The sequence below is a fragment of the Loxodonta africana genome, chromosome 8 (genome assembly GCF_030014295.1).
Source record: "Loxodonta africana isolate mLoxAfr1 chromosome 8, mLoxAfr1.hap2, whole genome shotgun sequence".
Taxonomy (NCBI): domain Eukaryota; kingdom Metazoa; phylum Chordata; class Mammalia; order Proboscidea; family Elephantidae; genus Loxodonta; species Loxodonta africana.
Window position 1 is genome coordinate 116,836,945 of NC_087349.1, and position 72,089 is coordinate 116,909,033.

At 41.0% G+C, this 72,089-nt stretch overlaps 1 protein-coding gene and 1 pseudogene across 2 annotated transcripts; both read left to right on the top strand.

Annotated features, from left to right (window-relative positions):
- Positions 1–13,051: 13,051 nt before the first annotated feature.
- LOC100672791 (next to BRCA1 gene 1 protein-like) lies at positions 13,052–39,039 on the top strand (annotated as a pseudogene).
- A 3,721-nt stretch (positions 39,040–42,760) lies between these two features.
- LOC100672506 (transmembrane protein 106A-like) lies at positions 42,761–47,706 on the top strand. 2 transcript variants are annotated; one of them, XM_003407280.3, is made up of 7 exons: positions 42,761–43,367; positions 43,914–43,977; positions 45,306–45,459; positions 45,971–46,111; positions 46,220–46,263; positions 46,922–46,975; positions 47,276–47,706. In XM_003407280.3, the coding sequence occupies exons 1-7, from the start codon at positions 43,160–43,162 to the stop codon at positions 47,394–47,396; spliced, it is 786 nt and encodes a 261-aa protein (XP_003407328.1). In that variant the 5' UTR covers positions 42,761–43,159; the 3' UTR covers positions 47,397–47,706. The 2 variants fall into 2 exon arrangements, with proteins under 2 accessions (XP_003407328.1, XP_023400408.1); XM_023544640.2 differs by lacking the exon at positions 45,971–46,111.
- The last annotated feature ends 24,383 nt before the right edge of the window (positions 47,707–72,089 follow it).

The following is a 72,089-nucleotide window of genomic DNA, read 5'->3' on the forward strand; positions in this document are numbered from 1 at the left end:
ACCAGAAGAAAACAAATAATAAAAATGAGAGCTGAACTAAATGAATTAGAGAACAGAAAAACAATTGAAAGAATTAACAAAGCCAAAAGTTGGTTCTTTGAAAAAATTAACAAAATCGATAAACCATTGGCTAGACTGACTAAAGAAATACAGGAAAGGAAACAAATAACCCAAATAAGAAATGAGAAGGGTCAGATCACAACAGACCCAACTGAAATTAAAAGAATCATATCAGATTATTATGAAAAATTTTACTCGAACAAATTTGAAAACCTAGAAGAAATGGATGAATTCCTAGAAAAACACTACCTACCTAAACTAACACAATCAGAAGTAGAACAACTAAATAGACCCATAACAAAAAAACCAGGTAAGGACACCACAAAAAAAGAAAATTATAGACCTATATCCCTCATGAACATAGATGCAAAAATCCTCAACAAAATTCTAGCTACTAGAATTCAACAACATATCAAAAAAATAATTCACCATGACCAAGTGGGATTTATACCAGGTATGCAAGGCTGGTTTAATATCAGAAAAACCATTAATTTAATCCATCATATAAATAAAACAGAAGACAAAAACCACATGATCTTATCAATTGATGCAGAAAAGGCTTTTGACAAAGTCCAACACCCATTTATGATAAAAACTCTCACCAAAATAGGAATTGAAGGAAAATTCCTCAACATAATAAAGAGCATCTATGCAAAGCCAACAGCCAACATCACTCTAAATGGAGAGAGCCTGAAAGCATTTCCCTTGAGAACGGGAACCAGACAAGGATGCCCTTTATCACCGCTCTTATTCAACATTGTGCTAGAAGTCCTAGCCAGAGCAATTAGGCTAGACAAAGAAATAAAGGCATCCGGATTGGCAAAGAGGAAGTAAAATTATCTCTATTTGCAGATGACATGATCTTATACACAGAAAACCCTAAGGAATCCTCCAGAAAACTACTGAAACTAATAGAAGAGTTTGGCAGAGTCTCAGGTTATAAAATAAACATACAAAAATCACTTGGATTCCTCTACATCAACAAAAAGAACATCGAACACGAAATAACCAAATCAATACCATTCACACAGTAGCCCCCAAGAAGATAAAATACTTAGGAATAAATCTTACCAAGGATGTAAAAGACCTATACAAAGAAAACTACAAAGCTCTACTACAAGAAATTCAAAAGGACATACTTAAGTGGAAAAACATACCTTGCTCATGGATAGGAAGACTTAACATAGTAAAAATGTCTATTCTACCAAAAGCTATTTATACATACAATGCACTTCTGATTCAAATTCCAGTGTCATTTTTTAAGGTGATAGAGAAACAAATCACCAACTTCATATGGAAGGGAAAGAAGCCTCGGATAAGCAAAGCATTACTTAAAAAGAAGAAGAAAGTGGGAGGCCTCACTCTACCTGATTTCAGAACCTATTATACAGCCACAGTAGTCAAAACAGCCTGGTACTGGTACAACAACAGACACATAGACCAGTGGAACAGAATTGAGAACCCAGATATAAATCCATCCACATATGAGCAGCTGATATTTGACAAAGGCCCAGTGTCAGTTAATTGGGGAAAAGATAGTCTTTTTAACAAATGGTGCTGGCATAACTGGATATCCATTTGCAAAAGAATGAAACAGGACCCATACCTCACACCATGCACAAAAACTAACTCCAAGTGGATCAAAGACCTAAACATAAAGACTAAAACGATAAAGATCATGGAAGAAAAAATAGTGACAACCTTAGCAGCCCTAATACAAGGCATAAACAGAATACAAAACATTACCAAAAATGACGAAGAGAAACCAGATAACTGGGAGCTCTTAAAAATCAAACACCTATGCTCATCTAAAGACTTCACCAAAAGAGTAAAAAGACCACCTACAGACTGGGAAAGAATTTTCAGCTATGACATCTCCGACCAGCGCCTGATCTCTAAAATCTACATGATTCTGTCAAAACTCAACCACAAAAAGACAAACAACCCAATCAAGAAGTGGGCAAAGGATATGAACACACACTTCACTAAAGAAGATATTCAGGCAGCTAACAGGTACATGAGAAAATGCTCTCAATCATTAGCGATTAGAGAAATGCAAATTAAAACTAGGATGAGATTCCATCTCACTCCAACAAGGCTGGCATTAATCCAAAAAACACAAAATAATAAATGTTGGAGAGGCTGTGGAGAGATTGGAACTCGTACACACTGCTGGTGGGAATGTAAAATGGTACAACCACTTTGGAAATCTATCTGGCGTTATCTTAAACAGTTAGAAATAGAACTACCATACAACCCAGAAATCCCACTCCTCGCAATATACCCTAGATAAATAAGGGCCTTCACACAAACAGATATATGCACACCCATGTTTATTGCAGCTCTGTTTACAATAGCAAAAAGCTGGAAGCAACCAAGGTGTCCATCAATGGATGAATGGTTAAATAAATTGTGGTATATTCACACAATGGAATACTACGCATCGATAAAGAACAGTGATGAATCTGTGAAACATTTCATAACATGGAGGAACCTGGAAGGCATTATGCTGAGCAAAATTAGTCAGAGGCAAAAGGACAAATATTGTATAAGACCACTATTATAAGATCTTGAGAAATAGTATAAACTGAGAAGAACACATACTTTTGTGGTTACGAGGGGGGGAGGGAGGGAGGGTGGGAGAGGGTTTTTTACTGATTAATTGGTAGATAAGGACTGCTTTAGGTGAAGGGAAGGACAATACTCAATACATGGAAGGTCAGCTCAACTGGACTGGACCAAAAGCAAAGAAGTTTCCAGGATAAACTGAATGCTTCAAAGGTCAGCGGAGCAATGGTGGGGGTTTGGGGACCATGGTTTGCAGGGACTTCTAAGTCAATTGGCAAAATAATTCTATTATGAAAACATTCTGCATCCCACTTTGAAATGTGGCATCTGGGGTCTTAAATGCTAACAAGCGGCCAACTAAGATGCATCAATTGGTCTCAACCCACCTGGAGCAAAGGAGAATGAAGGACACCAAGGTCACACGATAACTAAGAGCCCAAGAGACAGAAAGGGCCACATGAACCAGAGACCGACATCATCCTGAGACCAGAAGAACTAGTTGGTGCCCGGCCACAACCGATGACTGCCCTGACAGGGAGCACAACAGAGAACCCCTGAGGGAGCAGGAGATCAGTGGGATGCAGACCCTAAATTCTCATAAAAAGACCATACTTGGGGGTCTGACTGAGACTAGAGGAATCCCGGCGGCCATGGTCCGCAAACCTTCTGTTGGCACAGGACGGGAACCATCCCCGAAGACAATTCATCAGACATGAAAGGGACTGGACAGTGGGTAGGAGAGAGATGCTGATGAAGAGTGAGCTAATTATATCAGGTGGACACTTGAGACTGTGTTGTCATCGACTGTCTGGAGGGGGGATGGGAGGATAGAGAGAGTTGGAAGCTGGCAGAATTGTCAGGAAAGGAGAGACTGGAAGGGCTGACTCATTAGGGGGAGAGCAAGTGGGAGTACGGAGTAAGGTGTATATAAACTTATATGTGACAGTCTGACTTGATTTGTAAACGTTCACTTGAAGCTCAATAAAAGGTAATAAAAAAAAAGAAAGAAATGCATGCACTGCAACAAGAAGTCTATTGAAACTGAGCTTGTTTTTATAAGGGCAAATCTTACCGCCCTGTCTACATATGCATTTATAAAGCAAGAATGTAAATAAAATGAAAAATGAGTATACAAAAAAAAAATAAAATAAATAATAAAATATAAAAATTCTTCCAGAAAATATGGGAGTTTTGTTTAGTCTTTTTTTTACTGATAATGAGGAAACACATTCTAAAACGCTCAAAGCCATAAGATAGAAAGGTGATAAGTTACATGTTAAAAAAAAAAAAAAAAGATAACCATTGCCGTATCAAAAACTAAGTGAAGAAACACAAAATAAAAAAAGAGCAGTAAATTGGAAAAATACATGCAGACTAAGATTTGAATTGCAATTTCTCCAAAGAAGGTATAAAAATGGCCAATAAGCACATGAAAAGACACTCAATGTCATTTGTCATTAGGGAAATGAAAATAAAACCACAAAGAGATTCTACTTCATACCCACTAGGATGGGTACAATCAAAGGGATGGACAATAAAAAGTGTTGGGAGTATGTGAAGTGATAGGAACACTCATTCCTCATCAGTGGGAATGTAAAATGGTATAGCCACTTTGAAAACAGCTTGGCACTTCCAGAAAATGTTACACATAGAGTTAGCATATAACCCAGCATTTCCACTCCTAGGTATATATATCCTTGAGAATACATTCATGCAAAAACTTGCACATGAATGTTCATAATAGCATTATCAATAGTAGCCAAAGAGTGGAAACAATATAAATATCTATCAACTGATGAGATGGTAATCAAAATGTGGTATATTTATACAATAAATATTATCAGCTATAGAAAGGAACAAAGTAATAGATGCTACCACATGGATGAACTCCAAAAACATTAGTGTAATTGAAAGAAGCTAGAAAACACACTCAACTTTAAGATTCAGTTTATCTATAAACTGCATTAAATATGCAGACTAGGTAAATACACAGTGGCAGAGTATAGATGTTATGGGCTAGGAGAAGGGGAAATAAGGAGTGACTGCTAGTGAGTGTGGGATTTTTGTTTGATGAAATGAAAACATTCTGAAATTACAGAGTAGTGATGGTTGCACTACTCTGTGAATATACTAAAACCACTGAATTTTTCACATTAAAAGAGTGAATTTTGTTTATGAATATTTAGGTTGTTTCTACCTTTTGGCTACTGTGAGTAGTGCTGCAATGAACCTTGGTGTGCAAGTCTCTGAGTCTCTGCTTTCAAGTCTTTTGAGTGTATACCTAAGAGTGGAGTTGCTGGGTCATATGGTAGTTCTGTTTTAGTTTTTGAGGCACCACCATACTATTTTCCACAATGACAGTACGATTTTGCATTCTCACCAGCAATGGGTAAAGTTTCCAACTTCCCCACATCCTCGTCAACATTTGTTATTTTCATTTCATCTATTTTTTTAATGTCTTTATCAACAGATGAATGGATAAACAAACTGTGGTACATAAATACAATGGAATACTACTCACCCAGTATGAGAAATGAAGTTTTGTTACATGCTACAGTATGGATGGAGCTGGAGAACATTATACGGAGTGAAATAAGTTGATCACAAAAGGACAGATATTGTATGATCTCACTTATAGAAAAAGACAAGAAAAGGTAAATGTATAGAGAACAAAGTTCATTAAGGGGTGGGAGGTTGAGAGAAAATGGGGGGGTTAACAGTGATAGAAATATCACATTGATTAAGGGCAGGGTTGTACGGCCAGTTGTTGTAATTGTTGTCAGTAAGTTGTACACCCATAAAAAAGTTGAACTGGCAAAAGTTGTGTAATAGATATATTTATGTTGTTGTTGTTAGGTGCTGTCGAGTCAGTTCCGACTCATAGCGACCCTATATACAACAGAACGAATCACTGCCCCGTCCTGAGCCATCCTCACAATCGTTGTTATGCTTGAGCTCATTGTTGCAGCCACTGTGTCAGTCCACCTTTTTGAGGGTCTTCCTCTTTTCCACAGACCCTGTACTCTGCCAAGCATGATGTCCTTCTCCAGGGACTGATCCCTCCTGACAACATGTCCAAAGTATGTAAGATGCAGTCTCGCCATCCTTGCCTCTAAGGAGCATTCTGGCTGCACTTCTTCCAAGACAGATTGGAAAACCCTGGTGGCGTAGTGGTTAAGTGCTACAGCTGCTAACCAAAAGGTCGGCAGTTCAAATCTGCCAGGCGCAACTTGAAAACTCTATGGGGCAGTTCTACCCTGTCCTGTAGGGTCGCTATGAGTCAGAGTCGACTCGATGGCACTGGGTTTGGCTTAGATATATTTATAACAAAGACAAAAAAAAAAGGAAAAAGGAGTAGCTGCTGAGGCTGCTTACGTACAACCGAAAGCTTCATGGGATTTGGTTTCTTGGTTTGGAGGTTTAGGGTCATAGTGTCATGTGACATCCCAGTAAATTGGCCTATTAACATGTTTAGTGTTTCTGTTCTACCTCTTAGTTTGATACATAGCGCCTGGGATATTAAAAGCTTGCAAATGGCCATCCAAGGCACAACAATCAGTCTCTATTCATTTGGAGCAACAGAGGAAGAAGGGGAGACAGGAATAGGAGGAGGATATGGAATATGTGGCTAATTGCCTCCATGAACAACTGCTCCTTTGCTGTGATACCAGAAGAACTGGACGGTGCCTGGCTACCTTTAGTGAACATTTTCATCTAAGTTTTCATTGAAGAATCCTGATTAAAAGGGGGGAAATGCAGAACATAATTTCAAATTCTCATGGACTTCAGACTTCCTGGAGCCACGAAGGTTAGATGAATCCCTGAAACTATTGCCCTGAGATAATCTTGAAACCTTAAAACAAAAATATTCCTAACGTCTTCTTAAAACCGAGTAATAATTTAGCTTAACTTGTAGAAAATGTTTGCCTTGAGCATTGTGCTCTTTTAAGAACTGTCGTGTAGAATTGTGTCCCCTAAAAATATCTGTCAGCTTGGCTAGGCCATGATTCCCAGTATTGTATGATTGTCTACCATTCTGTCATCTGATATGACTTCCCTATGTGTTGTAAATCCTATTACTAAGATGTTAATGATATGGATTAGCAGCAGTTATATTGGTGAGATCTACATCATTAGATAGAGTCTTAAGCCAATCTCTTTTGAGAAATAAAAGAGAGAAGCGAGCAGAGAGACATGGGTACATCATACCACCAAGAAAGCAGTGCCGGGAGCATAGCACATCCTTTGGACCTGGGGTTCCTGTGTGGAGAAGCTCCTAGTCCAGGGAAAGATTGATGACAAGGACCTTTCTCCAGGGCAGAGAGAGAAAATCTTCCCCTCGAGCTGCCTCCTCAATTTGGATTTCTAGCCTACTAGACTGGGAGAGAATAAATTTCTCTTGTTGAAACTCTCCACTGTGGTACTTCTGTTATAGCAGCACTAGATGACTAAGACAAGAACTATCTATTTGGGATCAAACTGACAACAGCACCTTGAAAGATTAGATAGGAACCTTAGGGGACAGTGAATTTATGTTAATGGGGGAGGAAACTCAGGAAAAGAGGGTGAGAATGGTTTTACAACTCAAAGAATGTAATGAATTATCATTAAATGATAAATATAGAAACTGTTGAATTAGTGGTTGCTGATGTTTTCCATGACATCCTTTACTACGTTACATGGGGAACCTCCAATTTTCCAAATATGACACACAAAAAAACCAAAACCCATCAGAGCTCCCTAACTTTCACAAAGGAAACCATAAACATGCTTATGAGACTTATCTAGGGATACAGAAGCCAAAAGAGACAAAATTTTTGCCACCAGTCACACTTCCTGGTCACACTACCTCACTTGCAAGCCTCATACCCCAGCTATTTTGCTTTAACTAACATTTCTTTCACCTTTCGCCATTATGCAAGTCCCCACTGGAGGGGAGGTAATACTTTCAGTGGTAAAAGTACACTACCAAAGAACTTGAGAACCAGAAAAAGTGGCTGATACACTGTATATATGTCAGGTCATGAAAGGCATAACCTAGATGAAATAGAAAAATCCCTAGAAAGAAACAAACTATCAAAACTGACTCAAGAAGAAATAGAAAATGTAAGTAGACCTATAACATGTAAAGACATTGAATGAGTAATCAAAAAACTTTCAATAAAAAAGCCCATATGGATCATATGGTTTTACTGGTGAATTATATACCAAACATTTAAATAGAATTAACACTAATATTTCTCAAATTCTTACAAAAATTAGAAGAGGAAGGAACACTACCCAACTCATTTGATGAGGCTATTATTACCCTGATACCAAACCAGAAAAAGACATCAAAAGAAAACTACAGCCTGGTATCCCATATAAATTTAGATGCAAACAACCTCAAGAGAATGCTAGCTAATTGAATCCAGCAACATAAAGAGAGGATAATGCACCATGACTAAGTACGATATATCCTAGGAATGCAGGGTTGGTTTGACAAATGAATACCATTTGTAATACAACATATTACTAGAAAAAAGGGCAATTACACGATCATCTGAACAGATGAAGAAAAAGCATTTGACAAAATCCAACCTATTTCATGTTAAAAAACACGCAACAAAGTAGGAATAGAGGGGAACCTCCCTAACCCGATAATGGGCATCTACAAAAATCCCACAGTTAACATCATACCTAATGGTGGAAGACTGCAAACTCCTCTCCCAACCCCCAAGATCAAGAACAAGATAAAGATATCTACTCTTGCTGTTTCTTTTTTCCCATTTCCTTTTTTTTTAATAACTATTTTATTTTGGTGAAAATATATACAGCAAAACATATACCAATTCAAAAATTTCTACACTTACAATTCAGTGGCATTCTTCAAGTTGTGCAGTCATTCTTATTGTCATTCTTCTAATTATCCCTCCACCATTAACAGAAACTCACTGCCCCCCCCTTATCTTCTTTTCTAACTTTTCAAGTTGTTGTTCTCAATTTGATTCTGTATAGAAAATTCTTTAAAAGAGCACAATGCTCAAGGCAGACATTCTTTATTAATTAAGCTAAACTGTTGTTGGGTTAAGGATCCTGGTCACACGTTGGTTAAGTGCTCAGCTGCTAACAAAAAGTTGATGGTTTGAACCCACCAGCTGCTCTGTGGGAGAAAGATGGGGCATTCTGCTTCCTTGGAAATCATATGTGGCAGTTCTATTCTGCCCTACATGGTCCTATGAGTCAGAATCAACTCAATGGCAATGGGTATTGTTGGGTTTAAAGAAGGCTTTAAGAGATATTTTTGGTTTAAAGTTTAATGATTATCTCAAAGCAATAGTTTTGTGGGTCCATCAAGCTTTAATGGCTCCAGAAAGTCTGGGTTTCATGAGAATTTGAAATTATGTTCTGCATTTTCCCCCTTTTGGTCAGGATCCTTCTATAGAATCTTTGGTCAAAATTTTCAGTAATGGTAGCTGAACACTATCCAGTTCTTCTGGTTTTATGGCAAAGGAGGCAGTTGTTCATGAAGACAATTAGCCATGTATTTCTTTTCCTCCTCCTATTCTAGACTCTCCTTCTTCCTGTGTTGTTCCAGGAGAATAAAGAACATTTACTGTGCCCTGTATGGCCACTTGCAAGCTTTTAAGACTCCAGGAACTATGCAATAAGCTAGGAGCTAGAACAGAAGTACTAAACATGATATTAGGCCAATTAACTGGAATATGCCATGAAGCCATGACCCTAAACCTTCAAACCAAGAAATCAAATCCCACGAGGTGTTTGGTCACACATAAGCAGTTTCAGCAGCTGCTTTTTTTTTTTTTTTTTTGGTAAAAATATATACCACAAAATGTTTGTCAAAAACCATTTACATATGTAAAACGTATTGACATGAATTACATTAATTGGCTGTGCAAACATTGCCCTTTAATCAGTGCAAATTTTCCATCACCATGAACAAAATCTCAGTGCTCCATAAGCAATAATGCCACTTTTCCCCTCCCTCCAACCTCTGATAACCAACCAATAAATTTGGTTTCTATACATTTTCCTTTTCTTGTCTTTTTATAGAAGTAAGGTTATACAATGTTTGTCATTTTGTGATTGACTTATTTCACTCAACATGTCTTCCAGCTCCATCCATGATGTAGCATGTATCAAGACTTCATTTCCACAACTGGCTGAGTAGTATTCCATTGTATGTATGCACCACATTTTGCTTTTTCATTCATCTGTAGATAGGCATTTAAGCTGTTTCCACATTTTGGCTATTGTGAATAGTGCTGCAGTGAACACTGGTGTACATTCGTGTCACTGCTTTCAAGTTCTTTGGGTATGTTTCTAGCAGTGCTGGGTGAAATGGGTGAAATGGTAGTTCTTTCTTTCTTCTTTTTTTTTTTTTGATGAACTGCTGCACTGTTTTCTTCAACAGCCGTGCCATTTTGCATTCCCATCAGCAATGGATAAGGTTTTCAATTTCCCCACATCCTCACCAACGTTTGTTATTTTCTGTTTTTTCTTACCTTAACCGTCTTAATGGAAGTGAAATGATATTGTGATTTTGATTTTGCATCTCTCCAATGGCTAATGATACTGAACATCTTTTCATGGGTTTGTTGGCCATCTGAATATCCTCTTTGGTGAAATGTCCGTTCAAGTCCTTTGCCCATGTTTTTTATTGGGTTACTTATCTTTTTATTGTTAAATTATCAAAATTTTATATATTTTTTGGTTACTAGGTTATTATTGGATATATGGCTTCTAAAGATTTTCTCCCAATCAGGAGCTTTAACTTTTTTGGTAAAGTCTTTCAATGAACAAAAGTATTTAATTTTTATGAGGTCCCATTTACTCATTTTGTCTTTCGTTGTTTGTGCTTTTGTTATTACGTCAGATAATCCATTGCTAAAAGCTAGGCCTGAGAGCCCTATCCCTGAATTTTCTTCTAAGAATTTTATGGTTTTAGTTTGCACATTTAGGTTCTAATCCATTTTAAATTTGGTTTTGTGTATGGTGTGAAGCATGGGTCTTTTTTCAATTTTCTGCATGTGGAAACCCAATTTTCCCATTTATTGAGTAGCCTCTTTTTTCCCCATTGAATGAACTGAATGCCTTTGTCAAAAATCAGTTGATCATAGATGTGTGGGGTTTTTCCTCCACTCTCAATTCTATTCCATTGGTCTATATATCTATAATCAGCATATGATCAGGAACTGATGGTACTGAAGGAAGAAGTCCAAGCATCGCTGAGGGCATTAGCAAAAAACAAGGCTCCAGGAATTGATGGAATATCGATTGAGATGTTTCAATGAATGGATGCAGTGCTGGAAGTGCTCAATCATCTATGCCAAGAAATATGGAAGACAGCTTCCTGGCCAACTGACTGGAAGATATACATATTTATGCCTATTCTCAAGAAAGGTGATCCAACCAAATGTGGAAATTATAGAACAATATAATCAATATCACATGCAAGCAAAATTATGCTGAAATCATTCAACAGCAGCTGCCCCAGTATGTTGACAGGGAACTGCCAGAAATTCAGGCTGGATTCAGAAGAGGACATGAAACCAGGGATATTGTTGCTGATGTCAGATGGATCCTGGCTGAAAGCAGAGACTACCAGAAGGATGTTTACCTGTGTTTTATTGACTATGCAAAGGCACTCAACTGTGTGGATCATAACAAATTATGGACAACATTGCAAAGAATGGGAATTCCAGAACACTTAACTGTGCTCATGAGGAACCTGTACATAGATCAAGAGGCAGTTGGTCTGACAGAACAAGGGAATACTGAGTGGTTTAAAATCAGGAAAGTTGTGTATCAGGGTTGTATCCTCTACCACACTCATTCAGTATGTATGCTGAGCAAATAACCCATATGAAGAAGAACGGGGCATCAGGATTGGAGGAAGACTCATTAACAACCTGGAGTATACAGATGACACAACCTTACTTGCTGAAAGTGAAGAGGACTTGAAGCACTTACTGATGAAGATCAAAGACCACAGCATTCAGTATGGATTACACCTCAACATAAAGAAAACAAAAATCCTCACAACTGGACCAATGAGCAACATCATGATAAATGGAGAAAAGATTGAAGTTGTCAAGGATTTCATTTTATTTGGATCCACAATCAACAGCCATGGAAGCAGCAGCCAAGAAATCAAGATGAATTGTGTTGGGCAAATCTGCTGCAAAAGACCTCTTTAAAGTGTTGAAAAGCAAAGATGTCACCTTGAAGACTAAGGTGCACCTGACCCAAGCCATGGTATTTTCAGTTGCATCATATGCATGTGAAAGCTGGATGATGAATAAGGAAGACCGAAGAAGAATTGATGTCTTTGAATTGTGGCGTTGGCAAAGAATATTGAGTATACCATGGACTGCCATAAGAACGAACGAATCTGTCTTGGAAGAAGTACAACCAGAATGTCCCTAAGAAGTAAGGATGGTGAGACTGCATCTTACATACTTTGGACATGTTGTCAGGAGGGATCAGTCCCTGGAGAAGGACATCATGCTTGGCAGGGTACAGGGTCAGTGAAAAAGAGGAAGACCCTCAACGAGGTGGGTTGACACAGTGGCTACAGCAATGGGCTCAGGCATGACAATGATTGTAAGGATGGCACAGGACCGGGCAGGGTTTCGTTGTGTTGTGCATAGGGTCGCTATGAGTCGGAACCGACTTGACGGCACCTAACAACAACACCAACAAATTTAACATTACCTTTCTAGTATTTATTATGAATATCTAGGGTTAATCCTAAAGTTCTCAACGTGTACTGTCTACACATTTATCAGGAATCTAAACAAGAAATTGTCCACGTAAATTCAGGTGGAAAGGGATCATCTAAACAAACACACGAATTTTGTCTGGAGAAAACAGAAAAACTTACATGTGACAACCAAATTTGCATTAGAGAATTCCTGATTAGCAATATAATACAGGATGGGCTTCTGTTGGAAGTCTCCAGTTAATCCATCCAGAACATATTACGTGTTCTCCCTGAGGGCAAGCTGCCCTTCCTTGGTTTACTTATTAACTGTCGTGGATCACTTACTGAGAAGCAGAAGTGGAATCTCAGACAAAATGGAGTCTGAGCCATAAGGTTAATCTCCTCTGAGAACCTGATTTCTTTAAGATACACAATTTTCTGTATAGCAAGAGGGTGAGAGTTTGATTACAAACATTAGACAGGTATTTTATACAACACTGTCTTGAAGACTGACTAAACCGATTACTGATTTACCCTAAACATAACTCAGTCTACTCTTTGGAGTCAGTTTCTCAAAACAGACTGAATTCTTCCAAAAAACACAATGCTCAGAGCAAAGCTGTCTTGTTAATTTATCTGGACAACTGTTTATCTTAAAGTGGCTTCAGGAAACAGTTTTTCTTCAAAGCTCAAGGTTCAAAAGGACACCCAAAGGCGATGGCCTGTGTAGGTTGTCCCAATCTCTATGAAAGCCAGAAATCTGAATTTCAGGAGAATTACAACTCTTTTATGGTTCCCTCCTTCGGATTATGATCTTGTTATAGAATCTTTTGATAAAAAATGCGCAATAAATGGTAATTGGGATTAAGGCACAAAACTGTTCTGAGAGAACTAATAGGAAATCTAAGGTTATTCTAATTTGTAAAATCATAGCTCAAATTTCAGACACTTTTCTGGTTATAATATTTATAACTTTATCAACAGGAACTTTTAATTCAAGAGTTACAATATCTAAATTCACTGGTTAGATAATTTAGGAGAAAAGAGGAATATGGTTTCTTATTTCTAGAAAGTAGGAGCTTAAAGCATTTCTTATTTCCAGAAAGAAAGACCTTAAAACATCAGCAATATTCTCACATAAATCCCATAGTACCATTTCATTTACTCAGTCTTGTGTAGTTAACTTCTGTTCCATGTGATACTGGATCAGCCACAGTCTGTGAACCCACCAGCATCTGTATGAGAGTTCAGGAAATTTTGATTGAGTCTAGTCACAGTCCCTTTCATAAATCCAATATAGTCCATCCGTTTTGTTGAGATATTCTGGTCAAATGTTTTCAGAAAATCAGCAAAGTAAAAACTTATCTGTAGATGACAAAACTTAATATGAGCATGATTAATTTATAAACATAATTCTTAATGGTGAAAGACCTGATAGAAATCAATTACAAGCACAATACAAAGGCCAAATAAAATCAGTTAAAAAAACTTCAGATAAAAATATTTTCAGTAATAACCATTAACCAGATTTTTAAAGAACTTCAAATGTAACACATAATAATCTTGAGACATAATGCCATATACCAAAACCCATTGCCATCGAGTCAATTCCAACGCCTAGTGACCCTATAGGAGACAGTAGAACTGCCCCATATGGTTTTCAAGGGGCGCCTGGTGGATTTGAACTGTAGACCTTTTGGTTAGCAGCTGTAGCTTTTAACCACTATGCAACCAGGGTTTCCATAATGCCATATAGTCAGGATATATCAAGAACATTCCAAGATTATCAAGTCTCTAAATACCTGAGTAGTAATTCTTTAATTAATCCATTGGCTTTGATGTTGTTAGATTCCAAAAAATAAAGTTTCAACCAAATTAGCAATCATTTGCTGTCTACTATTAGGCAAAAACACAAGAGGAAACACTAACACATAAATTTTAACCTGAAGAGAATTAGGCATTTCTCTTGATTTTAACATGTTCCATGTAATTTATATCATGTTAAATAAACCTTTTTTAGCACTTTTTCTTTATAAAAAAATTTTTGTGGCTTTCAAACTTGTCAGAAGTTTATCATAAATTATCAAGAAACAATACTTTAGTTATTTAACCAAAGATCTTAAAATAAAAACCTTAGCTTTTTCTTTTTCCCTAAAGCCATGTGGCTTGGTTTCTGACTCAGGAATCTTATTCTAATGACAGTCTGAACCTTTGTCTTTGAAGCAGAAGAGATTAATTTTTTAACTCAGTAAAATCTCCTAAATTAAACCATTAAACAGACAAATAAAACTTTTGACCATCAAGTAATTTTTTTTTTTTTAATGATTTGGGTCTACCCAATTTCTGATAACCATAGTAAAACAGCAATTATCTTTTGTTTTAAAAGGGTCTCCACGTAGTGTAGTTGAAGAGTCTTTCAAAAGGTTCCCTGGAGCTATAGGACCCTGGAGACTAGGGCTGGGGGCTAAGAAGCCCTGATCTTGCTCCACCCTACCTACCTTTTAACTCTCGATAGAAAATAAGATTAGGTCATTCTAATCATTTACATATGTCTAAGTCAACCTAGATGTTTTTAAGAGGCAAAAGATAACTAATTTCTTTCCCCTTTACTGTTCTGGAACTGTTATTTTTATTTTAAGACAAAATTATCTTTTATTCTTTACACCAGGTACACTGGTCTCTTTCCAAATGGGTGAGGGGCTTTCTCTGCTTCTGTGGCCTTGGTCTCCCTCCTTTTCTTTGCTTTCTTGGGGGATGGTCTTTAGCCTGCAAAGCAGCAGTTAGGAAGGCTGCCTGACATTTTGGTCTGTAAATCTTTTTCCTTATCTCAGTTAGAGTAAACCTGGCAGGCCAGTCTCATTAGCCAAGGGATTTTTAACCCTATAATTTTCTTTTTTTGAAGTTTTCTTTTTCTTTAATTGATCATAAGAAAAGAATTGTCAATGTTTAAGAATCCACCCTAGTGGTGAATCTCCTAGTATGTTCTCCTGATTTCTGATTCTGTCTAATTAACTGTTTCCAAGAACCTAGCTTTTTATTTTTTGGGGTAGTTAACACCACTAGCTTTTTTCTCTTAGTCCATAGGAATGTGTCTCCATGCTGCAACCAAGAGTTTTCTCAGCTCTGGAAGAGAACCTCTTTTTAAAATCTTAACCCTCTGACCAGAGTGTTCTCTGTATTGTGATTCAAATCTCAGTCTAGATTGAAAATTTGCTCTCCCTTTACATCTCTTTCTTCAGCCCAATCAATAAGTTCTCAGGAGTCTCTGTAAGTATATTCTAATTTAACCTGAATTTCTTTTCACCAATTAATTTCTATGCATCACACATAAATGGCACATAAGACACAGACATAGACGACAGAGACAACTTTGCAGTTTCAACCTCCCAGGCAGCCCTGGTCACACATAAAATTCACACATAGGACAAACAGACAAACAGAGAGCACTCGGACCACACAAGCCAGAAAGGGAAAGGGGGAACGAGGATGATTTTAGTGAGGTCCAACACATTATTAGGAATATCTGAATCTCCACTTCAATCCTCTAGATACCTCCTATCCCCAATACCACATGGGAGCATTTCAACCTCCCAGTCTAAACAGATAGAGGTATCTACATCCATTCCCCAGAACCAGGGTGCACGAGCCAGAGATGGACAACGTCCAGACACACAAAATTGATGGCTGTTATTACATCTGCCCAAACTCTAGAGTCACCAAGAGTCCCTCTTTGTGATCATAAATGCAATAACGGTACTGAACTGGTAGGAACGCATTAACTGGGCAAAACTCCAGGGCTATCACCCAGCAGCCGGCACTTAATCAAAAGGAAAATAAAATGGAGAGGAAAATGAGATACAGAGGAGAGTCAATTACCAGTTCTGCAGACTATATGAGGTCTAACAGATCTTGGGGTGACCCCCCTCACCGCAGACTACACCAAGTCTAACGCATCTTGGGGTGACCCTCTCACCACAGATGCCAAGTCTCAATCAAGGGGAATCACTCCACCCTTGAGACTCCCAGATTATGCGGGTCTGGGCAGGAGGCTTTTCAACTCAATATGGGAAGAGTATCTATTAAGCATGCCTGATTTACCAGGTTTACCAGACCATGGGGCCAAGCCCCTCACTGTAAACGCTGAGTCTCTCAGGCTCAGGAAAAACAAACAGTCAGGTCAAGAAAGAGAGAAACATCCTTTGTTCTTATGGAAACCCAGATGAGAGGAGCAGGCATGGAGATCTACTCACCAGAGGGAGGGACACAGGACAAATGGTGTCCTGGCAGCTGCTTGTCCATCTGTCAGGGTTTAGTAGGTCTCCTTATCTGCCCCCAGATCCAGGTCTGAGGAAAAAAAATCTGTCCTGCTGTGGTTGCCAAATTCTGTTACAGGGCAGGGCTCCCAGTTTGGGACTAAGCCCTGCCTAGGTTCTTACCTTCTTCCGACCAAGAATGACCAGGAGAGGCTCAGAGATTCCACATAAACAAAGGTTTATTAGTGACAGAAAGAAAATAAAAAGACTCCTGAGGGAGAGACAGAGAGGGGTTTCCACCTACACTAGCCTCCAGTCTCTCATTAACAAAGGATTTCCTAGGGTCTATAAAAGGTTTTCTTCATTCATTAGATGGGTGGAGATTTCTAGGAGAAGGGGACGGGTTATGAAAATCAAATGCGTGCACAGTTGGAATTCAAGATGGATTTCCTCGCAGAGGTTGCTGGAATTAAGATGGAGTCTGTCACAAAGGGTGCTAGGATGAGGAACAGGACTTATTCTGGGACGTTGTGCATGCGTGATGTCTCTGGATCATGGTTCGAATCCCAGCAAGGGATCTTTGTTCATGATTATCTCATGTGGAAGGTCATTCATAGGTTACCTTGATTTTTACTGCACATGCTCTGCACCTGGTGAGGGACTTGAAAAACAACTCCGGAGGGTTATCAGTAATTTATAGGTGATCAAGCATGTAGGGAGAGGAAATATGGCCCCTTATCTTGTCTTAGCTCCTAGTTTGTTAGTCACAAGAAGTCCTCGAGTGCCAGCAGTAAAAGTTATATAGTGGTCTGCACTTAGGTTTAAATTCCAAGAATACTGAATCAGAGCTTATTTAATTATAGCCAGTCCGATCTCTTGCCTGTCTCAACAAGACTATGGAAGCTGGTCAGTCAGGTCAGGCAATAGTTTGCTGGCTCAAGTTCTAAGAACCAGAGGTCAGGTGATGGTAAGTCAGATGCAGGATCCAGAGTGCAGGAGAGAACTTTGCCAGAGCATTCATATATATATTGGATGCAGATGACACCCTCAAGGAAACTCTCCTTACTTGAGCAAGGCAGTGCAAGGGTGTGACTTGAATAAGAATGTTAAGGGTGCTGACTGGAGTAAGGGTGGTGGCTTGACTCATACCCTCTAGTAAGATGGTGACTTAAGATACATCCCATCCTAATCCTGCCTTTTAACATAATAGACAACTCCCAAATGGGATCATTATCACAGGCATAGGGGCTAGGATTTACAACACATCACAAAATGGAGGATAATTACATTAGATCACAAAATGGAGAACAATTATATCAGAGCATAAAATGGAGGATGACTACATGATTACATAACTGCCAAATTATATCATTATATAACTGCCAAACCACTGAAAATCATGGGCCAGCCATTTGATATATAACCTTAAGCATCACAGGTTCCATACATCCTATTTGCATTAGCAGCAAGCTGCCCAATCCCCTTGGTGGGCCACAAGCACTTTATTTGCATAAAAAAAACACTAATCATTGTGTGAGAGTCATAAAGACTACAGCTCAAAGGAACATATTAAATAATTCACTGCACCACAAGACACAAAAGTATTTGTTATAGTTAAGGTTGTGTGTTAACTTAGGTGGGCCACGATGCTCAGTAGTTTGGCAGTTATGATGTAGTTTGACAGTCATATGATGTAGTTTGACAGTCATATGATGTTGTGATCACTTCCATGATGACATTTGATATAATATGATCACCTCCATGATGGGAGCTGCTGTTAGTAGCCAATCAGTTAGAAGGTTAGTTTCCCTCAGACGTGTGGCCTGCTTCAAATATAAGTGGACATTCTGGCAAGGCCATTGACTTTTGCTCGCTCTGTATCCTGCAACTGGCCCCTGTTCATTTGACCTCTGGTTTTTTGGGACCTGAGCTACCAGCTTGCCTGACAATCTTGGGATTCGTCAATCTTTGCAGTTTGTGAGCAAGAGCTCTGCTCTCTGACCTGCCAATCTTGGGTTCACCAGCCCCTATGGCTATGTGAATCATGAGAAGCCTCTAACCTGACCCATGGACTTGGGACGTTCCAGTCTTTACAACTGCATGAGCCATTTCCTTGATATAAATCTGTCTCTCTATATATTAATACACTTTATTGGCTTTACATCTCTAGAGAACCCTGCCTAAGACAGTATTCTTTCCCACAAAACACGAAGATGATGTGATTTGAAGTGGCTGAGTGCTCAGCTAACACAATTTCTTTCTCTCGTCACTGTCCTTTTCAGCTCAAGTTCATGTGGTGAAACCTAACTTTGGCTTCAACAGAAAAGAAGGATATCTTGGTTCCCTCCTGACCATGTGGGAATTGTGTCTGTGAAGTTCATCACGCCAATGTTGTTGTTTTTATGGGAGTCCATCAGCCCACTGAGGGCCTGAAATCTGTCCAGATGGTTTATCTCTATAGAAACTTTTCTTCTGGCCAAAGAAGAAATTCAGTTTCGTGAAGCGACTAAGCAGACAGAAGGAACAGGAACCTGCGTCCCTCAGAAGATAAAGAATGGTGCCATCGAGAGGGAGGTCTATATCCCATCGTGGACCTTCTGACTGCCCAGGTGGAAGCTTCAACACTTTGAGGGGCAAGGGACAGAGAGCACTGGACAAAGTGTTTTACCACATTGATGAGAAGATGGTAGCCATAGGTGGTGCCCAGGATGGTCAAGATTATGCCCCCCTGGATCCAATCAGATGCATTTGTGGCAGGGGAGCTCACCCATGGAAACAATTTCTAAACTAAATATTTCCTTTTTAAATTGTGACCTCACTCCTGCACTTCCCCACAACTTCCCTTTAATTGCCTCTGCATTTCATCTGGTTCACCTTCATACCTACTACATTTCCTCTATTTCCAGCAATTTGGTCATTTGAACATTTAGTTCCCATTTAACTCTTCTCCTTTTCACTTGGCTGATGTGAGACATGAATTTGAACACTGGATCTGGATGGTGTGGAGCTCAATGGCCTGCAAGTCCTGTTGAGACAGAACGTGGTCTCAGTGTACACTGCCAGCAGCCTGATGTTGCCCGTCTTTTTTTCCAGGACCTGTTGTCCTCTGAGCTGTTGGATATAAACTTTGTCCAAGAGTTGGAGAGAGTGCCCCATAATACCGCTGTGGGTAAGAACATTACTATGTTCATCTTGTCTATTTTCTTATTAGACCCAAAAGTACTGCAGCATGGACTCTAGTGGTTAGCGTTTTATTCTCCCAAAATGTGATATTAAAACTGTACCCATGGGTCCAGTTTCCTTCTTTCCCCATTGTCTGTCAGAGGCAATGATACAAGTTTGTGTGAGGCTTCCCCACTATAAAGGAACCTTCTTTTCCATTTTTCTCTAGAGGTTTTGTGTCCCTTTGTTCCTTTACATTCGTGGTTCTATGACTTGGCTATGACCTTCCAGGCCAGATGACTCTTTATGATCCTTCCTACATTGATTAATTGGTCCATCTGAGATAGTTGCACACCTCATGGCCTGGAGGAATTCCTTACAATAGGCTTTGAAGCTACCTGGGTTTACTTTAGCCCTGCAGGAGGCAAGAAGCCTGTAAGCTGCTGTTTCTGGACACTGACTGGGATGATGTGATATTTTTTCTTGGTTGATGGTTCTCCTGTCTTCATTCTTCAGATATGACTTCCTGCATGTCTCCTTTGCCACATGACAGTCCTTTAATAGAGAACCCAGGCTAAGGACAGATACAGGAAGAAAGTGATAGTTGGGATTTAAAGAACTTTCTGGTAAGGTAAGGAGTTAAATATTTGTAAGGCATTTGCATTTTCCTTTTCCATGCCATACCTTATTTTTATACCTACCCACTACTAATCTGACCTTGCCATGAATGGGTTTTCTGCAGCATCTCATTTTTTTGAAGCCACCTCACCTTTAGATGGCACAGATAACAATTATTCCTTGGCATGGGTAATGACTAACCATGGGTAATGACTAACCATGGCAAAGGCACCTCAACATTTTAAATATGGAGCACAGACAAGGGTCTCAACTCTTTCAGATTCCACAGTCTCAGTGAAGAGTAAAGCTGAGAACACTGCTTCAGTGGAAGAAGCAGAAGACAACCTGAGTGGGACCCGGATTGTGTGTGAGACTGTGATCTGATCCTTTACCTCGGTTGTTGCCTCTGATCACAACCCACCTTGGCGACAAAAGTCCCTGCAAAGTGAATGTCCTTACATTCCCCCCATCTAGTAGGGTGGCACCTGAATGGTGATTGGCAAACATAATTAGTGAGATGTGCTCTTCCCTGAGAATGAAGGTAGGGTGATTTTTGTTAGAAATTCTGGTCACGTTTGTTTCCTCATACTTTCCATAAGCTGCCTGACTAATTATAGCTTTAGGAACAAAGAAGCCTCAGTTACCTCCTCTCTGCACATTCTCAGGGGCAGAATTTCAGCTGCCGTCCACAGAGGAAAAGCAGCCCATGCTGCCTGGATTCTGCAGTGAGGTGTCTTCCTGTAAACTGGCTGAGTGCCTCAACAGAGGTCCCCACTGGCGGCTGAGTTGTCTGCTTTCTCCTAGGGTGATAGTCCAGGAAACAGTGGGTAGAGACAGGAGTACCAAACTGAATTTCTCAAGGTTAAATTCTGCTGTATATATTCCATTATATCAAAAACTTCTAGATATCAGGTAGATCCAATACTATGTTTTTCAAGAACTATCTAAAAATTCAAATTCTAGTGCATCAAAATAATATGGGAAATCTCTGAGTTTACTATAATGAAATTTTTCTGTACCTTCAAATATGATTTGTCACATTTTTGTTTAAAATATACATGTGTACAAATGCATAACAAAAAGTCTGGAAGAGTTGAGACCAAAATGTTCACAGTAGTTATTTTTTGGTGAGGCTATGGGTGCTTTTTTTTTTCCCCCTCATCCATATTTTGCCAAGTTTCTACCATGAACATGCATTATTTTGTCAAGAAGAGGGGGAAGTATGCATACGGTACTCATCACCTAACACTTGCTTTTATCTTATAGCACCATTAGCTAGCTTATCAGTTTGTTTTGAACCCTGTCTCAATACGTTAATCATCATAGGAAGAGGAAAAAGGATGAGCCTTCCTCATTTTAAGATTCATAGTACTTCTCTGAAGCCTGAATGTTTCTGCCTACCTTGTTTATGTGAACTTTGGATCTATCCAGTTTGTGTGGGCTTCAGACTTAGAATATGGCCATGGTTCCAGCAGCAGCCCTTCTTTGGGTCCTTCCGTTTTCTCTGACATTCATAATTCTAGCCCATGACCCACAAGGTTTACCATCTAAGGGTAGCACCAGAGGCTGATTTTAGCTTATACCTTAAAATTGGTTGCTTTTCTCCTATAGTGAAATCTTCTTCATCTGAAGGAGAGGGACCACTTAATGATGAGAGAGAGGAGATAGTCTGAATGGCTGAAGAATTTGTGAAGAAGGAGGAGGAGGAGCTTAAAGAGGAAGTTCAGAATCAGTCCTCCGCTTCCTCAAAGGACTACATCATCATTCTGCCTAGGTGTGCTTTGATACCAGCCACCCTTGGGGGACTCCATCTACCCTCTTTCTGTCAGGCCTTGGGTTAGGGGCTGAAGGCGAGCCTGGGGTTAAGGCTGGACAGGAACCAGCCCAGGCCAGGGAGAGACTCCCTGGAAGGAAAAACCAGTCACAGGGGCACAGCATCGATGACAACGTCATGACCTCACAGACTCTGGAAGCAGTGCCCCTAACTCCAGAGGTGGTGTGACCTCCACCTCTGTTGCCCATGTACCATCCACATCCCCCTCAGCGGGGGTGTTCTTCAGAGGTAGAATAAAGAGTGAGAGGAATCAACTTGATCTCAAAACTTGTTTCTTCTTTGGCATGGGGAGAGACTATTTCCCTTAGTAAAGTCTGAATTTAGATGAATGAAAGTTGTACTTCCCGGCATTTGTGGATTCTGTATCTAAAGAAATAGTAGTTGTAGTCAACCTTAATTATCTGAGTATAATCTACTTATGTTTTGATTGTTTAGAGGCAGTTTTTAAACACAAAAATCCATGTACCTCCCCTCCTTATTCTATTGGTTCATGACCAAAGGCAATGAAAATGCACTCTTATATTAGTCCCCAAAATTCCTAAGCATAATTAGGAATTTAAAGCCATTAAAAAAAAAAAATTTTTTTTTTTTTTATGGTGGGGGAGGGGGAAAGTACTGTGAAATTAAACCAATTATTTTGAATTCTCTACTGGCTCTATCTGCATGGTTGCTCTTACAGTGTGGAAGATGCTAGAGCCTTGACTATAGTTTAAACAATTCTCCTAGTGAGCTAGACGTTTAGCTTTATCCGCCCCACTAAGTACAGAATAAGTGGACAGTCTGAAGGTGATCTTTCTAGGTTGGCTCTGGCCAAAGAAGAAAAGGAGTACAATGAAGCCCTTCTCACCTGATCCCTAAATTCAGACGTGTGATCTGGATCAGAAATGTGAAGTGTGTGTACAGAATTTGGCACTGCCATGCTGTGTTTGGAAACCCTGGTGGCGTAGTGGTTAAGAGCTACAGCTGCTAACCAAAGGCTGGCAGTTTGAATCCACCAGGCACTCCTTGGAAATCCTATGGGGCAGTTCTACTCTGTCCTATAGGGTCGCTATGAGTCGGAATCAACTCCATGACAATGGGTTTGGTCTTTTGGTTTTATGCTGTGTCTACTGTTCTCTACCATTACCATTGCTACCATTTCAACTTTCAATATTGTGTCTTTCTAGAAGGAGCCTTCCTTGTGTACAGCATCATGGTTCCCCAGGAGTGGATTTACCAGTTACCATCCCAGAAGTTTCTTCAGTTCCTGATCAGATCAGAGGAGGACCAGCCTGAGCTTTGTCTTTTTTTTCCTGCTCCTTGCAAATAGAAACCAGGTATTACATAGGCTCTCTGTCTTTGTGATTATTGGCAATTTTTAGGAACTTGCCCTTTCACTCATTCTGTGCTCCTCCCTCATATTCTTATTTCTATTCTCTAGCTTAGCTTAATATTTGCAGGAAACCCTGGTAGAGTAGTAGTTAAGTACTATGGCTGCTAACCAAACAACGGTCAGCAGTTTGAATCCACCAGGTGCTCTTGGAAACTCTATGGGGCAGTTCTACTCTGTCCTATAGGGTCACTATGGGTTGGAATCGACTCGATGGCACTGGTTTGGGTAGCTTAATATTTATTAAATGAGACATCATAGAGGTAGGCATTGTACTATAGTGGGAAGAATGCAGGCCTTGGAACCAGATAAGTCTAGGTTCCAGCCCCAGCTCCAACTTTCCTCACCATGTAACTTTGCAGCAGTTCAGTGGGTATATAATACCTGTAGGTCTGTTTCTTCATCTGAAAAACAAGGAGAATGGCACCATGAAGTTGTTGTGAGTAGATCTTCAAAGTCAATTCCCACTCTTTCCCTCCAAAAATAAAACCGAGGCTTCTGGGTAACATGGTGCCATAGACAGATGCACCACACCGGTCTCCACAGCAAAGACCCAAAAAACTAAATAAAACAGACAGGCGTGATTCCTGGAACTCAAAGTCTCAAACGAAGAGAGAAAGAACTCAGTCAAACACCAAATGGAATAAGAAACTGACAGAGTGAGAGCGAGGAGAAATACATGCCGAGGTTCCTTATCAGCTAATACAACATGGATTTACCATCTTGGACTCCTGTCTGGAGCTGACAGGGAGCACGTGAAAGCAGTTTCATGGAGCTTCCAGCAGGAGACAGGACACCCGGTAACCAGCGATACATGCTTTTCCACTCCCATCCTCTCCCCACTGCTCTATCTCTGAGCTTCTTGGCTGGCTGCAGTGGCTTGGCCGGCTGGGAAGTGCAGCATCTGTGTTGCTTGGATTTGCCTCACCCACATTGCAGATTGGCAGACAGGGAGAACAGGAAAGCAGCTTCACAAAGTTCCCAGCTTGAAGCAGAGCACCTGGTAACCAGCAATATATGCTTTCCTAGCCCTCATCCTTCTTCCCTCCCCTCTCCCCCACCCGCCCTTTGGCCTCCTTTGCTTCCCACCAGCCACGGTCTCTTGGCCAGGAGGCAACTGTTTCCAACCTGGGCAGCTTGGATTAGCCCTCTCCATGCTGGCCGGGTCCCCGAGCTGGGGTTGCTTCTTTCCGCCTCTTTTGGTTTCTACTGTGCCTCCCACCACCTCCCCCTCCTTTCTCTCAAACACCTGGCTCTGTGTGCCATATGTGCTTCTTCTTGAAAGCTGTAAAGACCCGCTCAGCTGGGGATCCAATCCCCTGGCCCCGCAACACCACGCTGGTGGGATCCCTGGGGCTTTTTTTTTCCTTGTTTTGTTTTGTTGTTTGTTTTCTTTCTCTTTTCACACTTGGGAGCCCCTTCTAGCTGGGCTGCACTGCCTGGCTTAGGAGCCACTCCCCCAATCTACACAGCTGCGTATGTGGGATCCCTGGGGGCATTTATTTTCTGTTTTTTCCTTCTCTCTTTTTCCTTTTCTGTCTTTCATCATTTCTGAGTCTTGTCTGTCTATACTTACCTTCTTTTCCTGTCTCCTGAATACCTGGTGCTGTGTGACATCTATACCTCCTCTAGCCAGGCTATACTGTACAACCTGGGAGACATCCTTGGTCTTTGCAGCCACACTGGTGGGACCCCTGGGGGCTTTTCTTTTCTTCTTCTTTTTTCCAAACTTTTATCTAGTTTTTATTTTCTTCCCTCCCCCTCTTTTTTCCTTTTTGCTTCTCTCCATTTCTCAGGTTCTTATCTCTCCACTCCAATGGCAAGCTCCTTTTGCACTCCTTGTGTGTGTGCGTTTTCCCTTTGTTTGTTTTTGGCTCCTGTTTCTCTCTCCTCTTTCTCATACCCATACTTGCTCAATACATCACAGCCTCCCCCCTTTTCCTGCCTACCTGTACCGTGTGCTGGACCTGCCCTGCTGCACCATAGTTGAATGACTGGCCCCACACATTGGACAAGGAGGTGAAAAGTATCACGACTACAGACAAGCAAACAACAAAGAATTCACAACCTGCCTGCTCAGACATAACCAAATAAAACAAAAAACCAGGAGGAAAAAAACAAATCTACAATCAAGAAATGAAGAAAATAACTACTGAATGTCCTGAAGACAGTAGAAAATATCAAAACACATAAAAAAAGACAGAACGTGTCCAGAAGGCATCCAAAATAAAACACCAGATGACTTTCCAGTGGAAGAAAAGGCACTAGAACTACCTGACAGGGAATTCAAATCTCTAATATTCAGAGTTATCCAAGAGTTGAAGCAAAAAGCAGACAAAAATGAGGAAAAAATAGACAAATTTATGGAAAAGGCAGACAAATTTATGGAAAATACAGACAAAAACAATGGAAGAATTTAGGAAAATAATAGAGGAATAAAATGCCAAAATGAATTCACAACTAGAAATCATACAAAAACAATTAGAAATCCAAAAGATAAACAACAGTATTTCAGAAATGGATAGTGTCATAGAAGGGCTGAGGAGCAGGTTTGAAATAATGGAAGACAGGACCAGTGAAACTAAAGACAAATACTTGGATACAACTCTGAGGAAAAATCCGAAAAAAGAATGAAGAAAAATGAGGAAATCCTGAGAATTAGGTGAGATACAATAAAAAGCAAAAATTTATGAGTGATCAGAGTTCCAGAACAGGGAGAGAAAACAGAAAACACAGAGAGGATCATTGAAGAACTGCTGACAGAAAACTTCCCTAATACCATGAATGATGAAAAGCTGACCATCCAAGGAGCTCAATGAACCCCATATAAGATAGATCCCAAAAGAAAAGCACCAAGACATGTCATAATCACACTCACTAAAACAAAACACAGAAAAAAATCCTGTGAGCAGCTTGAAAAAAACAAAAGGTCACATACAGAGGAAAAACTATAAGACTAATCTCTGATTATTTGGCAGAAAACATGCAGGCAAAAAGGCAATGGAATGATATATATAAAACCTTGAAAGAAAAACATTGCCAACCATGAATAATATATCCTGCAAAGCTTTTGTTCAGGTGCGATAGTGAAATTAAGACATTTCCAGATAAACAGAAATTAAAGGAATATGTAAAAACCAAACCAAACCTACAAGAATTATTAAAGGGAGCCCTTTGGTCTGAGAACAAACATCAGACTGGAACCTGAATCTACGATGCAAGATTGTACCAGGCAGATACAACATAGGAAATGAACTCTCAAGGACTATTCAAAACCAAAAGAATTGCAACAGGCAACCAGAAAGTTTAATTTGTAAATGACAACAACGTAAGAACAATAAAAGAGGGAATAAATGGTGTAGGTATAGAAGTTTCTAACTGAGAGGAAGGCAAGGAGATACCAAGTAATAATAGAATGGCTCAAAACTAGGAAGATAAGGGTAAATTTCAAGGCAACCACAAAGACCATGAACAAACCTACTCATTGGAATGAAGTAAAACACAGTCTCAATAAAAACAAAATCTACAAAACCAAAAGAAACCACAAACAAAAGGAACTCAGCACACGAGAGTAAAACGAACAAAGAAAATGCTAGCACCACAAAAAAAGCACTACAAAATGACGGCAATAAACTCACACCTATCAATAATTACACTGAATGTAAATGGCCTAAATACACCCATAAAGAGACACAGAGTGACAGAATGGATTAAAAAAACAAACAAACAAAAAAACAGGATCCATTAATATGCTATCTACAAGAGACACGCCTTAGAAACAAAGACATAAATTTATTAAAAATCAAAGAACGGGAAAAAATATATCAAGGAAACAACTACCAAAAAAGAGCAGGAATAGCAGTACCAATCTCAGGTAAAATAGACTTTGAAACAAAATTCACCATAAAAGACAAAGAAGGACACTATATAATGATTAAAGGGACAATCCATCATGAAGAGTTAACCATAATAAACATCTGTGCTCCCAATGACAGGGCTCCAAAATATGTAAAAAAAAAAAAAAAAAAAAAACTCTAACAGCACTGAAAAGAGAAATTGACAGTTCCATGATAATAGTAGGAGGCTTTACATTTTTTTTCAACATACCATTCTTGGTAAAGGACAGAAAATCTAGAAGAAACTCAACAAAGATGCAGAAAAGCTAGAGAGCACAATCAACAAACTTGACCTAACAGACACTCCACCCAACAGCTGCAAAGTACACATTCTTTTCCAACTCATATGAAATGTTCTCCAGAAGAGGCCACATCTTAGGAAAGAGAGCAACCCTCAACAAAATCCCAAACATTGAGATACTACAAAGTATATTCCCTGACCACAATGCTATCAAGGTAGAAATTAACAGGAAGAGTAAGGAAAAAAAAAAAAATCAATTACATGGAAACTGAATAACACCCTGCTTAAAAAACGCTGGGTAACAAAAGATCAGAGATGGAATAAAAAAATTCCTAGAATCAAATGAGAATGAAAACACATCATACCAAAACCATTGGGACACAGCAAAGGCAGTGCTCGAGGTCAAGTTATAGCAATAGATGCACACATCAAAAAAGAAGGAACAAAATCAAAACATTCACTATACAACTTGAACAAATAGAAAGAGAACAGCAAAAGAAGCCCACAGCCACCAGAAGTAAGGAAATAATAAAGATCAAGTAGAAATAAATGAAATCGAGGATAGAAAAACAATAGAAAGAATCGACAAAACCAAAAGTTGGTTCTTTGAAAGGATCAACAAAATCGACACACCACTGGCCAAGCTGACAGAAGAAAAACAGGAGAGGATGTAAATAATCCAAATAAGAAATGAAATGGGGGACATTACAGCAGAACCAAATGAAATAAAAAGGACCTTAACAGAGTATTATGAAAACTATACCCCAATAAATTTGAAAACCTAAAGGAAATGGACAAATTTCTAGAAACACACTCCAAACCCAACCAAACCTAGTGCCATCGAGTCGATTCTGACTTGTAGAAACACACTACCTACCTAAAATAACCCAAAGTGATGCTGAAAATCTGAAAAGACCCATAACAAGAGAAGAGATTGAAAAAGTAATTTAAAAAACTCCCAACAGAGAAAAGCCATGGCCCAGATGGCTTCACCGGAGAACTCTACCCAACATTCAGAGAAGACCTTACACCAGTGCTACCCAAACTATTTCAGAACAGAAAAGGAAGTGATACTGCCGAACTCATTCTATGAAGCCAGCTTAACCCTGATGCCAAAACCAGGCAAAGACTCCACAAAAAAAGAAAATTACAGACCATATCTCTCATGAATATAGATGCAAAAATTCTCAACAAAATTCTAGCCAATAGAATTCAGCATCATATCAAAAGAATAATACACCATGATCAAGTAGGATTCATACTAGGTATGCAAGAATGGCTAAACATTAAAAAATCAATGAGCATAATCTACCACATAAATAAAAAAAGAATCACACGATCATCTCAATCAATGCAGAAAAGGCATTTGACAAAGTCCAACAACCATTCCTGATAAAAAAAAACTCTCAATAAAAAAGTGTAGAAGGGAATTTTCTCAACACAATAACGGGCATCTATGCAAAACCAACGCCCAAAATCATTCTCAATGGAGAGAGGCTGAAAACATTCCCCCTGAGAACAGGAACAAGACAAGGATGGCCTTTACCACCACTCCTATTTAACACTGTGCTGGAAATACTAGCTAGAGCAGTAAGGCAAGAAAAAGAAATAAAGGGCATCCAAATTGGTAATGAAGGAGTAAAACTGTCCCTATCTGCAGATGATATGATACTATACATAGAAAACCCAAAAGACTCCACAAGAAAACTACTGGACTAATAGAAAGATTCAGCAGAGCAAGGTAAGCATATAAAAGTAAGTTGGATTCCTGTATAACAATAAAGAGAACGATGAAAACAAAATCAGGAAAACAACTCCATTTATAATAGCCCCTAAAAAAATGAAATACTTCAGAATAAATCTAACCAGGGATGTAAAAGACCTACACACAAAAAAACTACAAAACGCTACTGCAAGAAACTGAAAGAGATCTACATAAATGGAAAAACATACGATGCTCATGGATAGGTAGACTCAACATTGTGAAAATGACAATTCTACCCAAAGGAATTTACAAATACAATGCAATACCAATCCAAATACCAACAACATTCTTTAAAGAGATAGAAAAACTTATCATTGACTTTATATGGAAAGGGAAGAAGCCCCAGATAAGTAAAGCACCACTGAAGAAGAATAAAGCAGAAGCACTCACACCACCCGATCTCAGAACCTGCTATACAGCTACGGTCGTCAAAACAGCCTGGTACTGGTACAATCACAGATACATTACCAACGGAACAGAATGGAGAACCCAGATGTAAATCCATCTACCTATGGTCACCTAATCTTCAACAAGGGCTCGAAGTCCATCAAATGGGGAAAAGACAGTCTTTTTAATAAATGGTGCTGGCAAAACTGGATATCCATCTGCAAAAAAATGAAACAGGACCATACCTCACACCATATACAAAAACTAACTCAAAATGATCAAAGACCTAAACATTAAGCCAAAAACTACAAGTTTATAGAAGAAAAAATAGGATCAATGCCAGAGGCCCTAATATACGGCATTGACAAGATACAAACCACAACCAAAAACATACAAGCTCCAGATGATAAGCTAGATAACTGGGATCTTCTAAAAATTAAACACTTATGCTCATCAAAAGACTTCACCAAACAAGTAAAAACAGAACCTACAGACTGGGAAAAAATTTTGGCTACTACAAATCAGACAAAGGTCTAATCTCTAAAATCTACAAGAAAATCCAACACCTCTACAACAAAAAGACAAATAATCCAATCAAAAAATGGGCAAAGGAAATGGACACTTCACCAAAGAAGACATTAAAGCACCCAACAAACACATGAAGAAATGCTCAGGATCTCTAGGCATTAAAAAAAAAAAAAAAATGCAAATCAAAACCACAACGAGATACCATCTCCCCTGGCATACTGGCACGAATCAATAAAAGAGGAAATAACAAATGTTGGAGAAGCTGTGGGGAGATCGAAACTCTCATGCACTGATGGTGGGAATGCAAAATTATACAGTCATTTTGGAAAACAGTATGGCGCTTCCTTAGAAAGCTAGAAATAGAAATACCAAATGATCCAGCAATCCCACTCCTAGGAATATAGCCTAGAGAAATAAGAATTGTCACATGGATAGACATATGCACACCCATGTTCATTGTAGCATTGTTCACAATTGCAAAAAAGATGGAAACAACCTAGATGCGCATTAACAGATGAATGGATAAACAAACTTGGTGCATACACACAATGGAGTATTAAGCAATGATAAGGAACAACAATGAATCTGTGAAGCATCTCATAACATGGATGAATCTGGAGGGCATTTTGCTGAGTGAAATAAGTCAATCACAAAAGGACAAATATTGTCTGAGACCACTATTATAAATACTCATGAAAAGGTTTACATACAAAAAGAAACTATCTTTGATGGTTACGAGGGAGGAGTGGGGTGGGTATGGAAAAACACAATAGACAATAGATAAGTGGAAACTTTGGTGAAGGGTAAGACAGTACACAATACTGGAGAAGCCAGCACAACCTGTAAAAGGCAAGGCCATGGCAACTCCATAGATACACCCAAACTCCCTGAGGGGCCGAATTGCTGGGCTGAGGGCTGTGGGGATCATGATCTTGGGGAATACCTAGCTCAATTGGCATAACAAAGTTCATAAAGAATATGTTCTCAAATTGACTTCGGTGAGCAGCCACCTAGGATACTCCACCAGTCTTACCCCTTCAGGAGCAAGGAAAAATGAAGAAAAACTAAAGATACAAGTGAAAGATTAGTCCAAAGGACTAATGGACCACATGTACCACGGCCTCTACCAGACTAAGTCCAGTACAACTAGATGGTGCCTGTCTACCACCACTGACTGTTCTGACAGGGATCATGATACAGGGTCCCAGACAAAGCTGGAGAAAAATGTAGAACAACATTCTAACTCAAAAAGAAAGACCAGACTTGCTGGCCTGACAGACTGGAGAAACTCTGAGAGTATGGCCCCCGGACACCCTTTTGGCTCAGTAATGAGGTCACTCCTGAGGTTCACCCTTCAGCCAAAGATCGAACAGACCCATGGAACAAAACAGGACTAAAGGGGCACACCAGCCCTGGGGCAGGGACTAGAAGGCAGGAGGGAACAGGAAAGCTGGTAATAGGGAAACCAGGGTTGAGAAGGGAGAGTGTTGACATGTCGTGGGATTGTTAACCAATGTCACAGAACAGTGTATGTACTAAATGTTTGACGAGAAACTAGTTCTCTAAACCTTCAGCTAAAGTACAATAAAAAATAAAACAATAAAACTGAAAAGTCTTTGCTGTTGTTATGTGCCACTGAGTCTGTTCTGGCTCATAGTGACCATATGTACAACAGAATGAAATACTGCCTGGTCTGTACGATTCTCACAATCGTTATGCTTGAGCCCATTGTTGCAGCCACTGCGTCAATTCTTCTTGTTGAGGGTCTTCCTTTTTTCTGCTGACCCTCAAATTTACCAAGCACGATGTCCTTCTCCAGGAACTGGTCCCTCCTGATAATATGTCTAAAGTATGTGAGACAAAGTCTCACCATTCTTGCTTCTAAGGAGCATTCTGGCTGTACTTCTTCCAAGACAGATTTGTTGGTTCTTTTGGCGGTCCATGGTATATTCAATATTCTTCTCCAACACCTCAATTTTTCTTTGGTCTTCCTTATTCATTGTCCAGCTTTCACATGAATATTAGGTGACTGAAAATATCATGGCTTGAGTCAGGCCCACCTTAGTTTTCAAGGTAACATCTTTGATTCTTAACACTTTAAAGAGGTCTTTTGCAGTAGATTTGTCCAGTGCGATGTGTCATTTGATTTCTTGACTGCTGCTTCCATGGGTATTGATTGTGGATCCTAGTAAAATGCAATCCTTGAGAACTTCAGTCTTCTCCCTTTATCGCTTTATTGCTCCAGTTATGAGGATTTTTGTTTGCTTTATGGTGAGGTGTAATCCATAATGAAGGTTTTGGTCTTTGAAATTCATCAGTAAGTGCTTCAAGTTCTCTTCACTTTCATCAAGCAAAGTTATGTCATCAGTATAATGCAAGTTGTTAATGACTCTTCCTCCAATCCTGATGACCCATCCTTTTCCATATAGTCCAGCTTCTTGGATTATTTGCTCATTATACAGATTGGGTAAGTATGATGAGAGGATACAACCTGACACACACCTTACCTGACTTTAACCACTCAGTATCCCCTTATTCTGTTTGAACGACTGCCTCTGCATCTATGTACAGGTTCCTCGTGAGCAGAGTTAAGTGTTCTGGAATTCCCAATCTTCGCAAGGTTACCCATAATTTGCTATGATCCACACAGTCGAATGCTTTAGCACAGCCAGTAAAACACAGGTAAACATCCTTCTGATATTCTCTGCTTTCAGCCAGGATCCATCTGGCATCAAGAATGATATCCCTCATTCCACTTTGTCTTCTGAATCCAGCTTGAATTTTCGACAGTTCCCTGTCATACTGCTGTAGCCACTGTTGAATGATCTTCAGCAAAATTTTACTTGAGTGTGATATTAATGATATTGTTTGATAATTTCCACAATTTGTTGGATCACCTTTCTTTGGAACAGGCATAAATATGGATGTCTTCCAGTCAGTTGGCCAGGTAGCTGTTTTCCAAATTTGTTGCCATAGACGACTGAGCACTTACAGCACTGCATCTGTTTGTTGAAACATCTCAATTGGTATTCTGTCAATTCCTGGAGCCTTGTTTTTCTCCAATGTCTTCAGGGCAGCTTGAACATTTTCCTTCAGTACCATAGGTTCCTGATCATATGCTACCTCCTGATATGGCTGAACATCAACCAATTCTTTTTGGTATAGTGACTCTGTCTATTCCTTCCATTTTTGATGCTTCTTGTGTCATATAATATTTCCCCCATAGAATCCGTCACTATTGCAACTTGAGGCTTGAATTTTTTCTTTGGTTCTTTCAGCCTGAGTATTGCCAAACATGTTCTTTCCTTTTGGCTTTCTACTCCAGGTCTTTGCACATGTCATTATAATACTTTGCTTTGTCTTCTCAAGTCACCCTTTGAAATCTTGTGTTCAGCTCTTTTACTTCACCATTTCTTCCATTTTCTTTAGCTCCTGGATGTTCAAGAGCAAGTTTCAGAGTCTCTTCTAACATTCATTTTTGTCTTTTTTTCTTTCCTGCTTTTTTAATGACCTCTCGCTTTCTTTATGTATGATATCCTTGATGTCATTCCACAACTTGCCTAGTCTTTAGTCATTAGTGTTCAATGTGTCAAATCTACTCTTGAGATGGTCTCTAAATTCAGGTGGGATATAATCTGGGTCATACTTTGGCTTTTGTGGACTTGTTCTAATTTTCTTCAGTTTCAACTTGAACTTACATATGAGTAATTGATGGTACAATCTGCAGTCAGCCCCTGGCCTTGTTCAGGCTGATGATATTGAACTTTTCCATCGTCTCTTTCCACAGATGTAGTCAATTAGATTCCTATGTATTCCATACGGCAAGGTTCATGTGTATAGTCACCATTCATGTTGTTGAAAAAAGGTATCCACAAGGAAGACATTGTTGGTCTTGCAAAATTCTGTTATGGGATCTCTGGGATTGTTTTAATCACCAAGGGCGTATTTTCCAACTACCAATACTTCTTTTTTCTTTCCACCTTTCACATTCCAATCACCAGTAATTATCAATGCATCCTGATTGCACGTCCGATCAACTTCAGACTGTAGAAGGTGGTAAATATTTTCAATTTCTTCATCTTTCGCCCTTAGTTGTTGGTGTATAAATTTGAATAATAGTTGTATGAACTGGTCTTCCTTGCAGACTTCTGGATACAAATCCCTATGAACTAATAAATAGGTATGCTAGGATTGTAGAATTTATTTTTGTGATTCAATAAGTTTTGCCTTACATTATATTCCAAACAATTTCTCATTGCTTACTTAAACCAGCCCCCCACAAAGTTTTCCAAATACTTTAAAAAAGAAAAATAGCTTTGAATGCTTTAATCAGTTGCCTTGAAAATAACTTTGCTGCGAGTTAGGGAACACTTGGCGCTTAGGGATGCTGCACCTAACCAATAGCTCTTTTGCTTTTAGACCTCAGAGGCTCATCAGGACTTGTAAACCGCAGACAGAAGAGCTATGACCACTCAAGATAACTGAACCTTGTGCAGTCTCTTCTTCAGAAACAGATGGATATCCTACTGTTCTTTCTGCCTAAAGATCCTATGAGACCAGGAAGGAGAGCTGTCATTCATTCTCGTTCTGATTCCTGCTAAACTTTAGAACAACACTGAGCAAACGGTCACAGCTGATGCTTATTAAGAGTGCTCCCATTCCAGACCGGAAAGGAGTACCCTGAGAGTCTTGTATCTACTTCACACTTGGTGCCCGAGAAGGAAGGAAAGTCAAGCCCAGTGTGCATCTTAATGACTTTTTCTTAAACACACATGCTTCTCTGTTCCCAGTCACCTCAGAGCAGGGTCAAGATGGGATCTTCCCTACAGAATCCAGAAAATCACATTTCCTCTAGGTGTTTCCTCTGAGATGACAACCAAGCAGAAGTAGTTAGTACACCAGTGTGTGCCCTTGACCATGCTATTTTTCAGCTAGAATTAAAAGCTGACACGCTCTCCAGAGTGGTGTATTTTCTACAGTGCCCATCTCTTGTAGCAGTAGACCTTGCCGTATATTAAACCAAGATTTGTAGCTATAAAACTGATAAAACAATCAATCATGTTCTCTTTTTATATCTGATTTTTTCTCTTAAGGAAATGTCTTTTTCTTTCAAGGATTCAATTAGAGCTCAGATTACCTTGTAGGAAGGTCATGGTTTTTTTTTTTTTTTTTTTAGGGGGATAATTTGGTTTTCCTCCACAGGCACCACCATGGGAGCAGCATTGCTGGAGGACTAATGAGGGGGCTTTGTCTGTTGCTGCCTCTGCATACAAGGTCCTGTTTGCTGGGCCACCAGTCACTGCATAGATCACTGTATATTTTATTTTCCTAAACCAAACCTGACCACAAATGAAAACAATGGCCTCAGGGTTAGAGAGTAGCATGGCATTGTAGAAAGAGCAAGGGCTTTAGATGTAGTCTGTGGTTAGTGCATAACTCCACCACTTTGAAGGGAAGGAAGGAAAAAGACCTAATGTTTGTTGAGAACCTACTATATCTGGGGCTGTGAGATGAATAATACACCAGTTCCTACCTGTCTTATTTATCTAGTGCTGCTATAACAGAAATACCACAAGTGGAGGTTTTTAACAAATAGAAATTTATTCTTTCACAGTTTAGAAGGCTAGAAGTCTGAATTCATGGCACCAGCTCCAGGGGAAGTCTTTCTCTCTCTCTCGGCTCTGGGGGCAGGGCCTTGTCATCAATCCTCCTCTGGGTCTTGGAGTTTCTCAGCTCAGGGACCCCAGGTCCTAAGGATGTGATCCATTCCTGACTCTTCCTCTTGCGGGCAGGAGGTCCTGCCATACCCAAGGGGCAGGAAAACAAGGCCTGCCAGGCTGAGTGGGTGGGGTTGCCACTCAGATGGACTAGGGAAACAAGGCCACCCAAAGCCAAGGGGGCAGAGTTGTTGTTCCAGTGGGCCTGGAAGGTACAGCTGAAGTCCAGGGCCAATGGTCTGCCACCCAGAATCCAGAGTGTGTGACCAACACCCAAAGTCTGGAGGGCAAGGTCATTGCCTAAACGGTCTCAAAGAACATAGGAATATTTTCAAGACTTGAGAGCTAATGTAATGGGTTCTGTTGACTTGGTCGGTACCTATTATCCTTTCTTTCCCTCCAATTTGTCCCATTTGTAATGGAAATGTTTACTTTGTGTCAGTTCTACCATCGTACTTTGGCAGCAGGTAACTTGTATTCTAGATTTCACAGATGAACAGGAATTTTGCCCCAGAATGGAATTTGGACTTGGAGTTGATTTAAAACTTTTGGGATGATATGATGGGGTGATTGTGTTTTGCATGTTTTAAGGATATGGATTTTTGAGGGCCAAAGGGTAGAATGTCATAGATTGAATTTTATACCCCCCAAATGTGTATCAATTTGGCTAGGCCATGATTCCCAGTGTTGTGTAGTTGTCTTCCATTTTGTGATTTGATAATTCTATGCATTGTAATCCTAACCTCTATGATGTTAATGAGATAGGATTAGAGACAGTTATGTTAATCAGGTAGGGCACAATCTATAGGATTATGTTGTATCTTGAGTAAAACTCTTTTGAGATTTAAGAGAGAAGTGAGCAGAGAAAAGAGGGACCTCATTACCACCAAAAAAGAAGAGCCAGGAGCAGAGTGTGTCCTTTGGACCTGGGGTCCCTGTGCTAAGAAGCTCCTAGACCCAGGGGAAGATTGATGCCAAGACCCATGGAGATTTCCAAGGAATGTCCAGGCAACTGATGTTGAAACAAGACAAGCACCTTCCACCAGAGCCGAGAGAGAGAGAAAGCCTTCCCATAGAGCTGGCACCCTGAATTCGGACTTCTAGCCTCCTAAACTGTGACAGAGTAAATTTCTATTTGTTAAAGCAATCCATTTGTGGTATTTCTGTTATAGCAGCACTAGATAACTAAGACACTACCCAAAGCCTGGGAAATGACAGGTAAAGAGACACTTACAGTACAGGGTAAGATCTTGTGCTGGTGCTGTGAGACAAATGGAGCACTGCACCTAGGCTGGTAGGGCCATGGAAGGCTTCTTGTTAAATGGTACTGAACTGAGTCCTGAAGGACAAAGCAAGCGGTGACCATGAAAAAGGGAAAGAAGGGCATTGTAGACAGAAAAGTCTTGGAAGTATAAGAGAGCAAGGTGAATTTGGGCAACAGGACCATTTGTTCCAAGAAGAGGAATAGGAAAAGATCAGATATGTAGGCAGGAGACAGATCATCAAGCTCCTTGTATGTTAGCTGGGCAAAAATGGAAAAAGACAGAGGGAAGCAAGGATACATAAGACAGACGGAGACATATTTAAAGATGGGTGAGACTTGAGCTGTTTTCTTGAAAGGAAAAGAACAAGAGGTTAAACATGAAGATTAGAGAGAGAATTTTAATGGAAAAAGATTTCTGAGATGGGGAGAAGTAATGAGATACAAAGCAAAGTTATAGTGGAAGGATTAATCTGGAAAGGAGGATGGATAATCTATTCTGAAATAAGAGCGAAGAAGGGAACAATGGAATTCGGTGTAGAAGGAGATGCCAGAGACTATGCTCAACACGCTTAAAGACTTTCTCATTACAATTCTCTCAATGACCCGGCAAAATAGGTATTTTGTATCTCCATTTTCATAAATAAGGGTTTATCTTCAACAGGTTTCCAGGGCTTAATTTCATCTGGCCAAAGAGGGCTTCTTTCTGAAGGTCCCCTCTGAAGTGTCCTCTTCCTAGTTCTAAGGACAATTCATCAGTCCCCTGGTTTCCTTTCTCCTTCTAGCACAAACATACCTAATCTATAGCAGGGCCTTCCCAATCCTCCTTACCCCTCAGAAGCCCCATCAGTACAAGGTAGGTGAGTACACTACACCCTTGTATCTCATTACCTAGTATTTTGAATAAATCTAGGAAGATGAGTATGCTATGCTTTACAAGGTAAACAATTTTTTGTTAACTTTAAAAAATTTACAAGATAACTGAAATTATACAGAAAATGTCCCACTTTTTTGTCTATACACAGCCGGTAGCTTCTGAAGACCAGGCAGCAGCCTTGATAGCCCATCTCGTTGACATGAGATTCTATAAAAGGCAGCTGAACCTAAGGCTGCTGAAGAAACACAATTACAACATCCTACAGGCTGTGAAAGAACTCCGTCAGGTCAACAATGACTGGTCCAGCCACTGCTACTGAAGAGTTTCCTTGTATTAAATAACTGCCTACTGCTCAGAGATGATCTTTATTCTGTCATTGGGGTGTGCGGTAGAAGCCTTTGTTCCTTTTTTAATCTGATGAATATTTATATGGCCCATCATTGAATTATCAAGACATACGGTATATGTTGGAGCTAATTAAAGACCAGAACTTCAATTTTCACTTTAGACACTGGATGAATAGTGGGCAGGCAGTCTTTCAGGTGATCTAGATAAAACTTCATTCTCCGTTTTAGTATATTGAAGAGTACAAGTTGAACCTCCTATAGACCCAGTTTTCTTTCTGCTTGTGTTGAACCTGAGTATTTCGTTAATGTAGATGTTTTTATGGGGATATCTGTTGTCAATTTTTAAGTGAAAAATGAACATTGGAAGAAAGGCTATCAGTTGTTTTTGATAATTATTCTTATAATTTATCTAACACTACTCCAAGCCTCATAGCCATGTGGATTGAAATGACACCCAGAGCATGACAGAAACATTGTTACCCTTCCTATCTCAAGGAAAAAGTCATTTTCCTGCAAGACTTAGTAATTGAAAGACCCACTTTCTAGGTCTCCACATTTCAACGAAAGGAGGGAGGAGCGTGCCAAATAATTAACCCACCAGCACCTATTGAGCTTTGTCTACTGCAGTAATTTTGCACACATTTTTCTTTTCTTTAAGGGGAAAAAAAAATTGTTAAGTAGGTAGTGTGATATATTTTGCTAATCCTATAGGGGAAGAAAAGAACCCTTCTATTACTTCGGAAAAAAAAAAAAAAACAAAACACCAAACCCATCACAGTCAAGTCGATTTCCACTCAGTGACTCTATAGGGCAAAGTAGAACTGTCCCATAGGGATTCCAAGGAGCGACTAGTGGATTCGAACTGCCAGAACTTTTGGTTAGCAGCCATAGTCTTAACCCCACTATGCCACCAGGGCTCCCTCTTACTTGAAGGAAAAGTAAATTTAACAATTACCTTTTTTTAATGTCAGAAAAAAAAAAGATCCCTGTGTCGTCGAGTCCGATTCATAGTGACCCTACAGGACAGAGTAGAACTGCCCCATGGGGTTTCCAAGGAGCACCTGGTGGATTCAAACTGCCAACGCGTTGGCTAGCAGCCTAGCACTTAACCACTAGGCCACCAGGGCAGATCTTATTTCATAGCAGAATAGAGGGAAATAGAAACATGAATGAAAGGCAGGCTCCTGTGTTAATCTCAGTAAAGTTCCCGGGGGGGCAAGTGAGTGTGTGTGAGGTATTGTGGTGAGTTCTTGAGTGTCTTAAGTTGGTTTAAAGGTATTTGTCCCACAGAGCCTAGAACAGCATTTTGTGAAACTTGATTTGGGGGCAAACTCACTGACAAAGTTTTGTTTTAATCCTAGGATGAGTGGGAAAGAGCATGCTTCTTAGAGCCCAGGTCCTTACTCCACTTACAGAAGGGAGTCTTGGGTGCAGTTGATGAAAGGACAGAAAGAGTAACAAAAAAAGTTAAATATTTATTCAGGAAAATGACTGTTCAAGAAAAAAAGAATCTGACCCCCAGCTCGAAGGAGGAAGGATAGTTAAAATAGTATTATTTAACCTGGTTGGTATTTATGATGAATTGTGATCTTAATCATTAGCCATAATGTTTATTTACAGTATACTGTTGAATTTTTTTTGTTGTTGTTGAATGCTATTAAATAAAACCAGGATTCAGACAAAAAAAAGGCTGTTCACTATTTAAAAGATTTTTATGGGGCTTCTGGGTAGAAGGCTGAGCAGCAGATGTGTGTAATTGAGGTGCGTGGAGCCCCTTCCTGGCTGGACCCGTCTTGACCACCTGAGTCATATTGTAGAAGTCCAGGAGAACGATAGGTTCGGGCGTCCATCCCGCTGTATTTGCACATAACCACTCAGGGAATGATGAAATAAAGTTTCTTTGAAACTCCTACCGGAACTGCCTGGTCCATGCGGAAGCCTCATCGACATCTCAGGCTTGAGGAGCAGGAGAGCTTCTTTCTGCGTCCGTAGGGAAAGGACGGCCCGGGCGGGGGGCGGGGCCAGAGGAGAGGAGGGGCGGGGCCTGAGGAGGGGCGGGGCGGGGCTTCCCGAGGCAACGAGTCAAAGCTTGCGGTGGGGCGACTTTGCGCTTTGAATTCTGCTTGCTGTCGGTTCTGTTGCAGCGTCTCCCGGGGGTAAGATACTTCCCGAACCTTCCTAACATCTTTCGCCTTTCAGAGGCCAGGGCCAAGGGGCCCTGTGTTTCTCTTCCTAGCCTTACGCAGCGACACGCGGGTACCAAGCCCGACTATTGGGGTTTCTGGTGGGACTAGAAATCCTCCCTCAGTGAAGTCCCAGATTCTCCATCCGCGCCTGCCTCGCTAGCCCAACCTAAGGAGCACTGGAAACAGTTTTGGTTTCCTTGAAGACCGAGGTCCCTGCTCCCTACTCCCATGAGGCCCGTTCGCTCCCCCAGGACCTTGCAGAAGGGGGCCCGTTGCTGGGGTGGCCCCAGTACCACCCCGCCCCAGAGGTCCTTCTCCCCAAAGATGCACTCCAGAAACCTTGCCCTCTTGCAGCTGAGAGGAGTCACAGAGATCCCAGACTTGAACCAGGTGAGGCTCCCTTTATTTCAGCCCAGATTCCAGGGGGCAGATAACCTATTAAGCAAGGTAAGCACGGGTTACTTGTGCCTACTTACTAATCCGTAGTGAACAATTTCACATGAAAGACGTGGCATGTGAAAGATGTAAAACTGGCGTGGTGGCAGTGTCAGACCACCTCGTCTAACTTCACAAGGGGGAGAGGAAGTTATTATCAGCATCAGCAGCCCAAGGCTGATTCCTATGAAGTGGAGGTCAGATAATGCCTCCTCCTCCTCTCTCCAACCTGTTTACCAATCCTGGCATCAGCCCTCCCTCCTACAGCACTCTACTTCTCTGCTCCATTCACTAGTTCTTGCAATGGCCACACACAACTCACAGGCAATACTCAGTGATTATGCGGTTTATTAGGGAAGTAAACAAAACAAGCAAACAAAAAAAACCAAACCTGTTGCCGTTGAGTAGATTCCGACTCATAGGGAAGTAAAAAACCACCCAGTGCCGTTGAAAGTGGCAGGTTATAATTCAGGACAGGGACGAATTACCCAAGAAACAAGGTATGCACAGGCTTACTTGTGCTTACTAATCTGTAGTGTACAATTGCACTGAAACCCAGGTGAAATTGTGCACTACAGACAGATTAGTAATTAAGCATTAAGCTAGCGCATATCTTACTTACTGGTTAATTTGCCCCTGATTCAGAATCAGAGCCCTGGTGGTAGCAGTGGTTAAGAGCTTGGCTGCTAACCAAAAGGTCAGCAGTTTGAATCCACCAGCTGCTCACTGGAAAGCCTATGGGGCAGTCCTTCTCTGTACTATAGGGTCGCTATGACTCAACGGCGATGGGTCTGATTCAGGATCAGAAATGACTCAGGATACAGTTCTTGGATCAGGACAGCCTCTTGTCAGCCTTGCCTGCAGGCAGGCCTCTCTCTCTGACCCTTGCTCCCTCTGCTGGCCTCTGCCCTGTTAGAGCAACTGTTTCAAATCTCTTCAGCTCTGCCAATAAGTGCCTGAGGGCACCCTACTCCACCAGTAGGCCTTGGCCTGAAGGCGCTGTATGGGTCAGCATACCCACTGTAGCTGCCTCACTCCTTGGGTTGGGAAGCCCGCTGTGTTGTCTTACACCAGTCTCCTGGTTCTGCTGCTGCCAGCTCTCTACCCTACTTGCTGCCACTTCTTGCAGTCTTGCATTGTCTCCGGTGATACAGCTGTTTTCTGGGTCTAGGAGGTTGTTCAGTGCAGGGGTCCCAGGTCCAAAGGTTTGCTAGCCACACCTCGCTCACTTCCTTTCTCCTTGTTTCAAAGGGTCCCTGTTTTTCTATTAAGCCTGCTTCTGTCCAGGCTTAGGAATGGCAGCTGTCCGTCTATAACTGGGCTGGGATACCTCAGGCATTTCTGCTTGGTACTGTAGAGACCTCTTCAGAACTGTCTTGTTGAGAGGCTGAAGAGACTCTCCAGACTGCTGCAGCCCAGCCCTAGGCAACTTCCTTCTCTTGAAGTGAATGTCAACTCAGCAACGTTCTCAGGGGGGATAAAAAAAGAAGCTCTACCATTCACTTACGGAAGTCCCTTAATGTGAAATAACTTTTGCAGGCAGTCTGAGTTCTTCTACAATGAGGAGAGGAGCTGGAATGCATTGCGATTTCTGATCTCAAAGTCCTGGGTAACCGCTCAGTTTTTTATGCCCTGTGTTTCTCAGGAAACCCTGGTGGTGTAGTGGTTAAGAGCTATGGCCGCTAACCAAAAAGTCAGCAGTTCGAATCTGCCACGCACTCCTTGGAAACCCTATAGGGCAGTTCTCCTCTGTCCTATAGGGTTGCTATGAGTCAGAATCAACTTGATGACAATGGGTTTGGTTTTTGGTTTTGTGTTCCTCAGGCTTGCAGTTATTGGGACTCTTTGCCTAACTTGAGAACTTCAAACTACAGTTACATTCTGTGTCGGTGCTAACAAGCCGAGGCTGAACTTTGTTCTTGTCTCATTAGTGACAATTCCCCTGGAGGATGGATGAGACCTTCTCCCAGCTGGGCTCTTGGGAGGATGAGAGCAAGTCGACCTTGTCCCCAGATCCAGCCATTGGCGCCAAAGCCACCAGCTACCCCAGCACCCGTAACAGCAAGCACTTCTTTTCATGTGTGCCTTGTGAAGGGGCTGTTGGTGGAAGCTTTTTGACTTGTCCCACCTGCCAGGGCAGTGGGCAGATCCCCCGAGGTGAGTAGGCCAAGGCTCTGGAAATAGCCTGAAATTCAAGAAGAGCTCTGAGCTGGCCCAGGGCCAGACCCCCTGAATGCTCCTTGAATGAGTTTGGGTCTGCTCCCAGCTCTTGGTCACCCAGTCTCAGGCTAGCCAGGGAGAGGCCAACTACCCCAGGGCTTGCTGCAGAGACCCCTTCCTGCCCTGGTTGTATCCCCAGCTGGGGTTTTCCAGACACTGTGCTGCCCGAGCAAAGCTCTGTGCCTTAGGATTCAGGAAGTTGCAAATTACCTCTCCAAAGCTGGGCGTCTCTGATTTACTGATGACTTTCAAAGATTCCTCACACTTGTCAATGAAAACTTCACTTCCATTCTAGAGATGGAAAGCTGAGCTGACTCTTTCACTAGCGCAGCTCAGTGTTCCCAGTCCTGCTGGGGTGGGGTGGGGGGTGAGTGAGCAGACGCAGCCTGCTTCTGACATTGCTCTTTGAGGTGGACGGGTCTTTCAGGAAACATTGGTCATGGCTGCTGCTTGGCCCTCCCTCTCCCCCTCTTCTCTCTACAGACATGGAGAAACAGCTGGTGGCCCTCATCCCCTACGGGGACCAGAGGCTGAAGCCCAGACACATGTAAGCTCCTTTTCCTCCCCCAGCTCCACAGACTGTTGCCCCATGGGGCCTATGTCCTCTTATTTGTCTCCCCCATTCTGCTGCCCCCAACTTTTCTTCGTTGGTCCTCTTCCAAAGAGCCTGAGCCTCACTGGGCTCAGTCATACTAGCTTCTGTTACCAAGGATTTTCCTGGTTTCAGAAGCCCCTGGCACAGCAGACACTCCCTTGGTGTCCTTCCCTGAGCATCACTGCTCCCCTCTGGCACACACAGAGGACCTCCTGGCTCTGCAAGTTCTCCCACGAGGGTGGAAGTGGCCCTGGCTGCCATTGCTTTGAGGAACTTATTTTTCCTAAGAGCTTCCCTTGCTGTGGCAGTTGAGGCCAGATTGTTCTCTTCACAGTAGAGATGGAAAACCAGCTGCTCACCATGCTGGAACACTTCAGAGCCTCAGAGGCAGCCCTGGGTTTCACCGGGGGCCTGTGACTCTGATTTTCCTCTGGGTCCATTTGACACAAATCCTTGACACCTCCTCCTGAGGTCCTCAGCTTTAGCCTGGGAGCCACCACCCAGCCCTCCCTGACCACTGCCCCAGAATCAGAAACTGATTCTACTAAGACACTAACAAGGTGTTGTCTCTTTCCTTGTTCTTAGTTGTGGTTGAGTTGATCCTGACTCATGGTGATCCCATGTGTGCAGAGTAGAAGTGCTCCATAGGGTTTTCAAGGCTGTGAGTTTTCAGAAGCAGATCGTCAGGCCTATCTTCTGAGGTGCCTCTTGGCACGTTCAGATCACCAATCTTTCAGCTGGTAGTAGAGTGCTTAAACATTTGCACCACCCAGGGACTCCTGTTACTTTCATACATCTCAATTTTGAGTTAGATGGATGGATGGGTGGTCTCCTGTTCTGAATATTAATGTTAAAATTCAGAACTCTCAAAATTCATGTGGACTTATTTCTACTAGCACATTAACCACCTGTACTTCAGGGATTCCTTTCATACATTAGCCCATAACAAATTCTATGAGGTAGGTACAATTATTATCTCTATTTTACAGATGAGGAAACTGAGGTTTAGGGAGGTCAAGTAGGTTGCTCAGAGTTATTTGCTGGTAGGTACAGAGAGCTGAGAATGGAAGCAGATGGCCTGCCTCCCTGTTCGGGGCTCCTACCCACTCTGAGCCACATTGGAGCCTGGGCTCGCTTTCCACATCTGGAAGCTAAATGTGCAGTTGTGGGGAGGAAGGCGAGGGGAGAGCCTTGCGGCTGGAGAAGAGTATCTGAACCCTCTCCCTCACGTTCCCTCATGTTCAGACTTCTCCTCTACCCCTGGTCCTGCTCTCCCACAGGAAGCTCTTCCTGTTTCTGGCAGTGCTTATGTGCCTGGTGACTTCTGCCCTCATCTTCTTTTTCCTGTTTCCCCGGTCCCTCGCTGTACAGCCTGCGGGCCTCAACTCCTCCACAGTGGCCTTTGACGAGGCTGATATCCACCTGAACATAACGGTGAGTGGATACTCCTGGGCTCCATCCCCACTTTCAGTGCAACCCTTCTCTGTAGCCTATGTTCAGCATTGCAACCCTGGGAATGGGTAGCTAGGGACCTGATGGCACCCAGAGGGTGTTGGGAGCCTGGAGAGAAGCAGGGGCAGCTATGAGCCTCTTAGAAGATTGTGTAGGATTGAGACTGTATACAGTGAGGGGTCAGAATCAAGACCAGATAAATCATAGGGTGCAAGGAGGGGTGGTGGTACCTGAGACTCTGGAGTAGGACCAAGTGAAGAGAAACCATGTGGGATGGAGAAGAAATCCTGCGCCAGGTTAATGTCCTACTTAAAGCTGACCCCTCACCATTAAGCACCCCTCCGAGGGGCTCCCTATTACCGGTCCTCCACACCTGAGACCCATCATGGGGACTGGGGCTCAGTTAGGCTGGGGAGCCAGGTTTCTGCAACTGTTGGCTTTCCCCTCAAGGATGGCTACTCTCATCCCTCTCTTTCCTCGTCTTCATCCCCAGAATGTCTTGAACATCTCCAATCGCAACTACTACCCCATCACTGTGACCCAGCTGGCCATCCAGGTCCTCTACATGTCCCTCGTGGTGGGGCAGGTCTCCAAGAGTCTCCTTCTGCCCATTGGCCCTTTGACCAGTGAACAGGTGACTCCCCTCTCCCTGGCCAGCCTGCCCACTAGTGGGTGGATCTGTGTAGTGGTAGGAAGGGAGCAGCCAGCGTTGGCATTGACCCTGTGCCCATTTGGTTGGCAGATGTTTTACACAGTGGCCAGCAGGATATGGGATGAGAATACATAGTGAGTATCCCTTGATCTCTTCTCCTTTAGGGGTTTTCCTGCTTAGCAAACCCTGCAGCCTGTGTTTGACCTGCCCTCTTGTGGCCAAGTCTGTAATGTGCAAGGGTTCGGTTGTCCTCAGCCTCTGCCTGTTTGGACCTAGATTGGAACAAAAAACAAGCTGGAGTTCTGTTAATCCTTACAATGTGTGACCTTGAGCTCTTCAGCCTGACTCACTGAGAAAGATGAGTGCCTTGCTTTCTGCCAAGGGTGGGGCCAGAATGTGCCTGGGCCAACCAGGTGGGGGCTGGGTTGGTGATGTTGCAGCAAGAGTGCCATGATCACCTTAAAAAACCCAACCCATTGCCGTGGAGTCCATTCCAACTCATACAGAGTAGAGCTGCCCCTATAGAGTTTCCAGGGAGTGCCTGGCAGATTCGAACTCCCAACCCTTTGGTTAGCAACCATAGCACTTAACCACTATGCCACCAGGATTTCCATGATCTCCTTAGGCAGAGGGAAAGGGGAAGGGTGAGAGGGGCATCTTGCAGGCTTCTGATGGAAGGGGGCCAGGAGGGGAGGGGAGGAAGCTGAGACCTGCAGGTCTCCTCTGAACTTTCTGACGGGCTGCTTCATGTGAAATTGGGTCCCATGTTCAGTCTTTCCCTCTCTGTTTCAGCAAAACCTGTACCTGGCTGAAAATCAAAGTTCATCATGTGTTTTTGCACATCCAGTAAGTAGGGTTTGGGGCCCTGGTCTTCCCCTTCCCCACCCCCGACTCCTGTCCCACCTCAGCTCCTTCTCAGAGTCATCCAAGCCAACTCTAGGAATCTATGTTGGCTCTTGGCAATAGCAAGCCCCGCCCCTTCTCTAGGTCCCACCTTGGTGGTGACAGCCACAGGGTAGTTCAGAAGCTACTGGGACAGGTGGAGCAGTTTTCCCGGGTACCCTGGCAGAGCAAGGAAGGTGTTGTCTGAAGAAGTTGACCCTCCCCAGATAGCACAGCCTGGCAACAAAGCTTCTCCCTGTCCAGGGGCACCCTGACGAGTTCCTACCTGAGCCATTCAGAGCAGCTGGTTTTCCAGAGCTATGAGTACGTGGACTGTCGGGGAAATTCATCGGTGCCCCACTTGCTGACACCTCACCTGCAGTGACCTCTCTTCTTTCCCTGTACTCTGGGTGCCTACCAGCCTGGTCTATATCTCCTACAACTCCCGTTGTGCCCAAGGATGGACTGTAGTGACTTTGCACAAGGAAACCCCTGCCTTATCCTCCCCTCATCCCCATACCGCATCCCTATACAGACCCTCTGACTTGCCACAGGAGTAGAAACAGGGTTACCCTAGTGGCTGGAATCTGATTCTGCCCTTGGCTTGCCTTCCAGTCCCTGGAGTGACACCTGCCCTTTCTGTGCTGAGCACCTTGCTGGCCAAGTTCCTCAAGGCTGGCTCACCTCCTGCCTGAATGTGGAGAAAGCCCAGGTTTTATCTGCCTTTCCAATAGACCTCTTCTCTTTCCTGGTGCTCCAGTACCAGGTAACCTCCAGGTGCCCACTGAGCTCCACGTGGAGGTGGTTTCTGTTCTTTAGCTGAGCGGGAAGAGTATTTGCTTGCCAAAGGATCAGACAGGTGGAGAGAGGCACAGGTGATGATGAAAGCGAATGTGAGGTAGGATGACTGGAGAGGGGAAGGTGGCAGGACCTGGTAACTAGCTGGCTGGGAGAGTGAGAGACAGGAAGGAGAGCATGCCGTCTCCAAGCTTTCATGCCTGGGTAACTGGGCAAAGGTGGTGCCAGCAGGAGCAACACACCCAGTGAGGCCAGGCTAGAGCTTCTGCTGTGCCCAGATCACCAAATGTAAAGGATTTATGTTGTATTCAATAAACTACACTTAAACAGTGCTAAAAAAAAAAAAAAGTCTCCTGTGAATGGGAAGGGCCGGTGGACACACCCATTTTGCAGCCTGTTTTATGTCCAGGTGGAAGCCAAGTTCTCCTCCAGGCCTCTCAGCCCCTCTGAGAACATAGCCTGCTTTCCTGGCTTCTGAGAGATTGTGCATAGGAGCTTGCTCACTCTTGCTTTCTATCTCATTTTGTAACTCCAAGATCCGTTCCAACTTTAATTGGAATCCCATTCCTGTTCTGTCCCTCCCCACCCACCCTGAGATGCTGCCCTCAGGAAACATTCCTAGATTGCGTTGAGGTGGGCTCCTTCAGTCTGGTCCAAAGACAGTGATGTGCAGGTTGCAATGAAAAAAACCTTCAGGACCATCAGGCCTGGTTTGTGATAGGGGTGACTGAGGCACCCTTTTTCTGGGGATGGTGGAGGAAAGAACTTCCCAGAGTTTGCATCTTCCTGAAGCCCAGGGTCCTCCCAGCCCTCCCGCCTCTTCCACTTTGGACTGGTGAAAGGAGTGCCTGTCGCCTTTGCCCTTTAATTAGAGCCTGTTAATCTTCTCTGCTAAATTTAAAGGCTGAGACCCAAGAAAAAAGAGGCCTGTGTGTTTTAGTAGACAAGTCTCCCTCCCATGCCCAGAGTCAGGTTTCCTACAGGGCTTTGAACTGGTTCTTCCGAGTTCAGTCAAGGTCAAGAAGGTGACAATGGAACAGACCCCATTTTTTAAAATTTGGTTGACCTGATATCATAATTGGAACGGGAAAAAATATGGGTTGAAGCCCTGCTAGAAAATTAATCTCATTCTTAGAAAACAAGGGTAGCATGTGCGTTGCATAGCAACCAAATCTCTGGCCCTTTGGATTCTGCGTAGAGTCAGAAACAGCAGTGCCTGGCTTAAAGATGGCGGCCAGCTACAGCACTTTGAATGTATGTTGCTCTCCTCAGTCCTAGTAATGATGCAGTCTTACACATCAGGCTTCTGAAAGGGCTCGTTATACTTCTTCTGAGTCTCCCATTCCAAGGCTTGGACTTATAATTTTTCCCATTTCTGTTATGGTTCTGGATCACCAAAATTTTAAAAATTCAGGTCTCTTCTGGTTTACTTTGTCAGCCATGACTGAACAGGTTCAAACTGGTTCGAAGCCCTGGTTTCTTGTGTCTAAGGCTACAACCCCCCTGAGCTCTTGCTCTCCATTCCTGCACCCACCCCCTGCATTATCCTTTCAACAGCTGAGTGCCTACTGTGGACTAGGTATTACACTTGGCTCCAGAGGTTCTTGTCTGCCACCTCCCTCTTTGCTGCCCCAGGCCTGCTCTGCAGCGACTCAGTCCCTCCTTCCCTCAGCTATATCTCTGTAAGCGTGGGATTAGGGGAAGGGGTGCTGGCTCCAGTAACAGTCATAAACCCTAAGTCCCCAGCAGATTTACCATTGATGAATAGAGGCCATAGTAGAGTTGCAGACTTGAGGGTCCAAGGCCAAGTTCTCCCTCCTATTGGCTTTGCCCAGAGAAGCATGGAACTGCCTTGCACTCTCTTCTCCCACCCTGTCCACCCTCTTCATGGGTTTTCTTACCCCTTTACCCACATCCCAGTCTCACAGAGCTGACCAATCTCTTGATTCCTTCCAGGAAGAAATCACATTTGATTTCCAGATAGCAACCTCTTCTAGAATAGATCAGCAGGTGGTGGCTTTTAGAGTGGACATGTTGCTGGGTGGTGAAAAGGTATGCTTGTTCCACCCATGGCCAGTGGGGTCTTGTGTATTTCTGGATCACCACTTGCTGTTTGCAATTTGTTAACTGAGGAGAGAGAGACAGCAGGCAAAACAGGTTAGTTCAGAAGTTTCTGGGAGTGATGTCAGTAAGGTGGTGGAGTTGGCAGCTCCAAACTCCTGTGCCTCCACAGAAACATTGAAAAACAAGCAGAAATTGTCAGAACCAACTTGTCAAAATTTTGGAAAATTCTGGAACTGAACAGTAAAGTATAGAAGGAAACAAATGCTGAATCAAGAAAAAGGCAACTTAAAAACCTCAGGAAAGCTTTGAGGCTTTTTTTTGCCTGCACAGTACTTTCCCCCCTCCCTGGTTCAGCAGTCTTGAAGACAGCAGCCCACAACCAGAGTGGGTCCCCAGCTCTGGAGGGAGCAGAGTAAGACCTTTGCAGATTATTGTGTTCATCTGTTCTAACCTGTGTAGGGGATTACCTGAAGGACTGACAAGGCACTCATTAGTTTCAACTATCTCAAACTCAGGTGGAAAAGCAGCAGGCATTGCTTGAAAACACTGTTAAGGCCCACAAACAATTCATAGCCATCTGGGATAAAACCATAGAGTTGAGACATAGAATAGACAACCTAAGGCCTGGGAGGAGAACCCAGAGAAAGAGTTTCTTTGGGAAATTGGAACATTCAGGAGCACCCATGTATACATATGGATGGGGCACTGACCACATCAGCCATGTAGATTAGTGTTGTTGTTGTTATAGTTACTCTGCTTTCGTAAAAGAAATAAACCCTGTGCAATAGGAAAAAAAAAATGTAACCTGTGTACTGAACAATATGCGTAGATGGTATCTAACAACAACAACATTGGGTGACTTAAAATACTCCCAATCCCTTTAAACAATCTTATTTAAAAGAGGGATTCCAGGATGTATTGTGCAAATGTATGAACACATACCTGTGAAGTTGTTTCAATATTGGTGAAAAAGGTGACAAATTGGAATCAGCTTAAATACCCAGCAATAGAGAACGGTTAAAATAATCCAGTATTTTTTTCACAAATAATGTGAGTCCCCGTAAGTAACTTACCCACACACATAATGTGCGTAGTGTGCCTAGGAAAATAATGCATGAAGGAGTTGTGAGAGTGGCAAAAGATATGTATAACATGCACATTATTTGCATAAAAATACAGTATATTGTACATCAAAACAAATACTATGCAGCCATTAGAACTTACTTGTGAAAATATCTTTGTTTTCTAGTTCACATATATTTTTTCTGTGTATCAATATCTGGAAGATAATATACATAATGCTAAGGGTCAGTTTCTCATGTGGTGAGGTTGTACTTATTATATTAAAGATAATATATTTATTCATAATGTTTTATAAAGTTAAAAAATATACCTGTGTTATAATAATACAAATATTATTTATAAGGAAAAATTATTCTTAGCAACAGTTCATCATTAATCTTTTCTGTAACTCTACTTATTGCACAAAAAAGAGTAGTTGTTCTGTTTAGTAATAGTACAGAAAAATAAAAGGGTTCACTCTAAACTGAAATGACCTGGGCTTAGCTTAAACTATACATACATATATACAGGCAGTCCCCAACCTGAAGATGTATTCAAGTTACGACAAACTACACTTATGACAGTCCTTTTTTTTTTGTGCATCTTATTAGTAATATATACTACATGCAATGTTGTAGTGTGTAATTTGCTAATATTATTCTCAGATGTTCACTTGCAGATGTTCAATTTTATGACTTACCATTCAAAACACTGCTGTGTAGATTTAGCTTACTAAACTAAATCAGAGACTTCAGTTGCTTCAAAGCATGGACCCAAACACTGATCACTTTGCTAATGCAACAGGCAGATTCGGGAAGCAGTGAGATGTTACTGCAAAATATATGAAGAAAAAAAGAAAAGGACCCTACAGACAACTCTTAATTTTCTGACTAGGAATGCCATTCCTATTCCCAGGATAATCCAATAATACAGAACCTTCTACAAGTGGAGTTATTACTGTAACCGATAACATGCCAACATCATCCAACTCTTCATCTTTGGAGTAAATTTTTATGATTTGTGTGTTTTTTTTATGTTTGTATGTATGTATGAAAATACAGGCAGTCCCCAGATAATGAACAAGTTCAGTTCCTAAGTCTGTCTTTAAGTTGAATTTATATGTAAGTCAAAAGAGGTATGGTTCATATCTAACATCAGTCAGTCAAATATTTGTCTTAGTGTGTAGTATATAGCATACCTTTCCATGCATAAGAAACATTAAAGAAACACTTCCAGATACACTAAAACACCTTTAACATAATATTACAGTAGTAATAATGTTTTGATGCATGTTGCAAAGTAGCACCTGTTTGTTATTATGAACCATTGTACATACCTCAAATTATTAATATAGGCTTTATGGGGTTTGGTTCGTAACTACGTTATATGTAAGTTGGACATTCATAACCCAGGGATTGCGTGTATATATCTATAAGTTTATATGTAATGTTTCCAACCCCCAAAGACAAAGGTTGGATTTATGAAGACACTGATAATAAAAGGCAATGATAATGAAAACTAAAAAAAAAATTAGGTATTCTACTTCCATACATAGAGTCATTGTACCAAAAAGAATTGGTTGATGTTCACCTATTTTAGGAGTTAGCATATGATCTAGAACTGATGGTAGCGATGGAAGAAGTCCGAGCTGCACTGAAGGGAATGGCAAAATACAAGGTTCCAGGAATTGATGGAATACCAATTGAGATGTTTCAACAAATGGATGCAGCACTGGAGGAGCCTAGTTGCCTATGCCAAGAAATCTGGAAGACAGCTACCTGGCCAACCAACCGGAAGAGATCCATATCTGTGCCCCTTCCAAAGAAAAGTGATCCAACAGAATGTGGAAATTATCAAAAAATATCATTAATATCACACATAAGTAAAATTTTTCTGAAGATCATCCAAAAGTGGTTGCCGCAGTACATCAGTAGGGAATTGCCAGAAGTTCAAGATGGATTCAGAAGAGGACATGAAATAAGGGATGTCATTCTTGATGCCAAATGGATCTTGGTTGAAAGCAGAGAATATCAGAAAGATGTTTGCCTCTGTTTTATTGACTATGTGAAGGCATTCAGCTGTGTGGATCATAACAAATTATGAATAATGTGAAGAATAGGAATTTCAGAACCCTTCATTTTCTTCATGAGGAACCTGTACATAAACCAAGAGGCATTTGTTCAAACAGAACAAGAGGATATTGCGTGGTCTAAAGCCAGGAAGTGTGTGTGCCAGGGTTGTATCCATTCACCACTTATTCAATCTGTATGCTGAGCAAATAATCCGAGAAGCTGGACTATATGAAGGCATCAGAATTAGAGGAAGACTCATTAACAACCTGTGTTATCCAGGTGACACAACCTGGTTTGCTCAAAGTGAAGAGAACTTGAAGCACTTACTAATGAAGATCAAAGACAGCCTTCAGTATGGATTACGCCTCAACATAAAAGAAAACAAAAATCCTCACAACTGGACCAATGAGCAACATCATGATAAATGGAGAAAAGATTGAAGTTGTCAAGGATTTCATTTTACTTGGATCCACAGTCAACAACCATGGAAGCAGCAGTCAGGAAATCAAAAGACGCATTGCATTGGGTAAATATGCTGCAAAGGACCTCTTTAAAGTGTTGAAGAGCAAAGATGTCACCCTGAAGACTAAGGTGTGCCTGACCCAAGCCATGGTATTTTCAATTGCATCATATGCATGTGAAGCCTGGACAATGAATAAGGAAGACTGAAGAAAAATTGATGCCTTTGAATTGTGATGTTGGCAAAGAATATTGAATATACCATGGACTGCCAAAAGAATGAACAAATTTGTCTTAGAAGAAGTACAGCCGGAATGCTCCTTAGAGGCAAGGATGGCGAGACTGCATCTTACATACTTTGGACATGTTGTCGGGAGGGATCAGTCCCTGGAGAAGGACATCATGCTTGGCAGAGGGGTCAGCAGAAAAGAGGAAGACCCTCAATGAGGTGGATTGACACAGTGGCTGCAACAATGGGCTCAAGCATAACAATGATTGTAAGGATGGCTCAGGACCGGGCAGTGTTTCGTTCTGTTGTGCATAGGGTCGCTATGAGTCAGAACCGACTCGACGGCACCTAAAAACAACAAGAACCCATACTTATCTCTGTCAGTAGCTAAAGAAGTAGGTCATTTAATCCCACTGGGCCCCAGTTTTGCTATCTGAACAATAGATGGTCTTTAAGGATTCTTCCAGCTCTAACATACAGTGGATATTAACTTCAGTGCAATTGTGTCCCTACTAATTGCTGTACCCTGGAGTAGTATCTCCCTGGGACTCAGAGATAAATAACTCACAGGCCATTTATCTTCAGGTAAATGCTAGTGAGGGAGGATGGCATGTAGAAAATCTATTCCCTAATAAAGAGTAGAGTGTGGGTGGCGATATACCAATGTTGTTAGTCTCCTAGGACTGTGATAACAAAATATCACAAACTGAGTGGCTTAAAACAACAGAAACTTTACTGTCATAGTTCTGGAGGCCAGAAGTCCAAAATCAAGGTGTTGGTAGGACTGCGCTCCTTTCTGAAGCCCTAGGGGAGGATCCTTCTTTGCCCCTTCCTACCTTCTTGTGATTGCGGTCATTCTTGGTGGTCCTTGGCTTGTAACTGTATCACTCTAATCTCTGCCCCTGTCATCACATGGCCTTCTTCTGTGTGTGGTGCCTATTATCAGCTTATAAGGTTACCAGTGATTGGATTAGGGTGAACCCCACTCTGGTATGGCCTTAATTGCATGTGCAAAGACCCTATTTCCAAATAAGGTCACATTAACAGATACCAAGAGTTAGGACTTGAACATATCTTTTTTGGAGGCACAGTTCAACCCACTGCATCCAGACACACAAACCAGGAAAGGAGCCAGCTAAGACCTTCAGAATACGAGTGAATGTCCAAACACACTCAGAGAGTATCTCTTGTGGATCTACATCAGTCTAGTGGCTGAATCTGTAGATGTAAGTTTCTGGGCTCTCTCTCTTGGGCTCTGGTGCTAGCAGTATATTTTATCAATTACTTTAATAAAGACATACCAGAATGCTGAAAGGGACAGTAAGTAGAATGGAAGATATTACCCAAGATAAGAAGAAATAGACTCATACTTTTTCAGAATAAAGGGAGTCATTATCTAGAGAATAAAAAATAGTGACATAGAATAATTAACCACACCTGGATTCGGGTCCCAGTTCACCACATATTAGCCATGTATCATGTGATGCTGCTGAGATTAGAAGCCTTCAGTTAATGAATCTGTAAAATGGGAGAAATAATTCTAACATAAGAGTTATGAATTTTAAATCTATTAATTTATGTTAAATCACCAGGAACAAAATACATAAGCTATCACGTTTGACTTCCCCATCAGGAAACACGGAATAACCCCTTAATTGTGATCTTGGAGGCATAAAATCAAGAATGATTAACTGAAGTATGAAAGAGTTAACGAGAAACAAATGGCATGATAGGAATTTTTTTCTTACTTTAATTATTAATAATTGAAGCCTTGCTCAGGACTGAATTTTCCTAGATCTTTCATGGATGCTGCATGCAAAAGAGCTATTTACTACCGGTAATGACTCAACATGTACAAAAACCCATTGCCGTTGAGTCGGTTCCGACTCAACATGTACAAGTGGGAAAAAATTCTGGATTTATTTGTCACAGTATTCTGTTTGAATCATTCCTAAGGAGATAAACAAGAGTTGATTTGGAAAAAGGGAAGATTTTTTAAAGCCCCAGAGATTTATGATAACTTACCTTCCTTTATTTCATTTGGCTTTTCATTGTTTCTGTAAAAAAGCATTCTACTCCCACGTGTAAGCTTTAGGTGCTTTTGGACACTAATTCTTACCGTTGATTATTTTGAAGACTGGAATGTTCATGAAGGCATTAAGATTCCATCTTTGAAATTCTTTTGGTCAAAGTATTTCTCCACCTCTCCAGAAGTAACCACTGTTACAGCGTCAATCAGAGATGCAGAAGGATCACCATGTCCCCCAAATCTTTGATGAACATCTCAAATTGCAGACCAAAGACAAGGAAACATAGGGTTAGCAAAATTATTGAGGCAGGTCCATTCCCTTCATGTCTGTGCTGCAGGCTCCTCTCGGTGCCTTACATCTGATTCCAAGATTCTCACCAGTGAAGAATAACATGCAAGTGGTTTCTTCCCTGCCCTGGCGGCTAGTTGTGTTTTTGATACAACTGGGGTTGGGGCTTCATCCACTATGCAGTATCCTTTATGGACTTTCCCTGCTTAACTGCCATCTAAGCACATACATTATGAAACAAAATCATATTGTATTTGTCTCTTTTCCCAAGTGGAATTTCAAAAAACACCAAAACAGAAGAGCACGATCAATTATATGGGACAATATCAGGATTTGGGTTTGTTTTACTAAATCAAACAACACATACAATGTTGATACTCAACCTGTTGTTTCTTTTCCAAGAATTTTAATTAGGAATGGTTTTGTTACTAAAAACCAACATAAATATAGGTTCAAAGTGTAGCAATTTATTAGGTGAGATGTTTCATCTGAAATAGCTGGGTTACGATTTTCTGTGTAATAGATGTTACATAAGACTCCACCTAGGGACTGCAATCTCAATTTTGTAGACAAGTCAATCCCATGCTAAGAGAACTTGAGAAAGTTAAAACTATGTCCTGTAAGTGTTCACATTTTCACTAAGAATAGTATTTTGGGAAACGTGCTTAACTGGTCATCTCCTTTTGAAGAGCATCTTCCTAGGAACCCTAATTTAAAAATGGTACTTCAAGGAGCATTTGGGGTTCCATGAAGTTACCCCAGCTTCCAACATTTTAGGGGCCACATCGAAGGGTTCTAGTGCTGCCACCGTCAACCAGAACAGCTCTTCTTTTATCTATTTTACACATTAGATTTAAGATTCCCTTTAAAGATACCACTGGATGGCCAAAATGATTGAAAGCAATTATTCTAGACCTGGAGTCAGCAATTGTTTTTTTAAAGGGTCACACAGTAAATATTTTAGGATTGGAGGCCATACGGTTTCTGTCACAACTATCTAACTCTGTTGTAGTACACAAGCAGTCCTAGACAATATGTAAATGTATGCGCATGGCTGTGTTCTAATAAAATTTTAGTTACAAAACAGGCAGTGAGCACACAGGTTGTAGTTTATTAACCCCTGTTCTACACCATAAGCCACCAAGAAGCTTTTAGTAAACCATTTGGGAGGGCCTGTGGAAAAAATTGCTTAAGAAAAGATTGCAATGAAAATGTGCCAAAATATGAGGGGATCTTAAGTACTACATAATACTATATATGAAAGTGTAAAAAATATTCTTGCTTTCCAGGGCAAGACAGGCTTATGTAGCACTTAGGCTCCTGAAGTCCGACCTTCCTGACAGGGTCAGGTGAGCTAATACGGGCTGTGAGAAAGGCAGAAAACTTACGAAGACGTTAGAAGACATTTTTTATTTTTATTGTACTTTAAGTGAAAATTTACAAATCAAGTCAGTCTCCCACACAAAAACTTATAGACGCCTTGCTACGCACTCCCAGTTGCTCTCCCCCTAATGAGACAGCCCATTCCCTCCCTCTACTCTTTTCCTGTCTATTTCTCCAGCTTCTAACCCCCTCTGCCCTCTCATCTCCCCTCCAGACAGGAGATGCCAACATAGTCTCAAGTGTCCGCCTGATCCAAGAAGCTCACTCCTCACCAGCATCCCTGTCCATCCCATTGTCCAGTCCAATCCCTGTCTGAAGAGTTGGCTTTGGGAATGGTTCCTGTGCTGGGCCAACAGAAAGTCTGGGGGCCATGGCCACCGGGGTCCTTCTAGTCTCAGAAGGACCATTAAGTCTGGTCTTTTTACGAGAATTTGGGGCCTGCATCCCACTGCTCCCCTGCTCCCTCAGAGGTTCTCTGTTGTGTTCCCTGTCAGGGCAGTCATCGGTTGTAGCTGGGCACCATCTAGTTCTTCTGGTCTCAGGCTGATGTAGTGTCTGGTTTATGTGGCTCTTTCTGTCTCTTGGGCTCGTAATTACCTTGTGACTTTGGTGGTGTTCATTCCCCTTTGGTCCAGGTGGGTTGAGACCAATTGATGCATCATTAGATGGCCACTTGCTAGCGTTTAAGACCCCAGACACCACTCTCCAAGGTGGGATGCAGAATGTATTCTTAATAGATTTTATTATGCCAATTGACTTAGATGTCCCCTGAAACCATGGCCCCCAAACCTCTGCCCCTGTTATGCTGGTCTTCAAAACATTCAGTTTATTCAGGAAACTTCTTTGCTTTTGGTTTAGTCCAGTTGTGCTGACCTCTTCTGTATTGTGTGTTGTCTTTCCTGTCATGTAAAGTAGTTCTTATCTACTGTCTAATTAGTGCATAGCCTTCTCCCACCCTCCTTCCCCCCACCAACAATCAAAGAATATTTTCTTCTGTTTAAACTATTTCTTGAGTTCTTATAATAGTGATCCTTTTGCAACTAATTTCACTCAGCATAAAGCCTTCCAGATTCCTCCATGTTATGAAGTGTTTCACAGATTCATCACTGTTCTTTATCGATGCGTAATATTCCATTGTGTGAATATACCATAATTTGTTTATCCATTCATCCATTGATGGGCACCTTGGTTGCTTCCATCTTTTTGCTATTGTAAACAGTGCTGCAGTGAACATGGGTGTACATATATCTGTTCGTGTAAAGGCTCTTATTTCTCTAGGATATATTCCAAGGAGTGGGATTGCTGGATCATATGGTAGTTCTATTTCTAGCTTTTTAAGGAAGTGCCAAATCGATTTCCAAAGTGGTTGTACCATTTTACACCCCACCAGCAGTGTATAAGTGTTCCAGTGTCTCCACAGCCTCTGCAACATTTATTATTTTGTGCTTTTTGGATCAATGCCAGCATTGTTGGAGTGAGATGGAATCTCATTGTAGTTTTGAATTACATTTCTCTAATGTCTAATGATCATGAGCATTTCCAACATGTATCTGTTAGCTACCTGAATGTCTTCTTTAGTGAAGTGTCTGTTCATATCTTTTGCCCATTTTTTAATTGGGTTATTTGTCTTTTTGTAGTTGAGTTTTTGCAGTATCATGTAGACTTTAGAGATCAGGCGCTGGTTGGAAATGTCATAGCTAAAGACTTGTTCCCACTCTGTAGGTAATCTTTTTACTCTTGGTGAAGTCTTTGGATGAGCATAGGTGTTTGATTTTTAGGAGCTCCCAGTTATCTAGTTTTTCTTCTGCATTGTTAGTTATGTTTTGTATATGTATTAGGGCTCCTAATGTTGTCCCTATTTTTTCTTCCATGATCTTTATCATTTTAGATTTTATTTTGAGCCTGTTTTTGTGCATGGTGTGAGGTATGGGTCTTGTTTCAGTTTTTTGCAAATGCATATCTAGTTATGCCAGCACCATTTGTTAAAAAGACTGTCTTTTCCCCAGCTAACTGTTTCGGAGCCTTTGTCAAATATCAACTGCTCATATGTAGATGGATTTATGTCTGAATTCTCAATTCTGTTCCATTGGTCTATGTATCTGTTGTTGTACCGTTACCAGGCTGTTTTGACTACTGTGATGGTTAATAGGTTCTAAAATCAGGTAGAGCGAGGCCTCCCACTTTGTTCTTCTTTTTCAGTAATGCTTTACCTATCCGGGGCCTCTTTCCCTTCCATATGAAGTAGGTGATTTGTTTCTCCATCTCAATAAAAAATGTCATTGGAATTTGGATTGGAATTGCATTAAATCTATAGATCGCTATTGGTATAATACACATTTTTATTATGTTAAGTCTTCCTATCCATGAGCAAGGTATGTTTCTCCACTTATATGGTTCTTTTCTGGTTTCTTGCAGAAGTGTTTTGTAGTTTTCTTTGTATAAGTCTTTTAAATCTCTGGTAAGATTTATTCCTAAGTATTTTATCTTCTTGGGGGCTACTGTAAATGGTATTGATTTGGTGGTTTCCTATTCAATATTCTTTTTGTTGGTGTAGAGGAATCCATCTGATTTTGGGATGTTTATCTTGTATCCCGATACTCTGCTGAACTCTTCTATTAGTTTCAGTAGTTTTCTGGAGGATTCCTTAGGGTTTTCTGTGTATGAGATCATGTCATCTGCAAAAAGAGATACTTTTACTTCTTCCTTGCCAGTCTGGATGCCCTGTATTTCTATACCTAGCCTAACTGCTCTGGCTAGGACATCCAGCACAATGTTGAATAAGAGAGCTGATAAAGGGCATTGTTGTCAGGTTCTCGATCTCCAGGGGAATGCCTTCAGGCTCTCTCCATTTAGGATGATGTTGGCTATTGGCTTTGTATAAATGCCCTTTATTATGTTGAGGAATTTTCCTTCTATTCCTATTTTGCCGAGAGTTTTTATCATGAATGGGTGTTGAACTTTATCAAATGCCTTTCCTACATCAATTGATAAAATCACGTGATTCTTGTCTTTTGTTTTATTTATATGTTGGGTTACGTTAGTTGTTTTCCTAATGTTGAACCATCCCTGCATACCTGGTATGAATCCCACTTGGTCATGGTGAATTATTTTTTTGATATGTTGTTGAATTGTATTGGCTAGAATTTTGCTGAGGATTTTTGCATCTAACTTCATGAGGGATATAGGTCTGTAATTTTCTTTTTTTGTGGTGTCTTTACCTGGTTCTCTTTACCTGGTTTTGGTATCAGGGATATGCTGGCTTCATAGAATGAGTTTGGGAGTATGCCATCCTTTTCTATGCTCTGAAATACCTTTAGTAGTAGTAGTGTTAACTCTTCTCTGAAAGTTTGGTAGAACTCTGCAGTGAAGCCATCTGGGCCAGGGCTTTTTTTTTTTTGTTGGGAGTTTTTTGAATACCTTTTCAATATCTTCTTTTGTTATGGGTCTATTTAGTTGTTCTACCTCTGTTTGTGTTAGTTTAGGTAGACAGTGTGTTTCTAGGAATTTATCCATTTCTTCCAGATTTTCAAATTCATTAGAGTACAATTTTTCATAGTAAACTGATATGATTCTTTTAATTTCAGTTGTGTCTGTTGTAATATCTCCCATCTCATTACTTATTCAAGTTATTTGCTTCCTCTCCTGTTTTTCTTTTGTCAGTTTGGTCAATGTCTTATCAATTTTGTTGATTTCTTCAAAGAACCAGCTTTCTGCCTTGTCAATTCTTTCAATTGTTTTTCCATTTTCTATTTCATTTACTTCTGCTCTAATTTTTATTATTTGTTTTTTTTCTGGTGACTGAGGGTTTCTTTTCTTGCTCATTTTCTATTTGTTCAAGTTGTAGAGATAATTCTTTGATTTTGGCCCTTTCTTCTTTTTATATGTGTGCATTTATTGGTATAAATTGACCTCTGACCACTGGTTTCACTGTGTCTCAAAGGTTCTGATAGGAAGTGTTTTCATTCGCATTGGATTCTATGAATTTCTTTATTCCATCCTTAATGTCTTCTATAATCCAGTCTTTTTTGAGCAGGGCATTGTTCAGTTTCCAAGTGTTTGATTTATTTTCTCTGCTTTTTCTGTTATTGATTTCCACTTTTATGGTCTTATGGTAAGAGAGAGACGATGCTTTGTAATATGTGGTCTATTCTACAGAATGTTCCCTGTGCCTTGGAAAAGAAAGTATACTTGGCTGCTGTTGGGTGGAGTGTTCTGTGTATGTCTATAAGGTCAGGTTGGTTTATTGTGGCATGAGATCTTCTGTGTCTTTGTTGAACTTCTTTCTGCATGTCCTGTCCTTCACCGAAGGTGGTGTGTTGAAGTCTCCTACTATTATTGTGGAGCTGTCTATCTCACTTTTCAACACTGATAGAGTTTGTTTTATGTATCTTGCAGCCCTGTCATTAGGTGCATAAATATTTCATATGGTTATATCCTCCTGGTATAAACCCACCCACTGCCGTGAAGTCAATTCCGACCCATAGCGACCCAATAGGACAGAGTAGAACTGCCCTGTAAAGTTTCTAAGAAACACCTGGTGGATTTGAACTGCCGACATTTTGGTTAGCAGCTGTAGCATTTAACCACTACTCCACCAGGGTTTAATCATTATATAGTGTCCTTCCTTATCTTTTATGATGAATTTCACTTTAAAGTCTATTTTGTCAGAAATTAATATTGCTACTCATGCTCTTTTTTGATTGTTGTTTGCTTGGTATATTTTTTTCCATCCTTTGAGTTTTAGTTTGTTTTTGACTCTTAAGGTGTACCTCTTGTAGGCAGCATATAGACAGATCGTGTGTTTTAATCCATTCTGCCACTTTCTGTCTCTTTATTGGTACATCAGGTACACTTTCATTCAGCATAATTATGGATAGGTATGAATTTAGTACTATCATTTAGATGTCTTTTTTGTGTGTGTTGTTGACAGTTTCTTTTTCCCACTTCATTTTATATGCTTAGTAGATTACCTTTACATATTGTCCTTTCCTCATATTTCTTGTTGATTTTTTGTCTGCTGAGTCTCTATTTTTTTCTGGTATTTTATTCTGATGCATAGGATAGTTTGTCTTCTGTGGGGTTACTTTATTACTTACCCCTATTTTTCTAAATTTAAACATAACTTTTATTTCTTTGTATCACCTTGTCTTCCTCTCCACATGGAAGATCTATGACTACATTTCTTAGTTCCTCTTTATTGTTTTAATGTTGTCTTCTTTTACATAATACCATCACCGTTTCCCTGTTTTGAGTGCTTTTTTAAATCTTGATTTATTGTTGTGATTTCCCTGTCTGGGTTGACTTCTGATTGCTCTGCCCAGTGTTCTAGTCTTGGGTTGATACCTGATATTATTGATTTTCTAACCAAAGAGCCCCCTTTAGTATTTCTTGTAGTTTTGGTTTGGTTTTTACGAATTACCTGAACTTCTTTTTATCTGGAAATGTCCTAATTTCACCTTCATAATTGAGAGACAGTTTTGCTGCATATGTGATTCTTGGCTGGCAATTTTTTTCCTTCAATTTTTTGTGTAAGTCATCCCATTGCCTTCTTGCCTGCATGGTTTGTGCCCAGTAGTCCAAGCTTATTCTTATTGACTCTCCTTTGTAGGGTAACTTTTCCTTTATCCCTAGCTGCTCTTAAAATTCTCTCTTTATCTTTGGTTTTCGCAAGTTTGATTATAATATGTCTTGATGACTTTCTTCTCAAATCTACCTTGTGTGGAGTTCGATGAGCATCTTGGATAGATATCTTCTCATCTTTCATGATATCAGGGAAGTTTTCTGCCAACAAATCTTCAACAATTCTCTTTGTATTTTCTGTTATCCCTCCCTGTTCTAGTATTCCAATTGCTCATACGTTATTTGTCTTGATAGAGATAGACATGATTCTTAAGGTTTCTTTATTTTTTTTAATTCTTTTATCTGACTTTTCTTCAAATATGTTGGTGCCAAGTACTTCATCTTCGAGTTCAGAAATTCTGCCTTCCACTTGCTCAGTTCTGCTCCTCTGACTTTCTACTGAGTTGTCTACTCCTGTAATTTTATTGTTAATCTTTGGAAAAAAAAGAAAGTTTTTTTCTGTGTCTGTCTATGGATTTTTCCAGCTTATTAAATTTTTCATTATGTTCCTGAATAAAAATCTTTTTAATTTCCTCAACTGCTTTATCTGTGTGTTCCTTGGCTTGTTCTGTGTATTGCCTGATTTCCTTCCTGATGTCTTGAAAGGTTCTGTATATTAATCTTTTGTATTTTGCCTCTGGTAATTTCAGGAAACACTTTCATCTAGAAGATCCCTTGATTCTTTGTTTTGAGAGCAGTCATGCTTTGTTTCCTTATGTGACTTGATACTGACTGTTGCATCTAAGCCATCTATAAGTTATTGTATTAATTCATTTTATGTTTGCTTACTGTGTCATAGCTTCTTGTTTTGATTTGTTTTGATATGCCCAGATGGGTCGCTTGAGTGAGCTAGCTTGATTATTTGTGCCTTTGGAATTCTGATGTCCTGTCCCCAGGTGGCTAGAGGTGTTATCAGGAATATCAGTCTAGGAATCCATTCACTTTTCCTGTATGAATTCAGCTCAGGTGTCCAGGTACCGGATCATCAAGCGTGTGGTACAGGCTCTGTCCTACAGTCTTAGAGGGGCAGGGGTGATTGGTGTAGGTACCGGTATCTGATTGCGATAGGGGCTCACACTCTGAACAAGGCAGGGGGCTGAGAATTGTCCCCTGAGTGTCTCTGAGGAAATCGTGTCCCTGTTCCCTAGAGCGTACAGGTGGGTGGGCTCTGCAGACAGATCACGGGCACCCAACGTTTTTGGTTGTAAGGACTGGGAGTTACCAGTTATCCTTTGACCCCTGTCACATGTGGCTGGGTGACCCGAGTGGAGCCACCAGTCCTTAGACCCCTGATATGGGTAAGTGAGGACCCTGGTTAATAGGCAAAGCGATGTCAAACATCAAACACCCAACTTCCTGCAGCAGAGCTGAAACAGTTCTAGTCTGCCAACAAGGGCCTATTCTCCTGAAGTAGGCCCACATAGGTCCGTGCAGAGGGAAAAGCTACTCAGAGTCCAGGGACCATTTATGCCTGGACAGGAGCCACTTCTGTCCTGAGCTCCCCTGGTTAGTGTAGCTGGCAAATTATTTTTTCCCCGAATTGCAAATTTATTCCTTCTCCAAGGCAGGGAGGATGGCTCTAGGCACTCAACAGTGCCTATCTCATGCCCAGGGAAATCAGCCTCTGAAGCAGGCTTTGGGGTCGGGGGGCATAGTAAAATATACAGAAGTACTTAGTTTTGCGGAGAGCACCTTTCTTCTCTGATTCCAGGGATATGAGTAGGCTGTGTGGCTGGCCGCTTCTTCCTGAGGAAACTTTGGCCGAATGCTAGTACCAGCCACCACAGCCACTCCAGGGAATGGTGCCTGGGGGCTCCCGGTGATTCAGGTCTGGTAACTCCTCTCTGCTTCTCAACTGTGTCTTCCTCCCCCTACCCCTCAGTTTGTTTTCCAGCCTTGCCTTTGATGTTCAGGGCTCCTAGCTTGTCATAAATATACTCATTTCATTTGTTTTTTCAGGTCTTTGTTGTAACAGACTTTGGGCCTTTGTCAAATATCAGCTTCTCATAAGTGGGTGAATTTACATCTGGATTCTCTATTCTGTTCCCTTGGTCTATGTATCTGTTGTTGTACCAGTACCAGGCTGTTTTGACTACCATGGGAGTATAATAGGTTCTAAAATCGGTAGTATGAGGCCTCTCGCTTTGTTCTTCTTTTTCAGTAACGCTTTACTTATTCAAAGCCTCTTCCCTTTCCATATGAATTTTATGATTTGTTTCTCCATCTCATTAAAAAAATGTCATTGGAATTTGTATCGGGATTGCTTTGTATCTATAGATCGCTTTGGGTAGAATAGACATTTTTACAATGTTGAGTCTTCTTATCCACGAGTAAGGTATTTTTTTCCACTTATGTAGGTTTCTTTTGGTTTCTTGTAGTAGTGTTTTGTAGTTTTCTTTGTGTAGGTCTTTTACATCTCCGATTAGATTTATTCCTAAGTATTTTATCTTCTTGGAGGCTATCGTAAATGGTATTGATTTGGTGATTTCCTCTTCAATGTTCTCTTTGTTGGTGTAGGGGAATTCAACTGATTTTTGTATATTTTCTTGTATCCTGATACTTTGCTGAACTCTTCTATTTGTTCCATTAGGTTTCTTGTAGATTCTTTAGGGTTTTCTCTGTATAAGATCATATTATCTGCAAATAGAGATACTTTTACTTCTTCCTTACCAATTTGGATGTCCTTTATTTCTTTATCTAGCCTAATTGCTCTGGCTAGGACCTCCAGCACAATGTCAAATAAGAGTGGAGATAAAGGGCATCCTTGTCTGGTTCCCATTCTCAAGGGGAATGCTTTCAGACTGTCTTCGTTTAGGATGATGTTGGCTGCTGGCTTTGTATAAATGCCCTTTATCATGTTGAGGAATTTTCCTTCTATTCCTATTTTGAGAGTTTTTGTCGTGAATGGATGTTGGACTTTGCCAAATGCTTTTTCTGCATCAATTGATAAAATCACATTGTTCTTGTCTTTTATTTATGTGATGAATTACATTGATTGTTTTTCTAATGTTGAACCATCCCTGCATATGAATCCTGATCGGTCATGGTGAATTATTTTTTTGATATGTTTTTGAATTCTATTGGCAAGAATTTTGTTGAGGATTTTTATGTTTATGTTCATGAGGGATATTGGTCTGCAATATTCTCTTTTTTATGGTGTCTTCACCTGGTTTTTGTATTGGGGTTATGCTAGCTTCACAGAATGGGTTTGGGAGTATTCCATCCTTTTCTATGCTCTGAAATACCTTTAGTAGTAGTAATTAATCTTTCGTAGTCTACCTCTGGTAGTTCCAGGAAGTTCTCTTCATCCAGAAGATTTTTTGATTCTTTGTTATCGACGTTTGCTGAAGCCATCATTGTCTGACTCTTTATGTGATTTGATATTGACTGTTGTCTCCAAGCCATCAATTTTATTATATTTATTTATTTTAGTTTTGCTTACTGTGTCTTTTGTTTTGATATGCCCAAATAGGTTGCTCGAGTGAGTTTGTTTGATTATTGGTGCCTTAGATGCTCTTACATCCTGTCACCAGGTGGTTAGAGCTGTTACTAGGTATATAAGCCCAGGAGTCTGTTTAATTTTCTTGTATGGGTTCAACTCAGGTGTCCAGGTAGTTGGTCACCAAGTGTGTGGTGCAGGCTTTCACCTACAATCTTAGACGAGCAGAGGTGATTGGTGTAGGCACAGGTATCTGGATGCAGTAGGAGGTCACACACTGAGCAAGGTACGATGCTGACAACTGCCCCTGAGACTGTGTGAGGAAAGCATGTTCCTTTTCCCTAGAGTGCATAGGTGGGTGAGTTTTGCAGCTTTACTATATGCACCCAATGCTGTTGGCTGTAAGAACTGGGAGGCACCACTTATCCTTGGACCCTTATTGCAGGTGGCTAGGTGGCATGGGCAGAGCCACCAGTCCTAAGGCCCCTGATGTGGGTAAGTGAGGACCCTGCTTAATGGTCAGAGCAGTGTCAAATGTCACAAACCTGCCTCTCCACCTCTAGCTGAAATAGTTGAAGTTAGACTTCAGGTATATACCCTGTTGTGCTGTGCTAATGAGGGCCTACACTGTTGAAATGAGTCCACACAGGTTTATCCAAAGGTGAAAGGCATTCAAAGCCTGTAGACCCCTTATGCTTGTACATAGGCAAAGGAGCTGTTTCTGCCCTGAGTTCCCAGCTTAGGGGAGTCAGCAGATTTTTTTTTCCCCTGTTTGTTAATTTGTTCTTTCTCCAAGGCTGGGAGAATGGGTCAGGGTGTGCGACAGGTCCAACTTCTGGCCCAGGGAAAGTGGCTATCACTGAAGCTGACTGGGAACCCATTGCAGAGCAGGGAGGATTCAGGTAAATGGGAGAGAGTTTTTTCCCAAAGGGATGTTTTTTGCTCCACAGGGTAGATTAGATGTAAGTACTTACCTTTTACCAATTGCATGCCACTTTTTGCTGATTCTGTAGGTGTGAGAGGGCTCTCTGCCACTCAGTCTCTCCTGATGTGGAAAACGCGTCTCGAACGCCACTGCCTGCCTCACTGCATTTGCGCCAGTGGATCTGGCCTGCAGGGTGCTTGTTCCCACCAGGTCAGGTCTGGCAACTCTTCTCTACTTCTGATCCATCTCTCTCTCTCCCTTCTGCTCAGTCCAATTCCTGAACTTTGTCTTTGATGTTCGGGGCTCCTAGATTGTCATATGTAATTGATTCACTTGTTTTTTTGGGTCTTCGTTGTAAGAGGGACCACAGGAAACATCTGACTGTTCTGCCATTTTGGTCCCACCACCTCCATTTTCTAATGAGGGACAGTTATCAAAGATTCCTATTACAAAGATCCTCATTTCTATAATAACTACTAACAGTGTGGAGGTAGAAGATAAACTAGGGACGAATCCATGAATTATGCAAGTTTACCTCCACAATAGAAGGACAGTACCTGTGGATAAATCATTTTAGAATCCAACAGAGTTCCACAACAATAAATCTATTTTTATCTTATTTTGTTTGATCATTTCAATATCCCTGAAATATTAGAAAAGGTAGATATTATTTTTCACATTTCATCAGTGAAACTGAAGGACAATTAGGATAGGAATGCTATAAGGCTGGTTAATCTAAGAAGAAGGGGCACATTTTTCTGTAAGGGAGAAATTGAGAACTCTATCAATATGGAAGGAAACCCTGATGGCATAGTGGTTAAGTGCTGTGGCTGCTAACCAAGAGGTCAGCAGTTCAAATCTGCCAGGGGCTCCTTGGAAGCTCTATGGGGCAGTTCTACTCTGTCCAATAGGGTCACTATGAGTCGGAATCGACTCGACAGCAGCAGGTTTGGTTTTGGTTTTATCAATGTGGAAAAGAAAAGATATGCAGGTCAGAGTCAAGAAACTATACTCATAAGGTCCTGCAAAGCCCAGAAGATTAAATTCTTGCCTATAGTGAGGCTGAGGTCAGACTACAAAGAAAAGTATTGAGGAGGAAAAAAGCTCTGTCACCCTTGCCCAGCCTATTTATGTAATGTCCATATACAGATGACATTATGCACTGTATCCAGGCACTAGCTATTAATGTATGATCAAACCTTCATTCCTATCAGAATTGTCATGAATTGTTCCATTCAGTAGTATGATTTTTAAAGTCTACTGGTAATATGGCTTAGATGATCTGTGAGGTTTGCATCTCACACACCTGGCATAGCCAAGGAGGAAGAAGTAGTGAGGGAACATCAAAGAAGCAAATAATTGTTATTATTTTAGAATTAAAAGTCTGTCTCCCTTCATTCTCTTCCTCGTCCTACTGTTCTCTGTCTTCTTTGTCTCTAACTCACTTTTTCTCTTTCTCATTCGGGAAGAACTTACAGGAGAAATGTGTTGTTGTCAGCTGCCATTGAGTTAGCCCCCAGGTCATCATGACCTCGGCACAACAGGACAAAACAATGTCCTGTCCTGTGCCATCCCCATGATCAGTTGAGGATCAGACCATTGTAGTTCTTTGAGTTTTCATTGGCTGATTTTTGGAAATAGATTGCCAGTCCTTTATTCATAGTGCATCTTAGTCTGGCAATAACTTCAAACATATAGGTTGTGATCTGTCAGAAAATCAGGATCCTACTAGGGTTGTATGTCAGTTTTTCCTCACCCTCCTCATCCAAAATTTCAACAGTAAAGGATATTAGGTACCTTACAATCTGATACTTTATCATTAAAATACCGTGTTCTGCAGACCCACATAACATCCACACAGGACTTCTCTGAGAGAACACCAATGTCTGCTGTCATTGGGCAGGCTGCACCAGTCAAGAGGCTGATGACTTTAAAACCAAACAATAATTTAGCTTAACTAATGAAGGACCACCATGAGCTTTATGCTCTTTTAAGAGCTATCTATATGGGATCAAATTGACAATAGCAACTGGAATGATTAGATAGGAACCTTAGGGGGAGTAGGTTTATATTAATGGGGAAGGAACAACTCAGAAAAGGGGGGTGAGAATCGTTTTACAACTTGAAGAATGCAATCAGTGTTACAAAATTGTACGTGAAGAAACCGTTGAGGTGTATGTTTTGCTGTGTATATTCTCAACAACAAAATAAAGCTAGAAAAAAAAAAGGCTGATGACTTGCATAAAATCACAGTATAATGGCTAATTATGGCCACAATATCGATGTGTAACAAATAATTAAATTACCTCAGGGACCTGCAACAACAGGCATTTGAGTTTTCTCACAGTCTGTGGATCAGCTGGATGGTTCTGCTGGTCTGAGCTGGGTTCAGGGGTAGGGGATTTCCCTCATGCATCCACATTCAGCTATGTGGCTCTGTCAGTCTTGGCTGGGCTCTCACACATGTCTGATGGCTCAGCCAGAACACTTGGTTGAAGCAGAGAAGTGGGAAAGAGCACAGAAGTGAGTATGGCCCATTGACACCTAGGCCTAGAGTTTTGCACATCACTCCTCCCATTTCTATTGTCCAAATTGAAGAAGTGGAGAAATCTGCTCTGTTTCTTTGATGAAAAGGTGCACAGTCATACTGCAAACAAAGGGGGTACAGGAAAGGTGGAGAACAGGGGCCTACCACAATGGTGTCACAGGGGACTATTGGGGATGCAGCCCACAGCGGGTGGCACCATCAGAGGGAGTGACACCAGAAGGAGTGTCTATAAAATGTTTGTACAGTGTACCAGCAGAAATTTATTATTTTTTTGTAAAAATATCCCTGTAGTTAGTTATAACAACAAAAACAGTTTTCGTAAGCCCAGCTTACATGTATCAATATACCTACAAGGCTAAAACTCTATGCTACTTTTCTTTTTGGACCTTCTAACGTTCTCCATTCAGAGCTGTCATTATTACTCAATTACAATGAAGCATTGAATCATGTGGTTTCGTTTGCACTCATTACAAGCAGATGCTGCTGTTTTTGTTGTTGCCACTGTTTTTATAGTGGCTGATTTTGTCAAATTTTTCCAGTGTTTTAGCTATAATATTGTGGTAATTAGTATTCTATATTAAGAACTTTTTTGAGAATGAAGTAGCAATTAAAGGAAAAGAAAAAATGATACATGAGAATTATATTATGAGTAACATGAGTACAAAAAACATTGCTAAGGTCTCTGTATGGTCCAGTATGGGAAGAGGTCCATCCATGGGTGGGGATGACACCACAAGTTATCACACTGGTTGACAAGCAAGGTTGTGTCATCAGCTTAATGCAGGTTGTTAATGATTCTTCCTCCAATCTTGATGCCCCATTCTTCTTCACAGAGTCCAGCTTCTTGTATTATTTGCTCAGTATCAGACTGAATAGGTACGGTGAAAGGATACAACACTGACCCACAACTTAGTCCTGACTTAAACGATACAGTATCCCCTTGTTCTGTTCCAATGACAGCCTCTTTATGTACAGGTTCCTCTTGAGCACAATTAAAAAAAAAAAAAATTAAGTGTTCTGGAATTCCCATTCTTCACAATGTCATCCATAATTTGTTATGATCCACATAGTCGAATGCCTTTGCATAGTCAGTAAAACACTGGTAGTCTCTGCTATCAGCCAGGATCCATCTGACATCAGCAATGATATCCCTGGTTCCACATCCTCTTCTGAATCCGGCCTGAATTTCTGGTAGTTTCCTGTTGGTACACTGCCGCAAATGCTTTTGAATGATCTCCAGCAAAATTTTACTTGAGTGTGATATTAATGATAGTGTTCAATAATTTCTACATTCAGTTGGATCACCTTTCTTGGGAATAGGCATAAATATAGATCTCTTCCGGCCAGTTGGCCAGGTAGCTGTCTTCCAAATTTCTTGGCATAGGCGAGTGAGCACTTCCAGGAGTGCATCCCTTTATTGAAACCTCTCAATTGATATTTTGCCAGTTCCTAGAGCCTTGTTTTTCACCAATGCCTTCAGTGCAGTTTGGACTTCTTCCATCAGTACCTGATCATGTGCTACCTCCTGAAATGGTTGAACGTCAATCAATTATTTTTGGTATAGTGACTTCTTTTAAAGCTTCATGTGTCATTTAATATTTTCCCCCTATAATCCTTCACTATTGCAACTCGAGGCTTGACTTTTTTCTTCAGTTTTTTCAGCTTGGGAAATGCTGGGCATGTTCTTTCTTTTTGCTTTTCTATCTCCAGCTCTTTGAACACGTCATTATAATACTTTGTCTTTTCGGGCCGCTCTTTGAAATCTTCTGTTCAGCTCTTTTACTTCATCATTTCTTCCTTTTGACTGCCACTCAATAAATATGCATGTTGTTGCTAAGGGTTTCCAGTTTTATGGGTGAAATTCTCTCAAAACACATTTGCTTTAATTCTTTTATTCAAAATACATTCCCAATGTCTCTTTTATATAGATATGGGTAGAGAAGCATGTTGGTATGTGTAAGGAACACACTCTGAGGCTCTCCTGAGTTCTCAAACCCATGACAACATTGAAGCACACGTGTTACCCCAAATGGCCACATGATGATGGCTGCAGAAGGGCAAAAACTAGGCTGAACTTGGGCTCACTTCCCAGTTGTATAATTTATTTCTATGACACATTTTTCAGAGGGAACAACATCTATTTTAGAGACTCTTTAAATGTC

Coding starts and splice junctions, on each gene's coding strand:
- LOC100672506 (XM_003407280.3), top strand. CDS start 43,160: ATGGATGAGACCTTCTCCCAGCTGGGCTCTTGGGAGGATGAGAGCAAG. Junction 43,368..43,913: donor CAGTGGGCAGATCCCCCGAG/GTGAGTAGGCCA, acceptor TTCTCTCTACAG/ACATGGAGAAACAGCTGGTG. Junction 43,978..45,305: donor AGGCTGAAGCCCAGACACAT/GTAAGCTCCTTT, acceptor GCTCTCCCACAG/GAAGCTCTTCCTGTTTCTGG.